This window comes from Triticum dicoccoides, chromosome 4A (assembly GCF_002162155.2).
Source record: "Triticum dicoccoides isolate Atlit2015 ecotype Zavitan chromosome 4A, WEW_v2.0, whole genome shotgun sequence".
NCBI classification, from domain to species: Eukaryota; Viridiplantae; Streptophyta; class Magnoliopsida; order Poales; family Poaceae; genus Triticum; species Triticum dicoccoides.
In genome coordinates this window covers 624,260,734-624,329,085 of record NC_041386.1, presented here as the reverse complement: position 1 = coordinate 624,329,085, position 68,352 = coordinate 624,260,734, and the positions used below count along the sequence as shown (strand labels likewise).

Below are 68,352 nucleotides of genomic sequence, written 5' to 3'. Positions count from 1 at the left end.
GGGGGGTGTTGTTTTGGTTATCACCCCAATTGCAAGTCCACCCCGACTTGCAACTCGAGGGATGTAGTTTTGTATTGCCCCAGTTGCAGGTCAATGATGTACTCACAACTCGGGTATGTAAGCTTTGTAGTTCCCCTAGTTGCAAGTCCATCATCGACTCACAACTCGAGGGGTGTTGTCTTTTCTCCTCGCTTCATGGTAGTTGCAATTAGACCCTCGACCTGCAATGAATGCTTTCTGTTGGCCCAATTGCAAGTCCAGCCTCGACTCGCAACTTGGAGGATGGGTGTTGTTTGTTTTCAAGTTGCAAGTCCACCATGTACTCGCAACTCGGGGAGGTAGTTTCCTATGCCCCAGTTGCAAGTCTACTGCCGACTCGCAACTCGAGGGATGTAGTTTGTAATCACCCAACTGCAAGTCCACCACCGACTCGCAACTCGAGGGATGTAGTTTGTAATCACCCCAGTTGTAAGTTCACCCTCGACTCGCAACTCGGGGGTGTTGTTTTGGTTTTCACCCCAGTTGCAAGTCCACCCCCGACTTGCAACTCGAGGGATGTAGTTTGTAATCGCCCCAGTTGCAGGTCAACCATGTACTCGCAACTCGGGGATATAGTTTTATGGTTGCCCTAGTTGCAAGTCCACCCTCGACTCGCAACTCGGGGGTGTAGTTTTTATAGTTGCACTAGTTGCAAGTCCACGCTCGACTCGCAACATGAGGGGTGTTGTATTTTGTTTTTGTTTCATGGTAGTTGCAATTAGACTGATTCCTGAAACATAGAGACTGCTTTGCTCAGTCCTAGGCTGGCCCTTCTCCAGGTTTTCTCGCAACAAGGTGAGGGCTTTGGTGCCCATTCGGCCGATTCCTTGCACTAGGAAGTAGATCTCAAGGTGGCAGAGCTACTGGACAAGGTGGTTCGCCGCGGGCTGGCCAACGGCCGTGCGTGATGTGCGCCTGTGGCCCTCAATGCTCTGCGCAGTGGCATTCATGCTCGGGCAAGGTGAGGTGGCACTGTAGGAGAGGAGAGGGGCGACGCTAACGAGTTGGGAGGGATGGAGAGGAGAGATCGGGCGAGTGGTGGGCCTGGTGACAATGGTGGCGGCGCTCGCCGGTGGGATGGGAGAGGGATAAGGCACCGTCACCGCCCGCCTTGAACTGGACGAGTACCGGGTCAAGTCTTCTCTCTCTTCCTTCTCTCCCTCTCTCTCTATGCGGTGTGTGCCCTAGTTAACAGGTGTTGGAGCTGGACTGGGCCAAGTCTCGGTCCGCTCAGTTAGCCCGGTTGAAAACAGGACCGGACCGGAGCTTTATCGGGCCTGATTCCCGAGCTCGGACCGACCAACTTTTTTAACGGTCCAGGACCGTTTGATCCGGTCCTTAACTGGCTGCGAGCCGGGCCAAAAGCCCGCTCGTCACGTCCAGGCTGAAGCTTGACAACCACAATGCGCACAGTGAAGGTTTTCGCTCTTGATCATGTCGGCCCTGATTTGGATGTCAAGTGCTTCCCCTGCTTGGAGACGCTCTATATCACCGTGAGTGTTCATATTCGCTATATTGCTTAAAATGTCAAGACATCATGTTGTCAAATTGTTACGAAAAAGTTTTTTTCTTTCTGTCTCCAGTTAGATCCATTGAAAGCGTGTCCTCATTGGTGTCCACCGAAGAATATCAAAACTGTGAGGAAGTATGCCTCACTAGGTAATCCAATTGAATGCCTTGAGCACCATCTAAAGACAATGTCGTTGAAGATCTACTATGGCAATGGTCAAGAAGTTGACTTTGCCAGGTTCTTTGTTCTGAATGCCAAAGTGCTAGGGAGAATGGAATTTGGAATCGTTGAGAGTTCAATCAATGGCCATGACATAGACAAATGGAGGGACAATCAAAGCAGGAAGCTACAAGTCGAAGACAGAGCTTCTCCAGGTGCTCGGTTTGTATTCAAAAAGTTTGCTTCGACTGGCTCCAATTATAGCATTAGCAAGCATGCCCATGATCTGTCGATGGTAGATCCGTTTGACTCCTCATTCTTAGACGGAACTGTTACCATTTGAGAAGGTGTCCTTCGTGTTCATATCTAAATTTGATATCTTATTTGTGGTCAAAAGTCTAAAGTTGTGTTACTTCTTTAATTATGTATCTCTACATGGTGATCTACATTATGTAGGAATGGGAAGATTCTATGGTCCACACAGAAGAATATATAGAAGGACATGTGCTCAAGCTTCGAACCAATAATTTGATAGATTGTTTGTAGAGGGCGTACAAGGGGCTTTCCCTGTAGTCCAGTTTCTATAGTGTTGCACTTGAGTGTGAAATCTCCTCGGTTTGGTTGGTTTTTCTGTTTCTTAGTTGGTGTTGGTTGTTTCTTTGCTCCTTTGTATTTGTATAAGCTGGTCACTCAAGCATCTAGTACGCACTGCCTTTAGTGAAGAGTAATAGAAAAGGAACCATTTTCCTTATTTTTAAATGTGGTGTCCAATATTTGACACCATATAAGTTAATTCACTTCAAATGTTTAGCCAAAAATTCATGAGCACTCTTAGCCATGCTAGATCTGCTCATGGCCCGCCTGCATGGGAAGAGCAGACCACTCGCCACTACTTGTTTCAGAGTTCAGAACGGGTATCAACGTCATCAGTCGTCTGCCCTTGCTAACAATGATGGACCTAGGGTGCCACAGTTGATATATACAATGTATAAACAACACAACTTCAAAATATCAGTGTAAAAAATATGTGAATTTCCACTAAAATAGTATAATTTGAGTTAAACATCATAGTAAATCCAAAAAATAGTCTATAAATAGCATTAAGTTTCTGTAAAATTAGTGTTAAGTATATTATGCAAAGTATTTTTCAGTTTTCCAGGGGCTTTCATGACACCTTGACACCCCCAAGATCTACCCCTAGTCGCTAATTTCTACCTGCTACTCCCTTTTACCACAAGGCCCTTTCTCTTGTTTTCTCTTCTTCTGCATGGCTGAAACTTCTCTCCTGGCCGTAGTTCGCCCACTCCATGTGTGATGCTTGTGTTTTGATTATCGCAGGGTGGCACATCTTCTATATATCAGAAATATAGGTAAACTAGTCGTAAAGTAACTAACGACATGTACTAAATGGTAAACAGTAGCTGATATATATTGTAGTGATGGAGCGACAACTTGATATGTGGAGTAAGCTAAACGATGTGATACTGGACATTTGGACACATCGTTGTTAACTGCAAATAGTTGTCCTCAGTGGCATTGCCTTGCTACCTTAACTATTTAGCAATTGTCAAAGCAAATGAAGTACCTTATTTGTTTCAGAAAATATTTGGAGGCCGTGCGTTCCTATAGTAAACCCTATATTATTTTTTCTCTTAAGCGCAATGATTTGATTAAATTGAGTTAATCAACAAAGATCAACTCACAAGTTATTGTCCAATGCATGACATGCATTCTTGAGACCTGGACCAATAAAAAGGTAATACATATATTTTCAAATGGAAATATGTAGCTAGGGCAAAGTTTTTCTCTCCTCCAAGCTCGACCTGCCAGCCCATGGATTCTTCTCCACTCCGCTTGCCGCTCCAATGGTGGGTGGGGGGATCCCAATCCGTCGGATCTGGTTAGTAGTTTAGCTTATTGTTTTTTAGTCCTTTCGGGTATGACACTTGAACGGATGGTGATGCTGTTGAAACTGCCCGTGCTATACGCTGCCATGGCAGTCGGTTTGTTAGCGCATGTATAGGATAGCTATCCACTTATCCTTTCTTCCTAGATTAACTCGGTGGTTAGCTGATCCATGCAGCCCTTGTACATGTATTTATACCCGTGATGTCAATAAAAAAACTGTGCAGCAAATCATCTCTCTTTCTCTAGCTTTCATGGTATCAGACGCTCATCCTTGATCGTCTTCACTTCCGTTGACTTCTCGCGGCCATGGCCTCTCCTCACTCCTCCGTCTCCGGCGGCGACGTCAATCCTTTCGCTGCTGTTGAGCCCGTCAATGCCGCCTCCCTCCGCCAGCTCCACATCCAGGACCACGTCCCCATCACACTCGATCTCCACACCCCGTCGTTCTCTACCTGGCATACCTACTTCTCTCTCACCTTCCGGGAGTTTGGGATCCGCGATCACGTCGACGGCTCGATCGACGCGCTCGCCATGCTCGGCGACGATCACTGGCTCGCGGTGGACGCCACCATCATCAAGTGGCTCTACCGCACGGTGAGACGCGAGATCCTCTCGCACGTCATCCGCGACAACGACACCGCGCTGGGGGCATGGACCTCGATCTGCCAACTCTTCCTGGACAACCAGCTGCAACGTCAGGTACTGCTCACCGCGGAGTTTTACACTCTCACGCAGGATGGGATGAGCTTGTTCGACTACTGCCTCCGCATCAAAGTTCTTGCGGACGAGCTGAAGGACGTGGGCGCCCCTGTATTCGGTTGCCTTTGCTACCCCAACATCACCGCCACCACACCCCACAAACTTGCACCGCGATCCCTCCCATGCATCTTTCTTGGATATCCGACGAATACTAAAGGCTACCGTTGCTATGATCCGGCCTCCCATCGCGCGGCATGTGTATTTTGATAAGCTGGTTTTTCCATTTAAGCAGGTTGTCGCTGCTCCGCCACCCTTGCCGTTGCCTTTGAGCTCGTCGCGTGTCGTGCTGCCCTTGGAGGCCACGGTCTCCCGGCGGCCTCGCTCCACTCGGCGTGCTCCGACGTCACCTGGCTCACCACCATGCTCGCGTGGGTCGCCGGGCACCCTGCTACACCACCTGGCCCGTCGCCTGCGTCAGGCGGGGCTGCTGCTACGACGACCAATTCTGCAGCCGCAGCCACCAATTCTGCTACCATGGCAAGCGTTTCGGCTGGCGTGGCAGCCGATTCGGCTGCACCTGATCCCGCTACCGTGGCTGCAACTGCGGGAGGCACCAGCTCCAGTGCTGTGGGTGTGGCTCCACTTCCGGCAGGGCCTCGTGTTCTCACACGCGCTCGTGCTAGAGTGCATCACCCGAGCCGTCGTTACCCAGATGACCAGTACGTCTGCACCGCAACCACTTCATCCTCCACGCCAGCTCCTCTTCCGGTGAGTGTGCACGCCGCGTTGCGTGATCCCCACAGGTCCGCAGCCATGCGTGAGGAGTTTGAGGCGCTCCAACGCAACCACACTTGGCAGTTGGTTCCCCATCCGCCGCGTGCAAATGTAATCAGCGGCAAATGGGTCTTCCGTCACAAACTTCGGCCTGACGGGACGCTCGAGCGCTACAAAGCCCGATGGGTGGTGCGCGGGTTTCGACAACGCGCCGGCGTCGACTTCACCGACACCTTCGCGCCGGTCGTCAAGCCGGCGACCATTCGCTGCGTCCTACAGCTCGCCGTGTCGCGCAATTGGCATGTCCACCAACTGGATGTGTCAAACGCGTTCCTCCACGGCCATCTCGCAGAGCGCGTTTACTGCCAGCAGCCGACCGGCTTTGTTGATGCCAGCCGCCCCGGCGACGTGTGTCTCCTCTCGCGCTCGCTTTACGGCCTCAAACAGGCGCCGTGGGCATGGTACCACCGGATCGCCGGTTTCCTCGTCGAGCTGGGCTTCGTGTCGACGCAGTCCGACGCGTCCTTGTTTGTGTACCAGCAAGGAGGGGACGCCGCGCATCTCGTACTATACGTCGACGACATCGTGCTGGCGGCCTCCAGCAACACGCTCCTTCGCTGTCTCATCTCACGGCTCCAGGGCGAGTTCGCGTTGAAAGACCTAGGCGCTCTGCATTACTTCCTAGGCATGGAAGTGACACGGCGCCCTGATAGATTCTTCCTTTGCCAGCACAAGTATGCATTGGAGCTCCTCGAACGCGCTGGTATGACGAACTGCAAGCCCGCCTCCACTCCAATTGACACCAAGGGCAAGGTGTCCTCGACGGATGGCGCTCTCGCCGCCGATGGCTCATTCTACCGCAGCATTGTTGGCGTGATGCAGTACCTTACACTGACGCGCCCTGATCTTACGTACGCGGTGCAGCAGGTCTGCTTGCACATGCATGCACCCCGTGACGTACACTGGGCCTTGGTGAAGCGGGTGCTTCGGTATATTCGCGGCACACCAGCCCTCGGCCTCACGCTGCCGGCATCATCATCGCTCGACCTCGTCGCCTACTCCGACGCTGACTGGGCGGGTTGCCCGGACACACGCCGCTCAACCTCGGGGTACTGCCTCTACCTCGGCCTGGCACTCATCTCATGGTCTTCAAAGCGGCAGCCTACAGTCTCGCGCTCGAGCGCTGAGGCTGAGTACCGTGTTGTTGCGAACGCCGTCGCTGAGTGCTCCTGGTTGCGGCAGCTTCTCGCGGAGCTGCACTGCACGGTCAGCCGCGCCACGTTGGTGTACTGCGACAACGTGTCCGCGGTCTACATGTCCGCCAACCCGGAGCATCATCGCCGGACGAAACACATCGAACTTGACATCCATTTTGTACGAGAGAAAGTTGCGCTCGGCCACATTCGGGTTCTTCATGTTCCCACCTCACAGCAATTCGCCGACATCATGACCAAGGGGCTGCCGCCGTCCGTCTTCACGGATTTTCGGTCCAGTCTCTGCATCACCGACGGCAAGGCTTCGACTGCGGGGGTGGGTGTTGAAACTGCCCGTGCTATACGCTGCCATGGCAGTCGGTTTGTTAGCGCATGTATATGATAGCTATCCACTTATCCTTTCTTCCTAGATTAGCTTGGTGGTTAGCTGATCCATGCAGCCCTTGTACATGTATTTATACCCGTGATGTCAATAAGAAAACTGTGCAGCAAATCATCTCTCTTTCTCTAGCTTTCAGATGCTTCATCTTCGAGTTGGTGTTACAGGCTTCGAACCTCCTTCAATTCATTAGTCAGGACGGAGTGGATGAAGCTCCAGTGTAGATTAATGCCTCTAGTTGGTGCATCGAGCTTAGGGTTTCTCGCCATATGTGTGCGACGGTGTCATCTGGTGTGAGGCACATCAGATCGATTCAAGGGTTTAAATACGACGACTGCGGCTCTAGAAAGATGCTCATTAGGGACGCGTGCATGAAGCTTCTCGGCTGTCATCAATAAGGTCAAGTCAGCTCTGGTATTGGGCAGCGATAGCGATGCGCCGGCAGCTCGTTTTAGCGGCGGTGGTCATTCAAATATCCAGGAACCTTGATGTAATTTTTATTATGTTTGAGGTGCTTTTGTAGTTTCCTGAACTTCTATAACGGATTTATGTCTTTTTGTAATAATCGGAATCCATAGAAAAATATGGTAGCTTGTCTAACTGGGTTGTTTACTTAGTTCCCGTTAATATACAGTCGTGTGTGATCATATGGCTAGTGTGCGGCGGCGGCCAATGTGATGTCCCCACTCCTCACTTTAGCATAATTTTAGTTTAGTTTCTATTGTTTCTTTCTTTGGCCCACTGCGAGGCTGCATTATTTTCCATGTGGACATTTTGATCGGTCAATAGACTGACATGCATATAAATATTTGGAGTTATATGATGAGCCAGTGATCATATAATCACCTGCAGCTATACTTACTGACCGTATTGATCTTATTTTGTATAACAATTATGACGAATTCAGCAACCATGGATTGCATTTTACTCGCTTTCTAGCAACAACTACGAAAACGAGAGACAATATGCATTAAAAGGGTTATGCATGCTTTGTTGTGTGGTTGGTGTTGTTGTGTTTTCATAAAAAAATTACTCCCTTTGTTCCAAAATGTAAGGTGTATTAGTTCATTGAAAAGTCAAACCGCTTTCAAGTTCATGACAAGTGCGTGTTGTCCACCCTCACTAATTTTCTCCTGATGATGTTCCCCCTTTCTCACGCGTCACATTTCTATGTGGTTGAAGCTTCTCTCCTGGAGGTCGGAGTCCATTCGCTCCATATGTGATGCTTGCTTCGATGGTCATAGGGTGGCACTGTTTGTGGAACTCATGGATGGTGGGAAGCGATTCCTTGAGAGATTTCTACGGGTTCTAAGGTTTGGTTAGGTTTTCTCTGTAGCGACATCCTAGTATCTTCACAATTTAGCAATGGTCACACTCTCTCCATGTTATCATGCATCAGAGATATTCTTTACTAGTTAGGTTCGGTTAGGACTTGTAAATGAAGTACCTTGCTTGTTTCAGGACAGTTAGAAAGTAGGGGTCGACTGAATCGAACACAGAAATCGGTAATTTGCTCAATCCAGGATGATCATCTTTTATATATCATGCATATATGTTGTATAGTTTCTTTGCATTTTAGCGCAATATAATTGAAATGAATAAGATTACTTTGTCACAACCCTGCTTTCATAACCGCTTACAGCAGTGGAGTTTAACATTATTCTTCAATTCATGCCTGCATGGGTAAATTCATGCTGTGCAAGCGATATACAAATCTAAAAAGGGATTTCTGCTACATAGTTAATGTAGCCAAACCCTTGCTCAGCATTCAACTCAATCTACACAAAGTAACTCGTTTAGAATAAAATGACTAACTCTATCTACACAAAGTAACTTGTTTAGAATAAAATGATCATATTAGATACGGCTTTCGCTCTAGTATTCGATTCATGTTTGCATGAGTTAATTTGTATGTATCTCCAACGTGAGTGAGAGTGAAGGGATATGCAAATCTAGAAAGGAGATTTTCTCTACATAGTTAATGCAGCCCAAAAGTCTTGCTCAGTAGGGCAAAGATAGACATGTTGTAGTATGCTCCAATTCATGTTCACATGAATCGGCACACATCGAATGAAGATATGCATATAGTACTACAAGGAGATATGCACAATGAATGAAGATATGGATTTTGGCACCACAATTAATTAGTGCAGCCAAACCCTCGCTCAACATTTAACTCTGCGTTTACAAAAGGACAGCAACCATGGAGCTTGACACACGCGCTCTCGCCCTCCTCCCGTTGGTGCTCGCCTCGCTCGCGACGTTCCTCCAGCCTGCCGCTGCAAACGATGGCACGCCACGCCCCGGCGGAGGCTTCAGCCTCCGCCTGGTCCCGTACAGCGGCTGGAACAGCACCATGCACGTCGACGGCGGCGGCTTCCTGCACCTCAACGAGCAGGCAGCCACCACTGCGCTTCGGCCGCACATCCACGGTCCGAGAGGGTTCACGTACAGTGTGGCCACCACCGTCGGGACGGGCCGCGGCCGCCGCACGTACGACCTGGTGCTGGACACGGCCAGCAGCCTGACGTGGATGCAGTGTGTGCCGATCGCGCACCCGTTCGCACAGATACCGCCGCCCTTCAACCCGGACATCTCGCCATCGTTCGGCCGCGTCTCGCGCAAGAGCTCCTTATGTCACGGGCCATCACCGCGCCAGACATGTGAGTTCCGGGCGACCCGCCTCGACGGCACGCACGCGAGCGGTGTGCTCGGCAACGAGACCTTTGCTTTCGCGAACGATGGCGGCGCCGCCGCGGCCGCGGAGGTTCGTCGCGTCGTGTTTGGCTGCGTACACACCGCGACGGGGTTCGACAGCCACGGAGTACTCGCCGGTGTCCTCGGCCTGGCGAGGATGCGACCGTCGCTCATCTGGACTCGGCTCCACCAGCACGGGCAGGACGGCCGCTTCTCCTACTGCCTCTTCGGGCCCGGGCGTCCGAGCAGGCATGGTTTCCTCCGATTCGGCGTAGACATCCCCGCCACGGGCCACATGAGGAGCACCAAGATCCTCTACATGCAGTACACGACCAGCCCAGATTTCAGCGCCTACTTCGTCAGCGTCGTCGGCATCAGCGTCGCCGAGAAGGCCCTGGTCCGGCCACCCGGACAACGCCAAATGAGGGATTTGTTCCGGCGCCACAAGTCGCCCGACGGTAGGTGGAACGGCGGGTGCCTCATCGATCCCGGGACGGGCACGACGGCGATAATACAGGCCGTGTACCACGTCCTGGAGCACGCAGTGGAGGAGCACGTCAGGAGACTAGGGCTGCCGGTCGTGAAACGTGACGGGTAGCGCCTTTGCTTCGGCGGTGCGACTCAGGCCGCCTTTGAGCACCTGCCGACGGTGACGCTTCGCTTCGAGGAGGGCGCGGGCCTCGTGATCAGGCCGCAACAGCTCTTCGTCTTCGTTCAGCGCGACATCTGCCTCGCCGTGGTGCCGAGCGAGCACATGATCATCATCGGCGCGATGCAGCAGGTGGACATGCGCTTCGTCTATGACATCGCAGCCGCCAAGATCCACTTCGCCCCCGAGAGATGCAGTGATGATACAGGGGGACAGAATTGACCTAATTTTTTCTAGCAAACCGTTATTTAAAAAGAATTGTAATTCCAATGTAGTATTTTCTTGAATTGTATGTCATCAACTGTCTACCAAATGAAAAAGAAATAAAGAATGTGCGTCCGGAACTTGGCCCGTAGGCTACACAAATGCAAGACTCTGTCTCTCCTGTTCAAACTGGATATCTACAAAGCCTTCGACTCGGTCAGATGGGAATACATCCGCGATTGGACCGCGGCTCTTCTGTGCACATCATCTTCTACGATTCTGTTGAATGGGGTGGCTGGCAACCCCATCAAGCACGGTATGGGCCTTCAGCAGGGGGACCCCTTATCCCCGCTCCTCTTTGTTATCGCAATTGACACACTCCAACAACTGCTTGAGCTGGCAACCCGAAAAGGACTACTCCACAAGAATCATGGGAGAGGGGTCATGGTGCGAACTTCACTCTATGCAGACGATGCGGCTGTTCTCGTGGCTCCAATCAGAAAAGATATTGACATCCTCTCAGCCATTTTGCACGGATTCGGGGAGGTCACCGTACTTTGCACCAATTTTCACAAGAGCTCGGTTGTGCCCATTCGATGCCATCACCTAAACCTGGAGCACATTCTGCAAGGCTTGCCTGCTAACAGGGCATCCTTCCCCATAAGATACTTGGGTCTTCCATTGTCCGTCTGGCAGCTTAAAAAGGTGGACTTGCAATTTCTTGAGGACAAGAATGCGAGCAAGTTGGTCACCTATGAGGGGCAAAATATCACCATCATTGGACGCACGGCCCTTGTTAAGTCTGTCGTCACCTCGCAAGTGGTCTACTTCATCACATCTTTGGTCATACCGCTGGGCATTCTTCACAATATCAACAAACTTGAGCGTGCTTTCCTTTGGTCGGGATCGGATAAGAAGACGGGCGCCAAGTGCAAGGTAAACTGGGATACGGTTTGCCGCCCGTGCGAATATGGCGGCCTAGGGGTTCTCAACACTGATAAATTTGTGCGGGCCTTACGATTTGAGATGGCCATGGTTTGAATGGACGACACAAACAAAATTGTGGGTGGGCTTGGTAAATCCATGTAATGAGGAGGACCTTGACTTCTTTTAATGGTTTGGAAAACTTGGGCGCCACCAAAGGCTAAATTCTTTGCTTGGTTGGCTATCCAAGACAGAATTTGGACTGCGAATAGGCTACAAAAACATGGATGGCCAAATTGTGGACTTTGCACCATTTGCAAGCGTGAGCGAGAAAGCGGACCACGTCTCTTCTTCAAATGTTGCCTCCCTATTAGGCTATGGAACTTGGTCATTGTAAAATTCGGGCTTCATCAAATGGACACCTCTATGTGGCATCTTGAAGGCTCGGTCAAGGACTGGTGGACAAATAGGACCGGCGCCGGAGTCTCCAATAGGAAGCCCATGGCCTCTCTAATCATGCTCGTGTCATGGACCATTTGGAGCAAGCGGAATGCCCGTGTTTTCCGGAACAAGAGCGCTCCACTACACAACCTTCTTCATATAGATGTTGTTGCACCTCCAGGTGCAAAGGTTTGTAAGACAGTAGCAAATTTCCCTCAAATGGATGACCTAAGATTTATCAATCTGTGGGAGGCGTAGGATGAAGATGGTCTCTCTCAAACAACCATGCAACCAAATAGCAAAGAGTCTCTTGTGTCCCCAGCACACCCAATATAATGGTAAATTGTATAGGTGCACTAGTTCGGCGAAGAGATGGTGATCCAAGTGCAATATGGATGGTAGATAAAGGTTTTTGTAATCTGAAAATATAAAAAGCAAGGTAGCTAATGACATAAGTGAGCGAAAACGTATTGCAACGTTAGGAAACAAGGCCTAGGGTTCATACTTTCATTAGTACAAGTTCTCTCAACAACAATAACATAATTAGATCATATAACAATCCCTCAACATGCAACAAAGAGTCACTCCAAATTCACTAATAACGGAGAACAAATGAAGAGATTATTGTAGGGTACAAAACCACCTCAAAGTTATCCTTTCTAATCGATCTATTTAAGAGTCCGTAGTAAAATAACACGAAGCTATTCTTTCCATTCGATCTATCCTAGAGTTCCTACTAGAATAACACCTTAAGACACAAATCAACCAAAAACCTAATGTCACCTAAATACTCCAATGTCACCTCAATTATCCGTGGGTATGATTATATGATATGCATCACACAATCTCAGATTCATCTATTCAACCAACACAAAGAACTTCAAAGAGTGCCCCAAAGTTTCTACCGGAGAGTCAAGACGAAAACGTGTGCCAACCCCTATACATAAGTTCATGAGGTCACGGAACTCGCAAGTTAATCACCAAAACATACATCACATGGATCACATGAATATCCCATTGTCACCATAGATAAGCACATGTAAGACATACATCAAGTGTTCTCAAATCCTTAAAGACTCAATCCGATAAGATAACTTCAAAGGGAAAACGCAATCCATTACAAGAGAGTAGAGGGGAAGAAACAACATACGATCCAACTATAATAGCAAAGCTCGCGATACATCAAGATCATGCGAATCAAGAACACGAGAGAGAGAGAGAGAGAGAGAGAGAGAGAGAGAGAGAGAGAGAGAGATCAAACATATAGCTACAGGTACATACCCTCAGCCCCGAGGGTGAACTACTCCTTCCTCGTCATGGAGAGCGCCGGGATGATGAAGATGGCCACCGGAATGGGATTCCCCCCTCCGGCAGGGTGCCGAAACGGGTCTAGATTGGTTTTCGGTGGCTACAGTGGCTTGCGGCGGCGGAACTCCCGATCTAGGTTATGTTCTGGAAGTTTGGGTATATATAAGAGGTTTTGACGTCGGGAACAAGTCAGGAGGGGTCCCCGAGGCGGCCATGAGATAAGGGGCGCGCCCCCCACGCTCGTGGTGGCCTCCGGACTCTTCTGGCCCATCTCCGGTACTCCGTCGGCTTCTTCTGGTCCAAAAAAGATCTCCGTGAAATTTCAGGTCAATTGGACTCCGTTTGGTTTTCCTTTTCTGCGATACTATAAAAACAAGGGAAAACAGAAACTGGCACTGGCCTCTAGGTTAATAGGTTAGTCCCAAAAATCATATAAAATAGCATATAAATGCATATAAAACATCCAAGGTTGATAATATAATAGCATGGAACAATCAAAAATTATAGATACGTTGGAGACGTATCACTTTTAGGTACATATATTATTGCCAAAGTTCCACCACCTCGATCCTTTCTGGGACAATGAGATATTCATGAACCAGCATCAAGTGAGGAAACTGATAAAGATTGTTATTAAAATGGGTGCAAAGACGTCAATCAAACTATTTGTTTACACTTTATGCAAGACAACAGTGAACTGCATGATGGTAAGTAAGAACCTTGTAGCCTTCTTTTTACTGCTCGTAATGAGTTGTGTTAGATGACAATGTCTGAATCTTTTTTTCTTTGCAGTGGATCCTCAAGCAATTTACTCAAGATTACCTCGCCATCACAAGGGATTGGACTAGAGTCCTACATGCCTTTTGCATCCAGGAGAGCACAATATGGCCATTCCGCTTCACCTTATTCAGCAACCGGAATGTCTGTCGCCTCTTTCTTTACCATCTGTAATACTATAAGTATAGAATCTTGGTTCATCATTCTTTATTTGGTGCTTATGTAATTTTTAAACATATGTACCTGTGAATCGATTAATGCATCGGTTGTTTGAACCTGATGGATATGAATAAAGGTAAAGCCTACTTTCAAGTTTAAATTAGATACAATTGTAAATAGCAGCAATTAAATTAGGGCAAAAATAGAGTGTGCAGGTCATTACGGCGCACACGGTTAATAAAGCACAGCGTGTGCAATATACATCATAATCCGACACGGTTCATGGAGAGGAAACGTGTGTAACAATGCACACAGTTGCCGTTTGCAAAGTGTGTGATGTCAGACACTATCACATATGGTGCGGGAAAACTAAATGTGTGTGATTATCTACCTATCGTACATGGTTTATAATCATGAACTATTTGAGATGTGCCGCATCGTAAAACCCTCGTGCCTGGAATCTGCCTGGAAAGCTCCCGTGCCTGGAATCCGCCTGGATTTAGGTAAAACCACAAAACTCCGACTGCGATGGCAATGCGAGCATAAACGAGTAGTAAGGATGAAGCGTTTGGGATATTCGAGATATGAAAAACGGTTATATAGGGATAACTGTATGCATCAAGGCTCCCTATCCCCGACGGTTTCTGGGTCGTGTGGGAAGGACTCCTCTATCGCCCACACTTACTAGGTGACGGTTCCAAATGCCGTCGCAGAAAAGGGTTAAAACCGTTCGTATAGCACCGACTCGTACTAGTGTTGCTTCATCTTTTTCTTCTTTTATTATTAGACATGTAATGAGAAATGTCAACACCTCTGCTCATTTGTGCGCAAAACATGTTTGTACACTAAAGGTGACGGGATGTTGGATGGACTCTCCCCCGAGTTTCCTCATGACCAACGTTCTCGCTGACCATGCTGGAGCTGTTGATGATTGAATAAAGCTCTAAGTTTCCTGGAAAAAAAGAATAATGTTAAACTCATGCGGGCATGTGGCTGTAGGCCCACTTTACTTGTAAAGTCAAATTTAATTGTTTCATTCATCTACCACATATTATTCCAGCAGGAGTATCTTTGTATTTTCAGCCCACTAGGCGCTCACAATGTGTCCTATCTCTATCTCGTTCCTCCACATGCATGCATGACAAAAATAAAACAAACCCTCTCACTCTCCTCTCCCACATAGTTAATGCAGCCCAAAAGTCTTGCTCAGTAGGGCAAAGACAGACATGTTGTAGTATACTCCAATTCATGTTCACATGAATCGGCACACATCGAATGAAGATATGCATATAGTACTACAAGGAGATATGCACAATGAATGAAGATATGGATTTTGGCACCACAATTAATTAGTGCAGCCAAACCCTCGCTCAACATTTAACTCTGCGTGTACAAAAGGACAGCGAAGACTCTGGTTGCATTCAAGCCACCAAGTTAGGTACGGTGCTCTAGCTTGCTACTGTGACTCCGTTGCTGCAACCATGGAGCTTGACACACGCGCTCTCGCCCTCCTCCCGTTGGTGCTCGCCTCGCTCGTAGCTAATATGGATGGTAGACAAAGGTTTTTTTAATCTGAAAATATAAAAAAGCAAGGTAGCTAATGATATAAGTGAGCGAAAACGTATTGCAACGTTAGGAAACAAGGCCTAGGGTTCATACTTTCACTAGTACAAGTTCTCTCAACAATAATAACATAATTAGATCATATAACAATCCCTCAACATGCAACAAAGAGTCACTCCAAATTCACTAATAACGGAGAACAAATGAAGAGATTATTGTAGGGTACAAAACCACCTCAAAGTTATCCTTTCTAATCGATCTATTCAAGAGTCCGTAGTAAAATAACACGAAGCTATTCTTTCCATTCGATCTATCCTAGAGTTCGTACTAGAATAACACCTTAAGACACAAATCAACCAAAAACCTAATGTCACCTAAATACTCCAATGTCACCTCAATTATCCGTGGGTATGATTATATGATATGCATCACACAATCTCAGATTCATCTATTCAACCAACACAAAGAACTTCAAAGAGTGCCCCAAAGTTTCTACCGGAGAGTCAAGACGAAAACGTGTGCCAACCCCTATACATAAGTTCATGAGGTCACGGAACTCGCAAGTTAATCACCAAAACATACATCACATGGATCACGTGAATATCCCATTGTCACCATAGATAAGCACATGTAAGACATACATCAAGTGTTCTCAAATCCTTAAAGACTCAATCCGATAAGATAACTTCAAAGGGAAAACGCAATCCATTACAAGAGAGTAGAGGGGAAGAAACAACATACGATCCAACTATAATAGCAAAGCTCGCGATACATCAAGATCATGCGAATCAAGAACACGAGAGAGAGAGAGAGAGAGAGAGAGAGAGATCAAACATATAGCTACAGGTACATACCCTCAGCCCCGAGGGTGAACTACTCCCTCCTCGTCATGGAGAGCGCCGGGATGATGAAGATGGCCACCGGAATGGGATTCCCCCCCTCCGGCAGGGTGCCGAAACGGGTCTAGATTGGTTTTCGGTGGCTACAGTGGCTTGCGGCGGCGGAACTCCCGATCTAGGTTATGTTCTGGAAGTTTGGGTATATATAAGAGGTTTTGACGTCGGGAACAAGTCAGGAGGGGTCCCCGAGGCGGCCATGAGATAAGGGGCGCGCCCCCCACGCTCGTGGTGGCCTCGGGACTCTTCTGGCCCATCTCCGGTACTCCGTCGGCTTCTTCTGGTCCAAAAAAGATCTCCGTGAAATTTCAGGTCAATTGGACTCCGTTTGGTTTTCCTTTTCTGCGATACTATAAAAACAAGGGAAAACAGAAACTGGCACTGGCCTCTTGGTTAATAGGTTAGTCCCAAAAATCATATAAAATAGCATATAAATGCATATAAAACATCCAAGGTTGATAATATAATAGCATGGAACAATCAAAAATTATAGATACGTTGGAGACGTATCACTTTTAGGTACATATATCATTGCCAAAGTTCCACCACCTCGATCCTTTCTGGGACAATGAGATATTCTTGATCCTCCCGTTGGTGCTCACCTCGCTCGCGACGTTCCTCCAGCCTGCCGCTGCAAACGATGGCACGCCACGCCCCGGCGGAGGCTTCAGCCTCCGCCTGGTCCCGTACGGCGGCTGGAACAGCACCATGCACGTCGACGGCGGCGGCTTCCTGCACCTCAACGAGCAGGCAGCCACCACTGCGCTTCGGCCGCACATCCACGGTCCGAGAGGGTTCACGTACAGTGTGGCCACCACCGTCGGGACGGGCCGCGGCCGCCGCACGTACGACAAGGTGCTGGACTCGGCCAACAACCTGACGTGGATGCAGTGCGTGCTGATCGCGCACCCGTTCGCACAGATATCGCCGCCCTTCAACCCAGACATCTCGCCGTCGTTCAGCCGCGTCTCGCGCAAGAGATCCTTATGTCACGGGCCATCACCGCGCCAGACATGTGAGTTCCGGGCTACCCGCCTCGACGGCACGCACGCGAGCGGTGTGCTCGGCAACGGGACCTTTGCTTTCGCGAACGATGGCGGTGCCGCCACGGCCGCGGAGGTTCGTGGCGTCGTGTTTGGCTGCGTACACACCGCGACGGGGTTCGACAGCCACGGAGTACTCGCCGGTGTCCTCGGCCTGGGGAGGATGAGACCGTCGCTCATCTGGACTCGGCTCCACCAGCACTGGCAGGACGGCCGCTTCTCCTACTGCCTCTTCGGGCCCGGGCGTCCGAGCAGGCATGGCCTCCTCCGATTCGGCGCAGACATCCCCGCCACGGGCCACATGAGGACCGCCAAGATCCTCTACATGCAGTACACGACCAGCCCGGATTTCAGCGCCTACTTCGTCAGCGTCGTCGGCATCAGCGTCGCCGAGAAGGCCCTGGTCCGGCCACCCGGACAACGCCAAATGAGGGATTTGTTTCGGTGCCACAAGTCGCCCGACGGTAGGTGGAACGGCGGGTGCCTCATCGATCCCGGGACGGGCACGACGGTGATAATACAGCCCGTGTACCACGTCCTGGAGCACGCCGTGGAGGAGCACGTCACGAGACTAGGGCTGCTGGTCTTGAAACGTGACGGGTAGCGCCTTTGCTTCAGCGGTGCGACTCAGGCCACCTTTGAGCACCTGCCGACGGTGAAGCTTCGCTTCGAGGAGGGCGCGGGCCTCGTGATCAGGCCGCAACAGCTCTTCGTCTTCATTCAGCGCGACATCTGCCTCGCCGTGGTGCCGAGCGAGCACATGACCATCATCGGCGCGATGCAGCAGGTGGACACGCGCTTCGTCTATGACATTGCAGCCGCCAACATCCACTTCACCCCCGAGAGATGCAGTGATGATACAGGGGGACAGAATTGACCTAATTTTTTCTAGCAAACCGTTATTTAAAAAGAATTGTAATTCCAATGTAGTATTTTCTTGAATTGTATGCCATCAACTGTCTACCAAATGAAAAAGAAATAAAGAATGTGCGTCCGGAACTTGGCCCGTAGGCTACACAAATGCAAGACTCTGTCTCTCCTGTTCAAACTGGATATCTACAAAGCCTTCGACTTGGTCAGATGGGAATACATCTGCGATTGGACCGCGGCTCTTCTATGCACATCATCTTCTACGATTCTGTTGAATGGGGTGGCTGGCAACCCCATCAAGCACGGTATGGACCTTCAGCAGGGGACCCCTTATCCCCGCTCCTCTTTGTTATCGCAATTGACACACTCCAACAACTGCTTGAGCTGGCAACCCGAAAAGGACTACTCCACAAGAATCATGGGAGAGGGGTCATGGTGCGAACTTCACTCTATGCAGACGATGCGGCTGTTCTCGTGGCTCCAATCAGAAAAGATATTGACAACCTCTCAGCCATTTTGCACGGATTCGGGGAGGTCACCTGACTTTGCACCAATTTTCACAAGAGCTCGGTTGTGCCCATTCGATGCCATCACCTAAACCTGGAGCACATTCTGCAAGGCTTGCCTGCTAATAGGGCATCCTTCCCCATAAGATACTTGGGTCTTCCATTGTCCGTCTGGCAGCTTAAAAAGGTGGACTTGCAATTTCTTGAGGACAAGAATGCGAGCAAGTTGGTCACCTATGAGGGGCAAAATATCACCATCATTGGACGCACGGCCCTTGTTAAGTCTGTCGTCACCTCGCAAGTGGTCTACTTCATCACATCTTTGGTCATACCGCCGGGCATTCTTCACAATATCAACAAACTTGAGCGTGCTTTCCTTTGGTCGGGATCGGATAAGAAGACGGGCGCCAAGTGCAAGGTAAACTGGGATACGGTCTGCCGCCCGTGCGAATATGGCGGCCTAGGGGTTCTCAACACTGATAAATTTGTGCGGGCCTTACGATTGAGATGGCCATGGTTTGAATGGACGACACAAACAAAATTGTGGGTGGGCTTGGTAAATCCATGTAATGAGGAGGACCTTGACTTCTTCGAATGGTTTGGAAAACTTGGGCGCCACCAAAGGCTAAATTCTTTGCTTGGTTGGCTATCCAAGACAGAATTTGGACTGCGAATAGGCTACAAAAACATGGATGGCCAAATTGTGGACTTTGCACCATTTGCAAGCGTGAGCGAGAAAGCAGACCACGTCTCTTCTTCAAATGTTGCTTCCCTATTAGGCTATGGAACTTGGTCATTGTAAAATTCGGGCTTCATCAAATGGACACCTCTATGTGGCATCTTGAGGGCTCGGTCAAGGACTGGTGGACAAATAGGACCGGTGCCGGAGTCTCCAATAGGAAGCCCATGGCCTCTCTAATCATGCCCGTGTCATGGACCATTTGGATCAAGCGGAATGCCCGTATTTTCCGGAACAAGAGCGCTCCACTACACAACCTTCTTCATGTAGACATTGTTGCTGTTGGGTTTCGTAGTAATTTCAAAAAATTTCCTACGCACACGCAAGATCATGTGATGCATAGCAACGAGGGGGAGAGTATTGTCTACGTACCCAACGCAGACCGACTGCGGAAGCGATGACACGACGTAGAGGAAGTAGTCGTACGTCTTCACGATCCAACCGATCAAGCACCGAAACTACGGCACCTCCGAGTTCGAGCACACGTTCAGCTTGATGACGATCCCCGGACTCCGATCCAGCAAAGTGTCGGGGAAGAGTTCCGTCAGCACGACGGCGTGGTGACGATCTTGATGAACTACAGCAGCAGGGCTTCGCCTAAACTCCGCTACAGTATTATCGAGGAATATGGTGGCAGGGGGCACCGCACACGGCTAAGGAATCGATCACGTGGATCAACTTGTGTCAACTTGTGTGTTTAGAGGTTCCCCTGCCTCTGTATATAAAGGAGGAGAGGAGGGGAGGCTGGCCGGCCAAGGGGGGGAGGCGCAGGAGAGTCCTACTCCCTCTGGGAGTAGGATTCCCCCTCCAATCCTAGTCCAACTAGGATTCCTCGGAGGGGAAAAGAGGAGGAGGGGGCCGGCCACCTCTCCTAGTCCTAATAGGACTAGGGGAAGGGGGGGCGCGCAGCCCATCTAGGGCAGCCCCTTCTCTTTTCCACTAAGGCTCACTATGGCCCAAATAGCTCCCGGGGGGTTCCGGTAACCCTCTCGGTATTCCGGTAAAATCCCGATTTCACCCGGAACACTTCCGATATCCAAATATAGGCTTCCAATATATCAATCTTTACGTATCGACCATTTCGAGACTCCTCGTCATGTCCGTGATCACATCCGGGACTCCGAACAACCTTCGGTACATCAAAATGCATAAACTCATAATATAACTGTCATCGTAACCTTAAGCGTGCGGACCCTACGGGTTCGAGAACAATGTAGACATGACCGAGACACGTCTCCGGTCAATAACCAATAGCGGGACCTGGATGCCCATATTGGCTCCTACATATTCTACGAAGATCTCTATCGGTCAGACCGCATAACAACATACGTTGTTCCTTTTGTCATCGGTATGTTACTTGCCCGAGATTTGATCGTCGGTATCCAATACCTAGTTCAATCTCGTTACCGGCAAGTCTCTTTACTCGTTCCGTAATACATCATCTCACAACTAACATATTAGTTGTAATGCTTGCAAGGCTTATGTGATGTGTATTACTGAGAGGGCCCAGAGATACCTCTCCGACAATCGGAGTGACAAATCCTAATCTCGAAATACGCCAACCCAACATCGACCATTGGAGACACCTGTAGTACTCCTTTATAATCACCCAGTTATGTTGTGACGTTTGGTAGTACCCAAAGTGTTCCTCCGGTAAACGGGAGTTGCATAATCTCATAGTCATAGGAACATGTATAAGTCATGAAGAAAGCAATAGCAACATACTAAACGATCGGGTGCTAAGCTAATGGAATGGGTCATGTCAATCAGATCATTCTACTAATGATGTGACCTCGTTAATCAAATAACAACTCATTGTTCATGGTTAGGAAACATAACCATCTTTGATTAACGAGCTAGTCAAGTAGAGGAATACTAGTGACACTCTGTTTGTCTATGTATTCACACATGTATTATGTTTCCGGTAAATACAATTCTAGCATGAATAATAAACATTTATCATGATTATGAGGAAATAAATAATAACTTTATTATTGCCTCTAGGGCATATTTCCTTCAGTCTCCCACTTGCACTAGAGTCAATAATCTAGATTACACTGTACTGATTCTAACACCCATGGAGCCTTGGTGCTAATCATGTTTTGCTCGTGGAAGAGGCTTAGTCAACGGGTCTGCAATATTCAGATCCGTATGTATCTTGCAAATCTCTATGTCTCCCACCTGGACTAGATCCCGGATGGAGTTGAAGCGTCTCTTGATGTGTTTGGTCCTTTTGTGAAATCGTGATTCCTTTGCCAAGGCAATTGCACCAGTATTGTCACAAAAGATTTTCATTGGACCCGATGCACTAGGTATGACACCTAGATCGGTTATGAACTCCTTCATCCAGACTCCTTCGTTTGCTGCTTCCGAAGCAGCTATGTATTCCGCTTCACATGTAGATCCCGCTACGACGCTTTGTTTAGAACTGCACCAACTGACAGCTCCACCGTTTAATGTAAACACGTATCCGGTTTGCGATTTAGAATCGTCCGGATCAGTGTCAAAGCTTGCATCAACGTAACCTTTTACGATGAGCTCTTTGTCACCTCCATATACGAGAAACATATCCTTAGTCCTTTTCAGGTATTTTAGTATGTTCTTGACCGCTGTCCAGTGATCCACTCCTGGATTACTTTGGTACCTCCCTGCTAAACTTATAGCAAGGCATACATCAGGTCTGGTACACAGCATTGCATACATGATAGATCCTATGGCTGATGCATAGGGAACATCTTTCATATTCTCTCTATCTTCTGCAGTGGTCGGGCATTGAGTCTTACTCAATTTCACACCTAGTAACACAGGCAAGAACCCTTTCTTTGCTTGATCCATTTTGAACTTCTTCAAAATTTTGTCAAGGTATGTGCTTTGTGAAAGTCCAATTAAGCGTTTTGATCTATCTCTATAGATCTTAATGCCTAATATGTAAGCAGCTTCACCGAGGTCTTTCATTGAAAAACTTTTATTCAAGTATCCTTTATGCTATCCAGAAATTCTATATCATTTCCAATCAGTAATATGTCATCCACATATAATATCAGAAATGCTACAGAGCTCCCACTCACTTTCTTGTAAATACAGGCTTCTCCGAAAGTCTGTATAAAACCAAATGCTTTGATCACACTATCAAAACGTTTATTCCAACTCCGAGAGGCTTGCACCAGTCCATAAATGGATCGCTGGAGCTTGCACACTTTGTTAGTTCCCTTTGGATCGACAAAACCTTCCGGTTGCATCATATACAACTCTTCTTCCAGAAATCCATTCAGGAATGCAGTTTTGACATCCATCTGCCAAATTTCATAATCATAAAATGCGGCAATTGCTAACATGATTCGGACGGACTTAAGCATCGCTACGGGTGAGAAGGTCTCATCATAGTCAATCCCTTGAACTTGCCGAAAACCTTTTGCGACAAGTCGAGCTTTGTAGACAGTAACATTACCATCAGCGTCAGTCTTCTTCTTAAAGATCCATTTATTCTCAATTGCTTGCCGATCATCGGGCAAGTCAACCAAAGTCCATACTTTGTTCTCATACATGGATCCCATCTCAGATTTCATGGCTTCAAGCCACTTTGCGGAATCTGGGCTCACCATCGCTTCTTCATAGTTCGTAGGTTCATCATGATCTAGTAGCATGACTTCCAGAACAGGATTTCTGTACCACTCTGGCGCGGATCTTACTCTGGTTGATCTACGAGGTTCAGTAGTATCTTGATCTGAAGTTTCATGATCATTATCATTGGCTTCCTAACTAACCGGTGTAGGTGTCACTGAAACAGTTTTCTGTGATGAATTACTCTCCAGTAAGGGAGCAGGTACAGTTACCTCGTCAAGTTCCACTTTCCTCCCACTCACTTCTTTCGAGAGAAACTCCTTCTCTAGAAATGATCCATTCTTAGCAACGAATGTTTTGCCTTCGGATCTGTGATAGAAGGTGTACCCAACAGTTTCCTTTGGGTATCCTATGAAGACACATTTCTCCGATTTGGGTTCGAGCTTATCAGGTTGAAGCTTTTTCACATAAGCATCGCAGCCCCAAACTTTAAGAAACGACAACTTTGCTTTCTTGCCAAACCACAGTTCATAAGGCGTCGTCTCAACGGATTTTGATGGTGCCCTATTTAACGTGAATGCGGCCGTCTCTAAAGCATAACCCCAAAATGATAGCGGTAAATATGTAAGAGACATCATAGATCGCACCATATCTAGTAAAGTACGATTACGACGTTCGGGCACACCATTGCGCTGTGGTGTTCCGGGTGGCGTGAGTTGTGAAACTATTCCACAGTTTTTCAAATGTACACCAAACTCGTAACTCAAATATTCTCCTCCACGATCAGATCGTAGAAACTTTATTTTCTTGTTACGATGATTTTCAACTTCACTCTGAAATTCTTTGAACTTTTCAAATGTTTCAGACTTATGTTTCATTAAGTAGATATATCCATATCTACTCAAATCATCTGTGAAGGTGAGAAAATAACGATATCCGCCACGAGCCTCAATATTCATCGGACCACATACATCGGTATGTATGATTTCCAACAAATCTGTTGCTCTCTCCATAGTACCGGAGAACGGTGTTTTAGTCATCTTGCCCATGAGGCACGGTTCGCAAGTACCAAGTGATTCATAATCAAGTGGTTCCAAAAGTCCATTAGTATGGAGTTTCTTCATGCGTTTTACACCGATATGACCTAAACGACAGTGCCACAAATAAGTTGCACTTTCATTATCAACTCTGCATCTTTTGGTTTCAACATTATGAATATGTGTATTACTACTATCGAGATTCAATAAGAATAGACCACTCTTCAAGGGTGCATGACCATAAAAGATATTACTCATATAAATAGAACAACCATTATTCTCTAATTTAAATGAATAACCGTCTCGCATTAAACAAGATCCAGATATAATGTTCATGCTCAACGCTGGCACCAAATAACAATTATTTAGGTCTAATATTAATCCCGAAGGTAGATGTAGAGGTAGCATGCCGACCGCGATCACATCGACTTTGGAACCGTTTCCCACGCGCATCATCACCTCGTCCTTTGCCAGTGCCCGCTTATTCTGTAGTCCCTGTTTCGAGTTGCAAATATTAGCAACAGAACCAGTATCAAATACCCAGGTGCTACTGCGAGCTCTAGTAAGGTACACATCAATAACATGTATATCATATATACCTTTGTTCACCTTGCCATCCTTCTTATCCGCCAAATACTTGGGGCAGTTCCGCTTCCAGTGACCAGTCTGCTTGCAGTAGAAGCACTCAGTTTCAGGCTTAGGTCCAGACTTGGGTTTCTTCTCTTGAGCAGCAACTGGCTTGCTGTTCTCCTTGAAGTTCCCTTTCTTCTTTCCTTTGCCCTTTTTCTTGAAACTAGTGGTTTTGTTAACCATCAACACTTGATGCTCCTTTTTGATTTCTACCTCCGCAGCTTTCAGCATTGCGAAGAGCTCGGGAATAGTCTTGTTCATCCCTTGCATATTATAGTTCATCACGAAGCTCTTGTAGCTTGGTGGCAGTGATTGGAGAATTATGTCGATGACGCAATCATCCGGAAGATTAACTCCCAATTGAATCAAGTGATTATTATACCCAGACATTTTGAGTATATGCTCACTGACAGAACTGTTCTCCTCCATCTCGCAACTATAGAACTTATTGGAGACTTCATATCTCTCAATCCGGGCATTTGCTTGAAATATTAACTTCAACTCCTGGAACATCTCATATGCTCCATGACGTTCAAAACATCGTTGAAGTCCCGATTCTAAGCCGTAAAGCATGGCACACTGAACTATCGAGTAGTCATCAGCTTTGCTCTGCCAGACGTTCATAACATCTGGTGTTGCTCCAGCAGCAGGCCTGGCACCCAGCGGTGCTTCCAGGACGTAATTCTTCTATGCAGCAATGAGGATAATCCTCAAGTTACGGATCCAGTCCGTGTAATTGCTACCATCATCTTTCAACTTTGCTTTCTCAAGGAACGCATTAAAATTTAACGGAACAACAGCGCGAGCCATCTATCTACAATCAACATAAACAAGCAAGATACTATCAGGGACTAAGCTCATGATAAATTTTAAGTTCAATTAATCATATTACTAAAGAACTCCCACTTAGATAGACATCCCTCTAATCCTCTAAGTGATCACGTGATCCAAATCAACTAAACCATAACCGATCATCACGTGAGATGGAGTAGTTTTCAATGGTGAACATCGTTATGTTGATCATATCTACTATATGATTCACGCTCGACCTTTCGGTCTCCGTGTTCCGAGGCCATATCTGCATATGCGAGGCTCGTCAAGTTTAACCTGAGTATTCTGCGTGTGCAAAACTGGCTTGCACCCGTTGTAGATGGACGTAGAGCTTATCACACCCGATCATCACGTGGTGTCTGGGCACGACGAACTTTGGCAACGGTGCATACTCAGGGAGAATACTTCTTGATAATTTAGTGAGAGATCATCTTATAATGCTACCGTCAATGAAAGCAAGATAAGATGCATAAAAAGATAAACATCACATGCAATCAATATAAGTGATATGATATGGCCATCATCATCTCGTGCTTGTGATCTCCATCTCCGAAGCACCGTCATGATCACCATCGTCACCGGCGCGACACCTTGATCTCCATCGTAGCATCGTTGTTGTCTCGCCAATCTTATGCTTTCACGACTATCACTACCGTTTAGCAATAAAGTAAAGCATTACATCGCGATTGCATTGCATACAATAAAGCGACAACCATATGGCTCCTGCCAGTTGCCGATAACTTGGTTACAAAACATGATCATCTCATACAATAAAATTTAGCATCATGCCTTGACCATATCACATCACAACATGCCCTGCAAAAACAAGTTAGACGTCCTCTACTTTGTTGTTGCATGTTTTTACGTGGCTGCTACGGGCTTAGGTAAGAACCAATCTCACCTACGCATCAAAACCACAACGATAGTTTGTCAAATAGACTCCGTTTTAACCTTCGCAAGGACCGGGCGTAGCCATACTTGGTTCAACTAAAGTTGGAGAGACAGTCGCCCGCAAGCCATCTCTGTGCAAAGCACGTCGAGCGAACCGGTCTCGCGTAAGCGTACGCGTAAGGTTGGTCTGGGTCGTCTCGTCCAACAATACCGCCGAACCAAAATATGACATGCTGGTAGGCAGTATGACTTGTATCGTTCACAACTCACTTGTGTTTACTCGTGCATATAACATCAACATAAATAACCTAGGCTCGGATGCCACTGTTGGGTTTCGTCGTAATTTCAAAAAATTTCCTACGCACACGCAAGATCATGTGATGCATAGCAACGAGGGGGAGAGTATTGTCTACGTACCCAACGCAGACCGACTGCGGAAGCGATGACACGACGTAGAGGAAGTAGTCGTACGTCGTCACGATCCAACCGATCAAGCACCGAAACTACGGCACCTCCGAGTTCGAGCACACGTTCAGCTTGATGACGATCCCCGGACTCCGATCCAGCAAAGTGTCGGGGAAGAGTTCCGTCAGCACGACGGCGTGGTGACGATCTTGATGAACTACAGCAGCAGGGCTTCGCCTAAACTCCGCTACAGTATTATCGAGGAATATGGTGGCAGGGGGCACCGCACACGGCTAAGGAATCGATCATGTGGATCAACTTGTGTCAACTTGTGTGTTTAGAGGTGCCCCTGCCTCCGTATATAAAGGAGGAGAGGAGGGGAGGCTGGCCGGCCAAGGGGGGGAGGCGCAGGAGAGTCCTACTCCCTCTGGGAGTAGGATTCCCCCTCCAATCCTAGTCCAACTAGGATTCCTCGGAGGGGAAAAGAGGAGGAGGGGGCCGGCCACCTCTCCTAGTCCTAATAGGACTAGGGGAAGGGGGGGCGCGCAGCCCATCTAGGGCAGCCCCTTCTCTTTTCCACTAAGGCCCACAATGGCCCAAATAGCTCCCGGGGGGTTCCGGTAACCCTCTCGGTATTCCGGTAAAATCTCGATTTCACCCGGAACACTTCCATATCCAAATATAGGCTTCCAATATATCAATCTTTACGTCTCGACCATTTCGAGACTCCTCGTCATGTCCGTGATCACATCCGGGACTCCGAACAACCTTCGGTACATCAAAATGCATAAACTCATAATATAACTGTCATCGTAACCTTAAGCGTGCGGACCCTACGGGTTCGAGAACAATGTAGACATGACCGAGACACGTCTCCGGTCAATAACCAATAGCGGGACCTGGATGCCCATATTGGCTCCTACATATTCTACGAAGATCTTTATCGGTCAGACCGCATAACAACATACGTTGTTCCTTTTGTCATCGGTATGTTACTTGCCCGAGATTCGATCGTCGGTATCCAATACCTAGTTCAATCTCGTTACCGGCAAGTCTCTTTACTTGTTCCGTAATACATCATCTCACAACTAACATATTAGTTGTAATGCTTGCAAGGCTTATGTGATGTGTATTACCGAGAGGGCCCAGAGATACCTCTCCGACAATCGGAGTGACAAATCCTAATCTCGAAATACGCCAACCCAACATCGACCATTGGAGACACCTGTAGTACTCCTTTATAATCACCCAGTTACGTTGTGACGTTTGGTAGTACCCAAAGTGTTCCTCCGGTAAACGGGAGTTGCATAATCTCATAGTCATAGGAACATGTATAAGTCATGAAGAAAGCAATAGCAACATACGAAACGATCGGGTGCTAAGCTAATGGAATGGGTCATGTCAATCAGATCATTCTACTAATGATGTGACCTCGTTAATCAAATAACAACTCATTGTTCATGGTTAGGAAACATAACCATCTTTGATTAACGAGCTAGTCAAGTAGAGGCATACTAGTGAAACTCTGTTTGTCTATGTATTCACACATGTATTATGTTTCCGGTAAATACAATTCTAGCATGAATAATAAACATTTATCATGATTATGAGGAAATAAATAATAACTTTATTATTGCCTCTAGGGCATATTTCCTTCAGTTGCACCTCCAAGTGCAGAGGTTTGTAAGACAGTAGCAAATTTCCCTCAAATGGATGACCTAAGATTTATCAATCTGTGGGAGGCGTAGGATGAAGATGGTCTCTCTCATACAACCATGCAACCAAATAGCAAAGAGTCTCTTGTGTCCCCAACACACCCAATATAATGGTAAATTGTATAGGTGCACTAGTTCGGCGAAGAGATGATGATCCAAGTGCAATATGGATGGTAGATAAAGGTTTTTGTAATCTGAAAATATAAAAAAGCAAGGTAGCTAATGATATAAGTGAGCGAAAACGTATTGCAACGTTAGGAAACAAGGCCTAGGGTTCATTCTTTCACTAGTACAAGTTCTCTCAACAATAATAACATAATTAGATCATATAACAATCCCTCAACATGCAACAAAGAGTCACTCCAAATTCACTAATAACGGAGAACAAATGAAGAGATTATTGTAGGGTACAAAACCACCTCAAAGTTATCCTTTCTAATCGATCTATTCAAGAGTCCGTAGTAAAATAACACGAAGCTATTCTTTCCGTTCGATCTATCCTAGAGTTCGTACTAGAATAACACCTTAAGACACAAATCAACCAAAAACCTAATGTCACCTAAATACTCCAATGTCACCTCAATTATCCGTGGGTATGATTATATGATATGCATCACACAATCTCAGATTCATCTATTCAACCAACACAAAGAACTTCAAAGAGTGCCCCAAAGTTTCTACCGGAGAGTCAAGACGAAAACGTGTGCCAACCCCTATACATAAGTTCATGAGGTCACGGAACTCGCAAGTTGATCACCAAAACATACATCACATAGATCACGTGAATATCCCGTTGTCACCACAGATAAGCACATGTAAGACATACATCAAGTGTTCTCAAATTCTTAAAGACTCAATCCGATAAGATAACTTCAAAGGGAAAACACAATCCATTACAAGAGAGTAGAGGGGAAGAAACAGCATACGATCCCACTATAATAGCAAAGCTCGCGATACATCAAGATCATGCGAATCAAGAACACGTGAGAGAGAGAGAGAGAGATCAAACATATAGCTACAGGTACATACCCTCAGCCCCGAGGGTGAACTACTCCCTCCTCGTCATGGAGAGCGCCGGGATGATGAAGATGGCCACCAGAATGGGATTCCCCCCCTCCGGCAGGGTGCCGAAATGGGTCTAGATTGGTTTTCGGTGGCTACAGTGGCTTGCGGCGGCGGAACTCCGGATCTAGGTTATGTTCTGGAAGTTTGGGTATATATAAGAGGTTTTGACGTCGGGAACAAGTCAGGAGGGGTCCCCGAGGCGGCCATGAGATAAGGGGCGTGCCCCCCACCCTCGTGGTGGCCTCGGGACTCTTCTGGCCCATCTCCGGTACTCCGTCGGCTTCTTCTGGTCCAAAAATGATCTCCGTGAAATTTCAGGTCAATTGGACTCCGTTTGCTTTTCCTTTTCTGCGATACTCAAAAACAAGGGGAAACAGAAACTGGCACTGGGCTCTAGGTTAATAGGTTAGTCCCAAAAATCATATAAAATAGCATATAAATGCATATAAAACATCCAAGGTTGATAATATAATAGCATGGAACAATCAAAAATTATAGATATGTTGGAGACGTATCACTTTTAGGTACATATATCATTGCCAAAGTTCCACACCTCGATCCTTTCTGGGACAATGAGATATTCATGAACCAGCATCAAGTGAGGAAACTGATAAAGATTGTTATTAAAATGGGTCCAAAGACGTCAATCAAACTATTTGTTTACACTTTATGCAAGACAACAGTGAACTGCATGATGGTAAGTAAGAACCCTGTAGCCTTCTTTTTACTGCTCGTAATGAGTTGTGCTAGATGACAATGTCTGAATCTTTTTTCCTTTGCAGTGGATCCTGAAGCAATTTACTCAAGATTACCTCGCCATCACAAGGGATTGGACTAGAGTCCTACATGTCTTTTGCATCCAGGAGAGCACAATATGGCCATTCCGCTTCACCTTATTCAGCAACCGGAATGTCTGTTGCCTCTTTCTTTACCATATGTAATACTATAAGTGTAGAATCCTGGTTCATCATTCTTTATTTGGTGCTTATGTAATTTTTAAACATATGTACCTGTGAATCGAGTAATGCATCGGTTGTTTGAACCTGATGGATATGAATAAAGGTAAAGCCTACTTTCAAGTTTAAATTAGATACAATTGTACATAGCAGCAATTAAATTAGGGCGAAAATAGAGTGTGCAGGTCATTACGGCGCACACGGTTAATAAAGCACAGCGTGTGCAATATACATCATAATCCGACACGGTTCATGGAGAGGAAACGTGTGTAACAATGCACACAGTTGCCGTTTGCAAAGTGTGTGATGTCAGACACTATCACATATGGTGCGGGAAAACTAAATGTGTGTGATTATCTATCTATCGTACATGGTTTATAATCATGAACTATTTGAGATGTGCCAGGCATCGTAAAACCCCCGTGCCTGGAATCTGTCTGGAAAGCTCCCGTGCCTGGAATCCGCCTGGATTTAGGTAAAACCACAAAACTCCGACTGCGATGGCAATGCGAGCATAAACGAGTAGTAAGGATGAAGCGTTTGGGATATTCGAGATATGGAAAACGGTTATATAGGGATAACTGTATGCATCAAGGCTCCCTATCCCCGACGGTTTCTGGGTCGTGTGGGAAAGACTCCTCTATCGCCCACACTTACTAGGTGACGGTTCCAAATGCCGTCGCAGAAAAGGATTAAAACCGTTCGTATAGCACCGACTCGTACTAGTGTTGCTTCATCTTTTTCTTCTTTTATTATTAGACATGTAATGAGAAATGTCAACACCTCTGCTCATTTGTGTGCAAAACATGCTTGTACACTGAAGGTGACGGGATGTTGGATGGACTCTCCCCCCAGTTTCCTCATAACCAACGTTCTCGCTGACCATGCTGGAGCTGTTGATGATTGAATAAAGCTCTAAGTTTCTTGAAAAAAAAAGAATAATGCTAAACTCATGCGGGCATGTGGCTGTAGGCCCACTTCGTGATTCATGTGGCTGTAGGCCCACTTTACTTGTAAAGTCAAATTTAATTGTTTCATTCATCTACCGCATATTATTCCAGTAGGAGTATCTTTGTATTTTCAGCCCACTAGGCGCTCACAATGTGTCCTATCTCTATCTCGTTCCTCCACATGCATGCATGACAAAAATAAAACATACCCTCTCACTCTCCTCTCCCACATAACAAATTCATCCTTTTTCAACCGGTGCTAATTCAAACCCATCATATCTTTTAAACCACAATTACGTTTTTAAAACTTTTTATATATTTGAACTCCAGTAGCTAAGACCTCTAGAACAAGATCATTCTTGAATACATTCAGACATTTTCAAATTACAATGTTTGAATGACAGCAATAGGTTTTCTAAAATAAGTGAAATAAGTATTTTTAATTGAATGAAACAATTTTTTGAAATGACTGAAATTGGGTTTTCTGACATATGAAACACATTTCAGTGTGTTATTTCAAAAATATGAAACTAGTTATTTAAAAAATGTGAAGCTGGGTATTTCTAATTATTTCATAAAATGAGTGAGTCTATGTTTGAAACGAGGGAAATTGTTTTTAACTGATACTTTGAAATAAGTGAAAGTTTTCTGGAATAAGTGAAATAAGTTTTCTAGAATAAGTGGAGTAAGTATTTTGGATTGGGTGAAACCAATTTTTTGAAATGGGATAAATGTGTTTTTCATAAACGTGGCACATATTTTGCTGTGAATTTATGAAAGTTTTAAAAAAATTGAAAGTGGTTATTTAAAGATGTGAAACTGATTATTTCAAACCTTTATAAAATGAGCGAAATTTGTTTTATGAAATAAGGGAAATGTTGTAAAGATAATCTGTAAGAAGATAGAAACAAAATTAATAGAATGCAGCAACTGGCCCCATCGTTATGTTTGCTAAGGACAAGCCGGTTGTGTTTCTTATTGATGGTGGCATACACCAGGGGTGGCTAACCAAGGGGAGCCTGGCAGGAGACCTGCCATAAGGCCCGCAAGGCCCAGCGACCATGGGCAACCAGAAGAAGGTGATATGCACGTGATGACCATCTTGTTATCCAAGTTAGCAACGGCAGCTACATGGATTGCATCTCCCTCTGTAAAACCCTAGCATCTACCATGTATATAAGGGGTGGCTAGCGGGCTCTCATACCAATCTATTGTTAGATAGACCAACTCTCGGTAGGAATCTCGTCTACATCATTGTATTCCATTGCACGAGGTATCCATCTACCATGAATAACAAGAAGAGGCATGATGTAGGGTATTACTCTTCGGACGCCTGAACCTGGGTAACTTGTGCATGCAAGATCCGTCCTGGTAATTCCGACCAAGTTCGCCACCCTACCAAGGGATCTGACAGTTTTGTGCACTATCAATTCTGTCGGAAACCGAATCCGGGATAGAGATCCAGATGAAGCCTACAAGTTCACGCTAAGCCAGACCCTCACCTTCGGCTCTTTCGAGCTAGTGCTTGATAGTTGGGGACGGCCCTTGGACGTCACGCCCCCGCCCTACGTCTACTACATGCGCTTCGGGACGATCGAGTTCCTCTTCAATGAGCACGCGAGACCACGATAAGCTATGCCTACTTGACCCGTATCGCAAGGAAATATGTGTGGGCTACCGCTCGCAGCGAAAAATCTGGATGTACAGTTTCATTGCTTTTTAGCACAAGATAGCTGAAATGAATAAATTAATTTGTCACAACCTAGCTTTGATAAGCGCTTGCAGTACTGGAGTTTAACATTATTCTTTAACTAGAGGATACCCCACCCGTTTGTTGCGGGTTGATTGATGAAATGTTTGGTCCATAACATGAGAACTAAAATTGAAAATACATATGATTTATTATATTTGATTATGTATAGTTGTAAAATATTTATTGAACATAAGTAGAATAATTGAATGGAAAATATTTTCCCATGTATGGTTGAATGTTCTGGTGGTTTTTTTCACATGCAAGATTGCATGTTGAGGTGGGTCTTATCCCATTCATAATTATAAGATGAGGTACCAACTTGCATGTTGAGATTTAAGTAATGGGGATGACTCTGTTAGGTATATAGGATTCATACCCGCGTGAGTTAATTCATGTTGTGCAAAAAATATACAAATCTAAAAGGGGATTTTCGCTACCAAGTTAACGTGGCCAAATCCATGCTCAACATTTAACTCTACCTACGCAAAGTGTATCTCGCTTAGAGTAAATTGATCATATTGGATATGGCTTTCGCATTAGGATTCGATTCATGATTGCATGAGTTAATTGGTATGTATCTCCTACATGAGTGAGAGTGAAGGGATATGCAAATCTAAAATAGAAATTTTCTCTACATTGTTAATGCAGCCCAAAACTCTTGCTCAACAAATTATGACTCAGTGTAAGGCAAAGACATACTTGCAGTATACTCATATGAATCGGCAGACATTAAATGAAGATATGCATAATAGTAGTATAGATATGCACATTAAATGAAGATATGGATTTTGGCACCACAATTAGTTCTCGCTCAACGTTTAACTCTCCGTGTACAAGCCACCAAGACTGCTTGCATTCAAGCCACCAAGTAAGGTGCGGTGCTCTAGCTTGCTACTGTGACTGTGTTGCTGCAACCATGGAGCTTGACACACACGCTCGCGCCCTCCTCCCGCTGGTGCTTGCCTCGCTGGCGATGTTCCTCCAGCCTGCCGTTGCAACCCATGGCATGCCACGCCCCAGCGGAGGCTTCAGCCTGCGCCTGGTGCCCAGCGCCGGCTGGAACAGCACCATGCACGTCGACGGCGGCGGCTTCCTGCACCTCAACGAGCAGGCAGCCACCACTGCGCTTTGGCCGCATTTCCACGGGCCGAGAGGGCTGACATACAGCGTGGCCACCACCGTCGGGACGGGCCGCGGCCGCCGCACCTACGACCTGGTGCTGGACACGGTCAGCAGCCTGACATGGATGCAGTGCTTGCCGATTGCGCATCCGTTCCGACAGATGCCGCCGCCCTTCAACCCGGAGATCTCGACATCGTTCAGACGCGTCCCGCATGGGAGCGACCTGTGTCATAAGCCATCCAGGGGCAACGATTGCGAGTTCCGGGCCACTCGCCTCGACGGCGCACACGCGAGCGGTGTGCTCGGCACCGAGACCTTCGCCTTCGCGGACGATGGCGGGCGCGCCGCAGCCGCGGAGGTTGGTGGCGTCGTCTTTGGCTGCGCGCACACCGCCACAGGGTTTCCACAGCTATGGAGTACTAGCCGGCGTCCTCGGCCTGGGGAAGCAGATGCCGTCTCTCATCTGGACTCGGCTCCGCCAGCACCGGCAGGACCGCCGCTTCTCCTACTGCCTCTTCGGCCCCACGCGTCCGGACAGGCACGGCTTCCTCCGGTTCGGCGCCGATGTCCCGGCCACCGGCCACATGAAGAGCTCCAACATCCTCTACATGCGCTGGACCAGCCCGGATTTCAGCGCCTACTTCGTGAAACTCCTCGGAGTCAGCGTCGCCGGCAAGCGCCTGGTCGGGCCACCTAGACGCCGCATGAGCGAATTATTCCAGCGCCACAAGTCGGGCGGTAGGTGGTACGGCGGGTGCCTGATCGATCCCGGGACGGGCACGACGACGATGACGCAGCTCGCGTACAACGTCCTGGAGCACGCCGTGGAGGAGCACGTCAAGAGACTGGGAATGCCGCTTGTGAGGCGCCACGGGTATCGCATGTGCTTCAGCGGCGCGACTCAGGCCGCCTTCCCGCACTTGCCGACGATGACGCTGCACTTCGAGGAGGGCGGGGAGGAGGACGGTGACCTCGTGATAAGGCCGCAACAACTCTTCGTCTTCGTTCAGCGCGACATCTGCCTCGCCATGGTGCCGAGCGAGCACATGACCATCATCGGCGCGATGCAGCAGGTGGACACGCGCTTCGTCTATGACATCACAGCCGGCAAGATCCACTTCGCTCCCAAGAGATGCAGCGACGATACAGGCGGCCCCAACTGAACTAGGATGTGGGCTTCCAGTAAACCCTAATTAATGGGTCAGTAATCTGCGTCGGTGCGCCGGCCGAAAGTTTCAGCCGGTCGCACCGCAGCCGCCCGATGCATGTGCGCACAGCCGTCGGATTGGATCCCATCTTCTTCCTTCCCGTCATCTTAAATCTGAGTCAACGCGCTTCCCCCTGATTAGCCCCATCCACCGTAGCTTGGCGGCATCGCCGTCCGCTCGCATCGGGCAAAGGCCACGCATCTCCCCCTCCCTCCTCCCTCCCCATCCCGGCTGACAGATTGAAGTTCCCCGCCGGCCATGGATGTAACATTCACCCACCCCGCCCTGGGTTGCAGACCCGCTCGCCGCCGCCCCAGCACGGGTGCTCGCCGCCGGTTGCAACAAAATATCCAGCCGCTGTCCGTGGCTCCCCCGCATGCTCGTGCTTGAAGCCTCGCTGGCGATGAGCCCGTGTAGCACCGACACAAATGGTTGTACACAGCGCCGTAGCAAATCATCTCAATGGTGGTAGCTTTTTGGTTTGCCGGTTGCAGCAAATCGGCTCACATCCCTGATCGGCATGGTCACCTTCAAAAGGAAGTAAAAAAAGCCTGTTCCAACTATTTTGTACGCCGGTTCCAGCAAACTCCAAACCTGTTGCAAAAAAAAAGGGCATCGCCGCCATCGACGAACACCGTGTGCATGCATGTAGCAAAAATGGTCACCGGTGGTAGCAAACACAGGCTAGGGTTGTAGCAAAACGACGCTGGTCCAGCAGGACGGACTCCATTGGTAGCATTTTTGGCTGCTAGTTCTAGCAAATCTTCCCGCCGGTTCCAGCAACATTGTCACCGGTTCCAGCATCCCGTGAGTCCCGTCGCAACTCCAACTTGTGGCTTGCGGCACGACGCGGTCGCCGCTCTCCGGTTGTAGCAAAACTGCCGCCGATTGAAGCTTTTTTGCTCGCTGGTTCCAGCTTTTTCCCAGGCGTGGTCACCGCGGTCACCGCCCACCGTAGCAAAAAATTCTACATGTTGTAGCACTTTGGATTGTCGGTCGTAGCATATTTTGGTGCCGGTTGTAGCACCTCGGCTCACTGGTTCCAGCAGAAAAATGGTTGCTGATTCGGACGCCACGCCCCCCTTGTAGCTTTTTTTGCCACTCGTTGTAGCCCGCTCGCCGCCGGTTCCAGCTTCCTCAGTTGCCGGTTGCAGCACGCCCATCGCAACACCCCCACGCAGCTCCATCGTGGTCGTCGTTCGCCATTGTTATCTAGATGTTCTTTGGTTGAAGCTTTTTTAGAAGCGGTTTGTAGCTTTTCTCGATGCCGTTTGCAGCTATTTGCAGTTGCGCAGTGGCCGACCTCCAGCTACCCCATATCCAGTTGAATCTTTTTCAAAGCTGGTTGTAGCTTTCTTTGTTGTCGGTCGTAGCATTTTTCAGTAGTGTTTGCAGCTCCGACGCATGTCTGTTGAAGCCCCTCTTCTGTCCCGAATCCCGCTTTTTTCAGGTGCCGTTTGAAGCTTTTTCACGTGCTAGATGTAGAATTTTCATCTTTTGGTTGCAGCTTTTTTCCGGTTGCGCCATGGCCGCCCTTAGCTTCCTTGTCTGCTGTTGAAGCTTTTTAAGATACTAGATGTAGCCTTTTAGGATGCCGGTTGTAGCATTTGGAAAAGGGAGCAGGCGCCCGGCAACAGCGCGCGGTGAACCAAACCTCGTTCCGCCGGCTGCCGGTGGAGTGCTCGAGGTCAGAGAGGAGGCACGGCTCCGTCGTTTGGTTCTCGGGTGGTTGCCTGGTCGCCATGAGCAGAATTTGCGAACGGGGCGAGGAAGATGTGAAGGGATAAGATGTGGGAGAGAGCTGCTGAACCACAGGATCGCGCTCGATCCGACGAGCTGCACGCGACCGGCGGAATGTTCAGCCGGCGTGCCGTTCCCAATCGTTTCCCTAATTAATGCAGCTTTTTCTTGAATTAGATGTTGTCATCAACTGAAAAAGAAATAAAGAAGACTACATACACATTTGGCTCTTCGTCCCCTCCCCATTCCTTCATTAGCGCATCTCCAATGCAGACCCGTCCGGACGCATCCACGGATCTGGATGCAGGAGCCGCTCATCTAACCATTTAAACGCATAGTAATATAAGAGCCAATTAAAAGTACGGTGTTCATACTTTATAGCGGTCGATCACAACCAAAATGAGGCGGATGTTCATAGTTTTTACATGTGCTATATCACAGAAGTTTCAGTCCGGCATTCCGGGCAAAAAAAAAAAAAGCATTTTCGCCCTCCGAGACCAAATGTATGTGCCTCCTCGCTAAATCTGCCACCGGCTCCTCCACATTGGCCGCCTCCTTCTCCTTCACTGTCAAGCACTTCAATATTCTAAAACGGACGACTTGCGGGCCGAATAACCTCGTAAAACAAAGGCCCAAAACACAACACGTGCGACAAATGGGCTGAAAGCACAAGGGGCCATTCATGGCCCCACACACTTAACGAGCCGTTAACAGGCCGAAAGGAACCACAATTTATAGCAACCCATAGACATAACGGATCATTATGGGCTGAAACTTGTCACGGGCTTAAAATGGCCCAAAGGCTTCATGGGCCTTTAACAAGCCAAAAATACCACAGGCCAAGAATGATCAAACGGCAGAACATGCATTAGCGAGCCAAAAGTCGTCATTTGGGTAGTGTACAACGGCGTAAATGGGGCTAAGATAGCTAGATCCCCTAATGAAAGAACCATGCCATTGCTCCATCTTGACATGCCCATGTCTCCCGGGAGCGCCTCCAAACCCTCCTTCCCAGGGCGTGCACATGCTTGCACCAACCGCAACCCCCAGGTTGTAGTAGCGGCGTCGTCGGTCAGCTCACAACAAAAATGTTGTCAACCTCGCCATGCACCGACCATGGTTGAAGCCTGCAACACAAGCAAGCTCTAGGTTACAACACCAGGTTGCAGCAACACCATTGCTGCGACCACCCCCTTGAAGCACCGGTGATGTTCCATTGCAGCCCGGCACACTTCAACATGGATGCTAATAGCAAGCATTTTTGTAAAGGCATTTTTCTAAATGCCTCAAAACTCTGTTTAGGAAGGCATTATCCAAAAACACCTCGGCTGGATGTGGGATTGAAGGTGTCTTTTCAAAATGTCTCAGCTGGACATAGCTTTGAAGGCGCTTTTTTTGTTTGCAAAACACCGCCTCACGGATTGGGCATAGCTTTCGAAGCGTTCTTCTAAAAGGCCTGCACTTCATCGAGATTTTGAGGCGTTCGACAGAAATAGCCACCGTATTGTTGAGGATTTGAGGTTTTTTTTTCTAAATTGCGTCCAAACTTATCATTGATCCCAAAGATCCTCGTGAATTGGCTTAAGAGAAGATAATATTGGCTTGATTAACATGTATGAAGCCCACTGTCGCTGGTGGCCCAGCAGAGTCCGACAGGCATACATGCCTAGTTGTGGAGACAATCATGTAGCACCGCACCATGCTGTTACAACAACCCCGCATCCCCGCTTCACGCTATTCCCTGCAGCGTCTCCGTCCCGTGGCCTTCGAAAACATCGGAGCACCTCTGCCGCTCATCTCACACCACTCCTTGTAGCATCATTGTCGCTGCGGGCCCATCCTTTTTGCAGCCTTATGTTGCTGCTTGCCATCTCCATCTGCGGTTGCCGACCTTGTAGCTTGTAGCGTGACGGTGGTCGAGAAGCTGGTATCACTCCATTGAAGTATTGGTGACTGCGCGTAATGCTCCATGGCAGCATCGCCCACACGTGGAAGCTCCGCCTGCATGAGTGGAAGCTCCATCAAAGCACTGGTGGCGCTCGGCAATGCTTCTAATCCATCAAATGCTCCATCACAACGTCGACAATGTTGCATCGGTGTTGCGCAACTTGTGGTCAGCGTTGAACCCTCTCTTGATTTGGGTAGGGGGAAGATGGTGGTCGCCGTCGGGAGTGATACGTCTCCAACGTATCTATAATTTTTTATTGTTTCATGCTGTTATATTATCATTTTTGAATGTTTACAATCATTTTATATCATTTTTTGGTATTAACCTATTGACATTGTGCCAAGTGTCAGTTGTTGTTTTCTGCATATTTTTTACATTGCAGGAAATCAATATTAAACGGAGCCCAAACACTGTGAAACTTTTTGGAGAATTTTTATGGGCCAGAAGACACCTTATGGGCCAAGGCAGCACCTGAGGGGAGCTTCGAGGGGAGCGCAACCCACCAGGGCGCGCTTGGGGGCCCAGGTGCGCCCTGGTGGGTTGTGCCCACCTCGGGTGCCCCCCGGACCGCCTCTGTGCTCTATAAATACGCCAATATTCCAAAAACCCTAGAGTAGTCGACGAAATTTCGATCCAGCCACCGCAGAGTCTAGAGCCACCAGATCCAATCTAGATACCATCACGGAGGGGTTCACCACTTCCATTGGTGCCTCTCGGATGATGCGTGAGTAGTTTCTTGTAGACCTACGGGTCCGTAGTCAGTAGCTAGATGGCTTCCTCTCAATCTTTGGATTATCAATACAATGGTCTCTTGGAGATCCATATGATGTAACTCTTTTGCGATGTGTTTGTTGGGATCCGATGAACTTTGAGTTTATGGTCAGATCTATCTTTTTATATCCATGAAATTTATTTGAGTCTTCTTTTGATCTCTTATATGCATGATTGCTTATAGCCTCGTATTTTTTCTCCGATATTTTCAGGCGTGTTTTGCATTTACATGAATTAAAAAACCAAGTTTCTCAATCTTTTCGGCCGAGCTACGACACCCAGATGTTTGAATTTCATTCCCAATTCTTGCATGGGATCTAGAAATTCACCCAAGGACACACAAGTGATTTTTCAACCAACTTTGGTGCACTGGAGCATGTGCTTGTAGTTCCAATTTGAATAATGCACATTAAATGACCAGGAATTCAATTAATGTATAAGAAATTCCAAACGAACCCGGAATAATTCAAAATTTTAACATGACACTCATATAGTTTTATGTTTCCTCTCTAAAAACTCAAGGGTAAGGCAGCGTATATCGTTTCGCACACAAAGATGACACGTCCCCCTCGGGAACCACGAGTCTTGTCAGGAGAAGCTCCGGTTTGCAAGAAGCTTATACCCAAAAACTTGTCCAAATATGGCCAATTGTTTTACCACTGCATGTTGGTGCCATGAAATGACATCGTGCCAAGTTTCATGATTTTAGGTGAGTTTTGAATTTCTAAGAATTTAAAAATCAAGTTTCTCAATGTTCCCGGCCGAGCCACGACACCCAGATGTTTGAATTTCATTCCCATTTCATGCATGGGACCTATAAATTCACCCAAAGACACGCATATAATTTTTCAACAAACTTTGGTGCACTGGACACACATGTGATTTTTCAACAAATTTTCTTGCATGTGCTTGTAGTTCAAATCTGAATTATGCATATTAAATGCCTAGAAACTCAATTAAACGCCAAACGAACCCGGAATAATTCCAAATTTAAACACGACACTCATGTAGTTGCATGCTCACTATACATAAATGTTCTAGCAATTCAAACACCATCATTTCCCTCCGTAACAACATTTTGTCTTTCAAAACATAATGAAAAATTCAGGTATACAACAAAAAGTTTACTAGAAAGAATCGTGTGGGATGCGATATAAAATATCTTGGTGCACCGTGTTGTCTAGCTTACGCAGGAAGCTTCGTCGTCTACAGTCCATCACCCCGCTTGAACCACACTTGTACGTTAGTTTCTCACGGCATCGAGTGAAATTTTTCTGCCACCGCAGAAATATCTATGTCCCCGTACCCCCCTCCCACTAAAAGTCACATATCCACCATTCCTCCCTGCTTTCCAAGTTCAAACCTTCACGGTTGCTTACTGGCAGCTCAGCCTCCTCGTCGGCGACCCTTCTTCTTGCAGCGCCGCCTCCTCACCGGCTATCCTTCTTCTTGCAGCGCCGCCTCCTCGCCGGCGGCCCTTCTTCTTGCAGCGCCGCCTTCTCGTCGGCGACCCTTCTTCTTGTTGCACGGCCTCCTCTCCGCCGACCCTTCTTCTTGGTGCGCGGCCTCGTCGATATCGTCAGGTAATCCACACCCCACCCACAACACCCTCCTCCTTCCCCATCCCACATGCCCCGACCGACGACGCGACACCTTCCACCAAAATCACTGTCCCCCTCCTCCAATTAAGCATCGCCCACAGCCATTTTGCTCACAGTATGACATGGAGCTCAGTAGCATCTGGCAGCGGAGAAGAAAATCGCGGCCGCACGCACGCACGAGGTTGCTATGGCTACCATGCATACCGACCGCCAGATCTTGGAGGAGCACCTTGATGTCTACTACACAACCTTCTTCTTGTAGACGTTGTTGGGCCTCCAAGTGCAGAGGTTTGTAGGACAATAGCAAATTTCCCTCAAGTGGATGACCTAAGGTTTATCAATCCGTAGGAGGCGTAGGATGAAGATGGTCTCTCTCAAGCAACCCTGCAACCAAATAACAAAGAGTCTCTTGTGTCCCCAACACACCCAATACAACGGTAAATTGTATAGGTGCACTAGTTCAGCGAAGAGATGGTGATACAAGTGGTATATGGATAGTAGATAAAGGTATTTGTAATCTGAAATAATAAAAACAGCAAGGTAGAAAGTGATAAAAGTGAGCGTAAACGGTATTGCAATGCGTTGAAACAAGGCCTAGGGTTCATACTTTCGCTAGTGTAAGTTCCCTCAACGATACTAACATAATTGGATCACATAACTATCCCTCAACATGCAACAAAGAGTCACTCCAAAGTCACTAATAGCGGAGAACGAACGAAGAGATTATGGTAGGGTACGAAACCACCTCAAAGTTATTCTTTCCAAGCAATTCGTTGGGCTATTCCTATAAGTGTCACAAACAGCCCTAGAGTTCATACTAGAATAACACCTTAAGATATAAATCAACCAAAACCCTAATGTCACCTAGATACTCCAATGTCACCTCAAGTATCCGTGGGTATGATTATACGATATGCATCACACAATCTCAGATTCATCTATTCAACCAACACAAAGGACCTCAAAGAGTGCCCCAAAGTTTCTACCGGAGAATCACGATGAAAACGTGTGCCAACCCGTATGCATAGGTTCATGGGCGGAACCCGCAAGTTGATCACCAAAACATACATCAAGTGAATCACGTGATATCCCATTGTCACCACAGATATCCACGGCAAGACATACATCAAGTGTTCTCAAATCTTTAAAGACTCAATCCGATAAGATTACTTCAAAGGGGAAACTCAATTCATTACAAGAGAGAAGAGGGGGAGGAGAAACATAGGATCCAACTATAATAGAAAAGATCGCGATACATCAAGATCGTATCACCTCAAGAATATGAGAGAGAGAGAGAGAGAGATCAAACACATAGCTACTGGTACATACCCTCAGCCCCGAGGGAGAACTACTCCATCCTCGTCATGGAGAGCACCAGGATGATGAAGATGGCCATCGGAGAGGGATTGCCCCCTCCGGCAGGGTGCCGGAACGGGTCTAGATTGGTTTTCGGTGGCTTATAGAGGCTTCTGGCGGTGGAACTCCCGATCTAATCTCTTCTCTAGAAGTTTTAGGTTACGTAGGTATATATGGGTGTAGGAGGTACGTCGGTGGACCGAAGGGGGCCACGAGGCAGGGGGGCGCACCCCAGGGGGATGGGCGCCCCCCCTACCCACGTGAGCTCCTCCTTCATCTTCTGACGTAGGATCCAAGTCTATCCGGTAGGTTTCCTTCCAAAAATAACTTCTCCAGTTGATTTCATTCCATTTCGACTCCGTTTGATATTCCTTTTCTTTGAAACACTGAAATAGGCAAAAAACAGCAAATCTGGGCTGGGCCTCCGGTTAATAGGTTAGTCCCGAAAGTAATATAAAAGTGGATAATAAAGCCCAATATTTCCCAAAACAGTAGATAATATAGCATGGAGCAATCAAAAATTATAGAAACGTTGGAGACGTATCACACCCCGTCTTCGAGGCCACCATCGACACCGCTACGCGGTTGTCTACTTCAAAATATAGTTCATGCTGTTTTCTTGAGGCCACCGCCAGTGCCTTCTAGTGATTTGCCCTCTATAATGTGAATATGCAATCTGATGTTCAGTTAATAGTTTGGTCCTCTGAAATGTAATGGTCAGTTAATAGTTTGGTCCTCTGAAATGTAATGTTCAGTTAACAGTTTGGTCCAACAATTGCTACATTTCATAGTACTATTCTCAAGCATTCTTTGTTTTGTTAACTATTTTATCTTCTAGTACATGTTTCTATTCTACAATATCGTGCTTAGTTAACTGTTTGGTTCATTTGGTCTACTGTCCATTTAACTGTTTAGTTCAATTCTGCAATTTGATTTTCATTTGTTGTGGGTACAATTTTGTATTATTATGCATGTCAAATAAATCGAATTTGGTTGTACTCAATACATGTTCTACTAATAGTATGGCAACTGTCAGTTAACCTGATCATGATCTTTCATATGTGTGTTGTAGGGAAACAATGGGAGACACTATGGTTTACCATCGAGGTTTGCTCATGCATGGTCCTTTCTATAATAGCACATTATTGTGCAATTGCATGAATCATTCTAATATTTAGGTTTCTTACAATTTGGTGTTGCACATGTAGGTCCTGCTGTGAGAGGCTTAGACCCACTGTTCGACCCATTTTGCATATGGGGAAATGAGATGTCCATGAATATCAGTCAAGTCAAGAAACTCAGAAAGATTATTAGGATGAAGAAACTTGCGACGAATAACAACAGGATCTTTGTTTGCACAATGAAGAAGACATCAGTCAACTATAGGATGGTACTAACTCTTTTACCTTGTTTTAACCCCTTGCACCGTTTTAAAATTTATAACAATGATTTATGCGTATCTTTGTTTTCGGTACTTTTCAAAGAAATTCACCAATGATTACCTCTCAAACCACCTGCATGGTCAAGAGGCGAGGAAGGTATTCATTCAACACCCACGGTACAATATTGAAGTCTTCCTGAAGAGGACGAAGGTTGGGCAGACAATTATCCATAGCCACTGGCCTAAAGTTGCAAGGACATTCAACATCACTGAAGGCTCAATATTTGCCTTTCGCTTCTGCAGTTTCCCGGATGAAAATCATCTGTCTATTTACCGTGTATGATGCTACTTTCCAAAGGTTTTCGATGTTGCACGTGAAACTTGGTGTTGTTGTATAATGGCGTAACTGAGTGCCGAAGCTATCTGATATAATTCGATTATGAAATCCTGGTTGTCGTTATACATATGTGAAATATCTGGTGTGTTTTATAAGAAATATCCATATGATTAGTGCATGGATTATTAATAATAGGCTAATTACCCTGCTTATTGGGGTTTTCTATTGTAGACGGTTACTCAGACAACACCGTGGGCGATGAACTCACACAACCCACACGGTTTCTAGAAAGTACGCATGTTCGATCAACTAACAATCACACACGGCTTCCAGCAGAGAACTATTTGCGTTAGGCCAGCTTGCATAGATGTTTCACCACAAAAAACTATGTGTGATATACATACGAAAGAAAATGTTTTTCTGGGATTCGCCGTGTGGGATGTACATACGAACGAAAATGATTCGGTTTTGATGCCTCGCCAGATCACACACGAGTTCATTTTGCGCCAGCCTGTGTGCCAGGAGGGCCTATACACATCGGTTTCTGGGTCATGTGGGAGGGACCCCCTATCGCCCACACTCACTTGGCGACGGTTCCAAACGCCGCCGTGTAAATAGGTTAAAAACCACTTGTATAGCACCTCGCTGTACCGGTGATGAGAAATCACAACCTTTGCTTCATAACAAGTGGTCTGGATGGAAATCAGGAAGGTTAACCCAAAATGGTGTGGGCCATCCTGGACCAAATTACTCCAGTATTTGGCACCCTAGTTGATGTAGATTGGCAGTTTAATTTCAACAATTTCTTTGAGGTTGTGAGAGTCAAGCTTTCTTGTAGAGATGCTAGCAAGATACCTAAGGATAGAACTTTTGGCATAAATGGGAAGTTCTATAAGCTGCTATCTGAGGTAAAACCTATAGTTCAAATGGAGCTGGATGGTGAGAATAGGACTGACAACAATGATGGCTTACACATTGTAGGGCATGACATACAGTCTGAAGCTGGGACTTCACATAGGACTGATGACAACAAGTCAACTAAAGTGCTAGATCTGAACAGGGGAAAAAGTGGGACATACTCTGATTTAGGGAAACAAGCAGTTCTGGCATTCCTTCAACAAATGCCAGACACATGCCCCTCTGATGGAGTTGAACACCCTTCCCTCCTAAAGATCCAGGTTCCGCCATCACTTCAATCCATCAGGAAGTCAATGATTGATAAGATTGTTGAAGACTCTATCTCTGATGAGCAATGCTACTCAATCCTGAGGGAAATGGAAGTGGAGGAAGACAACACCTTCTCTCTAGAGTTACATAAAGAAATGGAGGAGCCAGACAGCAACCTAGAACAAGCTAGAGTTGAAACAGATACGCATCAAATGGAGGAGTACGATGTTGATTTCCCCATTCTATAAAAAGCTAATTTCCTGAGGCAAAAATGGAGCCCCATCCAAGCAACAAGGTGCAGCTCTAGAGTTGAACCTTTTGGAAATTCAATCTTGGAGAAAGCTCAGGAGCTCAAGCAGGTGAATGACCTAGAAACTTCTAAGAAAGGTAAGAAAAACATGCTTTCTCTTTGTTCAACAATCGTTGTTTTATTGAAATTGCACAAAAAGTTGGAGTAGAGGTGGAACATGTTGATAGCTCTATGTTAGACTCTGATCCACTTGACAGACTAGGTAATATCAGGTTAGTAGATTCTTATCTTAGTATAGTTTACCTAAGACACCTAGTAGAGCTGTTAAGAATAATTCTATCTCTAGAAAAGTGGACAAGTGCCCCTCTCCTACTAGCATAGAAACATGGGCTATTGCATGTGACTACAAACGGGGTAAGCACCCTGAGACTACTGTTGTTCCATGAATTATCTATCTTGGAATGTGAGAGGCATAACTTCCCTTGGGAGGAAAACACTTATCCTAGATTATCGTGACAAGGTCAAACCATCCAGGGGGGTCCAGGAAACAAAAAAAAGAGAATTTATCTGATTCTTTACTAAAATCTCTTGGCAATGGTAGGAATTTCTCTTGCAACCACCCACTAGCTGCAGGCTCTGCTGATAGGATCCTGGTGGGAGTAGATTTAGATGTTTTTGATATCTTAGATTGGTGCATTGGTAATTTCACAGTCTCTTGTAATGTTAGATTGAAAAGTAATCTTCTCTGAGAAGTCTCATTCTTCTCATCATACAATTTATGGCTCTCCTTGAAGGAAATATGCCCTAGAGGAAATAATAAAGTTGTTATATTTATTTACTTAAATATCATGATAAGTGTATTTTATTCATGCTAGAATTGTATTAACCGGAAACATGATACATGTGCGAATACATAGACAAAACAGAGTGTCCCTAGTAGGCCTCTACGAGACTAGCTCGTTAATCAAAGATGGTTATGTTTCCTAACCATAGACATGAGTTGTCATTTGATCAATGGGGTCACATCATTAGGAGAATGATGTGATGGACAAGACCCATCCGTTAGCTTAGCAATATGATCGTTTAGTTTTTCTGCTATTGCTTTCTTCATGACTTATAGATGTTCATATGACTATGAGATTATGCAACTCCCGAATACCAGAGGAACATCGTGTGTTCTATCAAATGTCACAATGTAACTGGGTGATTATAAAGATGATCTACAGGTGTCTCTGAAGGTGTTTGTGGTGTTGGCATAGATCAAGAATATGATTTGTCACTCCGAGTGTCGGAGAGGTATCTCTGGGCCCTCTCGGTAATACACATCATAATAAGCCTTGCAAGCAAACGACTGCTGAGTTAGTCATAGATGATGTATTACGGAACGAGTAAAGAGACTTGCCGGTGATGAGATTGAACTAGGTATGATGATACCGACGATCGAATCTTGGGCAAGTAACATACCGATGACAAAGGGAACAACGAATGTTGTTATGCGGTTTGACCGATAAAGATCTTCGTAGAATATGTGGGAACCAATATGAGCATCCAGGTTCTGCTATTGGTTATTGACCGGATATGAGTCTCGATCATGTCTACAAAGTTTTCGAACCCGTAGGGTCCACACGCTTAACGTTTGATGATGATCGGTATTATGAGTTTATGTGTTTTGATGTACTGAAGGTAGTTCGGAGTCCCCGATGTGATCACGGACATGACGAGGAGTCTTGAACTGGTTGAGACATAAAGATTGATATATTAGAAGGTTATATTCGGACACCAGAAGGGTTCTGGGGGTCACCGGATAAATACCGGAGTACCTGGAGGTTACCGGAACCCCCCGGGGAGTATATGGGCCTTAATGGGATTTAGGGGAGAGAGAGGGGCTGCCTAGGGCTCAGCCACGCGCCCCCCCCCCAAGCCTAGTCCAAAATGGATTAGGGGGAGGGGAGGCGCCCCCTCCTTCCTTCTCTTTATCTCCTTCCCTTCCTTCTTCTCCTACTCCTACTAGGAAAGGTGGAATCCTACTCCTAGTGGGAGTAGGACTCCACCCTTGGAGCGCCCCCTCCTCGGCCGGCCGCCTCCTCCCTCTCCCTCCTTTATATAGGTGGGGAGGGCACCCCTTGGATACACTCCAATTGTTCCAAGCCGTGTGCGGTCCCCCTCTCCATAGATACACACCTCGGTCATATCGTTGCAGTGCTTAGGCGAAGCCCTGCGCCGGTAACTTCATCATCACCGTCACCACACCGTCGTGCTGACGAAACTCTCCCGCGACACTCAACTGGATCAAGAGTTCGTAGGACGTCATTGAGCTGAACGTGTGATGAACGAGGAGGTACCGTACGTTCGGTGCTTAGATCGGTTGGATCAAGAAGATGTTCGACTACATCAACCGCGTTACTAAACGCTTCCGCTTTCGGTCTACGAGGGTACATGGACACACTCTCCCGCTCATTTCTATGCTTCTACTAGATAGATCCTGTGTGATCGTAGGTAGAATTTTTGAAATACTACGTTCCCAATAGTGGCATCATGAGCTAGGTCTATGCGTAGATGATATGCACGAGTAGAACACAATGAGTTGTGGGCGATAATAGTCATACTGCTTACCAGCATGTCATACTTTGATTCGGTGTTATTGTGAGATGAAGCGGCCCGGACCGACATTACGCGTACGCTTACGTGAGACTAGTTTCATCATTACGAGGACTCGTTGCTTAAAGGTGACCGGCGGGTGTCTGTCTCTCTCACTTTAGTTGAATCGAGTGTGACTACGCCCGGTCTTTGTGAAGGTTAAAACAACACACTTGACGAAAAATCATTGTGGTTTTGTATGCGTCACTGTTCAAGATATCGGCCAACTCAGCGATTTATCGGCCGATTTATCGCTTATCGTGTGGTGACCGCTAAGATAAGGCCTTATCTTTGTCACTTATCGTTCAGACCGATTTACTGTTCTGACAGGAGATAAATCACTAGATTCCCGATTAATCGGGATGGGACCCTAACGTCGGAAAACCTAAAAGGCTGAATTTTGGCTCCCTTAGGTCCTCTTCGGTGGCCTTCCCGCACACCCCCAGCTCACATTTGGTATTTCCCCCCGCTGAGTTAGGGTTTCAGCCTCCCAGCGCGCCGTGATGCTAGATCCACAAGCCGTCGTCACGCTGCTCGCCGGCGGCGGCCCTAGCTACGACCACTCGATCTAGGCGCCCTCTGGATCCTCCTCTCCTCTTCCACGGGACCTCAACCACCAACGCGGCAGCACCAGCTCCAACTCTTTGCATCGCCATCGCGCCACCTCTGCATCTCCCCATCACCGACGACCGGACCTTCTCCTCGTCGCCTTACCTTGCTACAGCAGCACCGAAGCTGTGCCCCTCTTCCTGTACCAGCACCGGAGCTGCGCCACTCTTCCTCAAGAAGCACCGGGTCCACACATATTTTCTCCATCGCCGACGGCTGGTGTTGCTCGGCGCCGCCACTCTTCCTCCAGAGCTGCAGATCGGCTCCATCCTCTGCTTCCTACTATGACGAACGACAACAGCTATACGCACCGTCCCTTCTACAGTAGCAAGACAACATCCTGGTATGGTTTCTTTGTTGCGCCGCTCTCCTCTTTTAAGTTCTAAAACTACAACTGTTGTCATTTCTTCAGAAGATAAAAGTGAGTGCCAGCTACTGTCATATCTTCAGCCAATAAATCTGGTTGTAACTTGTAAGCACCGGCGGATGCTCGTGGAGGCCAAAGGGGATTGTGACCTCCCCTGCCAAAATTAAGCTAGCTAATGTCATTTCTTTAGTCAATACTTGCTTGCTACTAACTACTACTGTACTTCAGTAGATGGATTTGTCCGCTATGTTCAATTACAATGTAGTCTCACATCTGTTTTCATGCATATTTTTCTCTCATTTTAAAATTTGGCCCATTGATTGCCTGTCTTGATCCGCCACTGGTTGTAAGCAAGTTTTCATTGTCAATAACTGTAGTTGTAAGAAAGTTGTTATTTCTTCAGTCAATAATTGACTGCTAGTAGTGATAAAATTCAGTCATTTTTTTGAGTTTAACTGCAACTATTGCCTACTAGTTATCATGACGTATGTGTAACACCATGGCTGTAGTAATTGTGTAGTACAATATTTTAGATTTATTGTACATAATCATGTACAGGATATATTTCCCTTCTATGTTGTTTCCCTTTTATTTTATGTACAGAATAAGAACCATCAATCATATATAGAATAAGTTGCCCCTTTATTAGTCTGATTCTCATACATGTTATTGCCCTTTTATTAGATGGCTGCTTCCAGTGCTTCTGAGGTTGCAAGTTCCAGACTGAAGAGAAACTCAGATGACATGGCATGGGAGTTTGCTATGTTGATTGATCCAGATGATCTGCAAAGAGTCAAGTGCAACCTTTGTGTAAAAGTGATGTCGGGAGGGGTGACTAGGATGAAGCAACACATTGCTTAGATCAAAGGTCTATGACAAGTTCTATGCAAGCCATACTAGAACAACAAGCTCGATGTAAGGATGCATATGAGGCGCCAAAGAAGAAGAAGAAGAAGCAAAAGCTACAGGAAGAAAATTAAGTAAGAGCCTTAGTGACAATAGAGGCCAATGAGGAAGATCAAGCAGAGCTTAATGAAGTTGGCAACGGTGATCCAAAGAAGGGGCCTATTGATCAATGTCTTGCTCCAATTGACCCGTTGATCCCATTGAACATGAAAAGGTTTCAATGGAATATAAATGATAGTGTCGATAAGGAGAGAAGCTATAGAGTAGGGAAATATTTGGCTAGATGGCTGTACAAGAAAAATGTACCCTTCAATGCTATCAACGATGATGACTTCAAACAATTTTGTGAGGCTCTTGGTCGTTATGGTCCAAATTGGAGGCAACCTTTGCAATATATGATTCGACAGAAGATGTTGTTGTAGGAGGTTGAAAGGACCAAAGATTCGTTGAAGCCACATGATGTTGAGAGGGCAGATACGGGGTGCTCTATCATGACCGATGCTTGGACAGACAAGAAAAGAAGGAGCATCATGAACTTGTGTGTGCATTGCAAGTTAGGAACAATCTTTCTTGGATCGAAGGAGGCGTCGGCTGATGCACACACAAGTCAATACATCTTCGATTATGTGGATGAGTGCATTGAGAAAATTGGTACTAATCTCAACTTTTTAATTTGCTCTCATTCATTCCTTTTGAAGTTTTCATCATGTGGTTGTATGCTGAATGTTGTGATTGTTTTGCAATGGTGTTTTGTAGGGGCTGATAATGTTGTTCAAGTAGTCACAGATAATGCATCAAACAATATGTGAGCTAAGGGGATGTTGAAAATTAAAAGGCCCAAGATATTTTGGACCTCATGTGCAACTCATACAATTAACTTGATGGTCGAAGCAATTGGCAAGTTGAAGCATTTTGGTCCTGCAATAACCAAAGCCAAGGAGATGACAATTTTCATTTATGCTCATCATGCCACATTAGCATTGATGAGATCTTATACAAAGAAGAGGGACATTGTTAGGCCGGGAGTGACCAGATTTGCTTCGGCATTTCTTACATTGCAAAGTCTTGCTTCTAAGAGGAAGCAACTAATGGAGATGTGTTGTAGTGACACTTGGGAAGAATGCAAGCACACCAGAACAAAGAAAGGAAAGGTGGCTCATGCCACAATAATGAGTAGGGCATTCTGGAAAAATGTGTGTCTTTGCATCAAGGTATTGTTAGATGAACTACAAATTGTGTCTTGTGCTCTTCTTTAATTGCTTATATGTTAAATAGTAACTAATGTAGTGTTTGTGTATGTTTGATGCAAGGTTTTTGAGCCATTGGTGAAGTTACCGGTTGGCTGATAGTGATGGGCAGTCCATGGCCTCTATGTATGGACAAATAATAGAGACAAAGAAGGAAATAGTGCTTGCGGTTGAAGGTTCGGAGAAGGATTACAAGGTGATCACAACAACCGTGGAGAGAAAGATGGATGGGAGGCTAGATACCAAGTTGCACATGGTAGCATATGCCTTGAATCCCTATTATAGTTATACTACCACAAGTATCTTCACCGATTTAGAAGTCATGTCCGGGTTGATGGATGTTATTGAACAATTTTATCACGATGATCATGACGCACAAAATAATGCCCTGAACATAGACTTGCCCAAGTTTAAAAACAAGGAAGGCATGTTTGGGAAGGGGGCTGCCACAAAAGCAATTACCAATGCCAATTATAATGCTGATAAGCTTGTTCTCAAAGATAGGTTTGCCATATTGCATTTCTAATATTTTAGGGCTGATGCATAGTACTTTCTATTTCTATGGACTGCAAACTCCTACATTGATGCACATGGCTTTGAGGATACTCAACTTAACCACAAGTTCATCTGGGTGTGAAAGAAATTGGAGCGTTTTTGAACAAGTAAGTCTCAACCTACAAATAGTTAAATACTGATCCTTTTTTTCATTTATGAAAAGATGTGAATCACTAACCTTCACTATGCAATTTGTAGGTTGATGCAAAGAGGAGAAATAAATTAGATGTGCATCGTAGGGACGATCTAGTTTATATTCAATCCAATGGAAGATTTCTAGACAAGAGAAATAAATACTCCTCATCTTGTGATGTTCTCCTTGGTGAAGATGCTTCCACGGCCCAAGATTGGATATGTGAAGATGCTTACGATGATGAAGAGATGGGAACTACTGGAGTTGACAATACAAGAGAGCCTCGTAGAAGTCTAAGGGTGAGAGAGTTCCATGAAGTGGAAGACTTTGTTTCCGATAATGAAGATGACACTGTGCCTATCAATGAAGATGAGATTGAGTTTGAGTCTGATGATGACATGGTTGGGGGGATAGAAGAAAATGATGAGGAAGACCTGATGCAGCCTTGAACCCTAGGCCTTTTAACAATCTCATTCCTAGTACTGTGTGTTGCTTGCTAGAAGCCTACGACCTTATTTTGGTTGTGACTTGTGACTTATGAGAGAATCAAAAAGCTAGCTAAGAACTATCTTATTTTGGTTGATTGGTGTTTGGCTATTTGCAAGCAAAGTAGTAACTAGTAAGAGACTAAGAGTGTAAGACTGTAAGACTAAGAAGTTGAAGTAGAAGTGTATAACTAAGCTTATTTGTGTATTCCGGACATGATGTGCTGCCTATCCAGTACCCAAGTTTATTTGTGGACTGGTGACTGAGACTATCAACTGCAATCTTGTGTACACAACTACACATGATGTTGAGATGGCTGTAGTTTATTTGTGCACTCATATATGTAGTTATGTATTGTTGTTCTGCCTATTGTTGCTTGTTATCTACTTATTTAAATGAATAAGTGCTATCCTATTTGAAAATGCCCAAACAGAATATGTGTTGTTGAAGTGCTGTCCAATTTTTGTTGTGTAATATTGTAATAATATCTATGTAATCTTGTCCTATTTGAATTTCAAACATGCAGAAACATGACATGTGCTGTTGTTATATATTGATGTAGTCTTAAAGGCTTAGAGAACACACTTGCTGATTATTTCCAATCTTGCCTTAATAGTGCCTGAAAACGTAGGTCTTGAGAAAAAACTTGCCGATTAATAGTCGACCGATAAAATTGATTAATCGGCCGATTTCCGATTAATCTCTAATCCCCAGCCGATCGAGACGATTACGATAAGCAATATCCCAAACAGTGGTATGTGTAGGTAAGAACGGTTCTTGCTAAGCCCGTAGCAGCCACACAAAACTTGCAACAACAAAGTAGAGGACGTCTAACATGTTTTTGCATGGCATGTTGATATGGTCAAGACGTGATGAGTTATACGTTATTGTAAATTATCGGCAACCGGCAGGAGCCTTATGGTTGTCTCTTTATTGTATGATTTGCGAAGGCCATGTAGTTGCTTTACTTTATCACTATGAGTTAGTGATAGTATTAGTAGCAGTAGTTGGCGAGACGACCATGACGCTACGATGAAGATCATGGTGTCAAGCCGGTGACGATGGAGATCATGACGATGCTTTGGAGATGGAGATCAAAAGAACAAGATGATGATGTCCATATCATGTCACATATTTTGATTGCATGTGATGTTTATCTTATTATGCTTCTTATTTTGCTTAGTACTGTGGTAGCATTATAAGATGATCCCTTACAAAATTTCAAGGTACAAGTGTTCTCCCTGAGTATGCACCGTTGCGAAAATTCGTCGTGCCGAGACACCATGTGATGACAGGGTGTGATAAGCTCTATGTTCAAATACAACGGGTGTAAGACAGTTTTGCACATGCAGAATACTTGGGTTAAACATGACGAGCCTAGCATGTACAAACATGGCCTCGGAACATTGGAGACCGAAAGGTCGAGCGTGAATGATATAGTAGATATGATCAACATAAGACGTTCACCATTGAAAACTACTCCATCTCACGTGATGATCGGACATGGTTTAGTTGATTTGGATCACGTGATCATTTAGATGACTAGAGGGATGTCTATCTAAGTGGGAGTTTGTTAGTAATTTGATTAATTGAACTTTAATTTATCATGAACTTAGTCCTGATAGTTTTTTGCATATCTATGTTGTTGTAGATCAATGGCCCGTTCTACCGTTCCCTTGAATTTTAATGTGTTCCTAGAGAAAGCTAAGTTGAAAGATGATGGTAGCAACTACACGGAATTATGTCCTTGAAGCACCGCTAGGTGACAAGCCCCCTCCTGGTAATGTAGACGTTTTGAATGTCTGGCAAACGCGGTCTGATGACTACTCGATAGTTCACTGTTCCATGCTTTACGGCTTAGAATCGGGACTTCAAAGACGTTTTGAACGTCATGGAGCATATGAGATGTTCCAAGAGTTGAAGTTAATATTTCATGAAAATGGCCGAACTGAGAGATATGAAGTCTCCAATAAGTTCTACAGCTGCAAGATGGAGGAGAATAATTCTATCAGTGAACAAATACTCAGAATGTCTGGATACTACAATCACATGACTCAACTTTGTTGCAAAGTTGATGAAGATAGTGTTATTGATAAAGTTCTTCAATCACTGCCACTAAGCTATAAAGGCTTCGGTATGAACTATAATATGCAAGGGGTGCAGAAAACAACTCCCGAGCTCTTCGCTATTGTTGGTGTCAAAACCGGCGGATCTCGGGTAGGGGGTCCCGAACTGTGCGTCTATGGCGGATGGTAATAGGAGGCAGGGGACACGATGTTCACCTAGGTTCGAGCCCTCTTGATGGAGGTAATACCATACATCCCGCTTGATTGTTCTTGATGATATGAGTATTAAAAGAGTTGATCTACCAGGAGATCATAGAGGCTAAACCCTAGAATCTAGCCTATGGTATGATTGTATGTTGTCCTACGGACTAAACCCTCCGGTTTATATAGACACCGGAGGGGGCTAGGGTTACACAGAGTCGGTTACAAGGGAGGAGATCTACATATCCATATTGCCAAGCTTGCCTTCCACGCCAAGGAAAGTCCCATCCGGACACGGGACGAAGTCTTCAATCTTGTATCTTCATAATCCAACAGTCCGGCCAAAGGATATAGTCCGGCTGTCCGGAGACCCCCTAATCCAGGACTCCCTCAGTAGCCCCTGAACCAGGCTCGACGATGAGTCCGGTGCGTAGTTTTGTCTTCGGCATTGCAAGGTGGGTTCCTCCTCTGAATACTCCATAGAAGATTTTGAACACCAGAATAGTATCTGGCTCTGCAAAACAAGTTCCATGTACTACTGTAGAGGGAATAATATTTCCACAAATCTAATCTGCTGACACGTTTTGACAGCATGACGTCACGTCATGGCCCGGTCATTATCCGAACTGTTTTTCCCAACCAGCACTGCACATATTGCGAGGCGGTTTTCTTGACACGTCTTGTCGAAGCAGAGATCGTGCCCCCCTTATTACGAGATTCTCATCAATACGGACGTGGGTAACCCACTCGTGCCCGTTGGTATGACTCCTCAATTTTAGGAAAGTTCAAAACGGCCGCGAGGAGGACGCTTGATATTCACCCTCTTTATAAAGAGGCCAAGGCCTTTCGTTTCTTCCTCTCGTACTCAATCGAATCCTTCCCCTGCCTCGAGTTCCAACACCCAAGGCTCAGGTCAGGCCCTTCGGACCTTCAATCATGTCCGGATCCAACCTCCAAGGTCGGTGGATGCCTTCCGCTGTCACAGAGGAGGACATCAAGAAGCTGAGAGAGGCCAGGCATCTAACCGCTGAAATCTCGCACAGGCTTCCCGCCCAAGGGCAGGTCATCCCCACTCCCGAATCCAACGGGAGTGTTGTGTTCGCCTCTCACTTCCTCCGAGGAATAGGCCTCGCTTTGGACCCCTTTGTTAGGGGGCTCATGTTCTATTATGGGCTGGATTTCCATGATCTGGCCCCGGATTCCCTCCTTCACATCTCGTCGTTCATCGTCGTATGTGAGGCATTCCTCCGCATTACCCCACACTTCGGCCTGTGGCTCAAGACCTTCAATGTACAGCCGAAGATGATCGAGGGGCGACACGCAGAGTGTAGAGGCGCTATAATAAGTAGGAACACTGATGTTCCATGGCCAGAGGGTTCCTTTCCAGAGGTGTCCAGTTTATGGCAGTGGGAGTGGTTCTATATCACTGCTCCCAGAAGTACCAAGTGGGTAGCCGCCCCTGCCTTTCGCACGGGCCCCCCACGACAACTGACGTCATGGGTCACCGAGGGGCTAAACTGGGGGCCAACAAATGATGTGCTGATATTGCAGAGTCGCATCAGAGATCTCCTCGAGAGAGACGTCAACCTGGTCACGGTGATGCAGGTCATGCTAATCCGCCAGGTCCCACCTTGCAAACATAGACCTTTCCGTATGTGGGAGTTCAACCCGGAGGGACCGCGAATCATTCAACACTTCCTCGGCATGACGCTCGAGGAGATGTACAAGCTGTTCTTCAGACCACAAATAAAGTGTCCAGACACCACCGAGGATGCGGGTCTGAGCTGTAATCGCCCGGATACCCAGGTAAGTAATCCCGCGGCCGAACACACTGTTTCTCTTATTTATCATAATCATCATTCTGAAAAAGTCGCTCTTTGACCAGGCGAAGATGATCAGGTGTCCGGCCCCCCTTCCCGAAGGCACAGCAAACCCAGTACTGGCCAGGATGCTCGAGTCGGCGCCTTATCCGGCGCCCTCAGGGGAAAGATGAAGGGGGGGAATAAAGAGGCTGAAAGCAGACCTCACTCATTATCCATCAAAACCGGAGGAATTAATGCCTCCGCGAAAGAGGGTACCCAGGGAGAAGGATTTGAAATTCCCTCTCCCCAAGGAAGGAAGAGGACTACCTCTGAAGACCCGGAAACAATGGTTTCCAAACGAGGGAAGAACTCTTCGCCAGAGGGTCCTTCCTCAAAGGGCACTCTTGCCGCACAGCGCTCGCGAGGGGATCATCCCTCTACCGAGCTGTAAGTAATCAAAAAGTACTTAATAGTGAAAATATCCTATCTTACTTCTGAAGACACTAACCGAAGCTTATATCTTGCAGTTCGGATCGTAGCCCTTCTCGACAGAGTTCGTCTTTGGGGGATCTTCTTCCGGAGATGATGGAGAGTGAAACACCTCCCCCTGCCACCCCGCCTCATGAGGCGGGCGACCCTGAAGTGTCGTCGCGGAGGGTTTCTCCTAATCCACCAAGGCCAGAGGGTAATCCTTTGGCCACCCGTAGTCCTCAGTATTCGGCTCCTGAAGAGAGCGATAGAAAGAGTCCGGAACCGTACAGTATGCAGTCGGACGCGTTGAAGGATCTTTTGGGGAAAGCGGCCATCTCAGAAGCGCATCGTACGCTAATGGGTACGGTAATTGAAAGGATTTCATCCGCTGAAAGCGGATTGCATGAAGCTTTTATGAGTCTGCTGAAAGGATTTGAGGTACGTGAAATAGTGTATGTTTTTGACAGTACCGGACACGATAGGTGTGCCCTATGCAGATAGTAGCCCCTGAGACTCTGATTGCTGTCGAAAACAGCGGCAAACAGAGGATCATAGTCCCAGGTAATAACCAGACCCCCTTTATGTGCAGGTGGCTGGAGCTCCGGTCGCCAGCCGGACTGATGGGTTTGCCGAGATAAAGCGACAACTTGATGCGGCAGATGCCGACATCGTGCTTGTCAACAAGCGGCTTGACGAGGCACAGGGTAAGTGATTTCTCCGGTGATCAACACATAGTAAGAGGAGCAGGATGCCAGTATCCTTAATATGTTGTGACTGCAGATGGAGTTGCCACCGTGGAGTCCCTTCGGGCGGAGCTTGCCCGAGCCAAGGAACAAGCAATGACTAGCGACGCGGCCGCCCTAAAGGCGGTCGAAGAGCTGAGGGCCGAACAGGCCGCGATCGCCAGAGCAAGGAAAGAATAGCCAATATGGTCGTTGAGTTGAAGGATGCCGCTGACCGTTACCAGCTTCTTGAAAAAGAAAGCCGGGCGAAGGCGACGGACCTGGAGAAGGCCATGGTAGCAGCCAAGGAAGCCCGCTCCAAAATCAGAGCGGCGAAGGAGGAGCTGCGTCAAGCTGCGGATATCGTGGCTGGGAAGCCCTTCTTGTTACGGACTAAGTTCGGAGATCCGAAGTATGCTCCTCTTGATCAACTATGGAGTTCTGCGGACGCCTACATGGATTTGGCAGCAAGTGCTGCTGATGCAGCTGAGTACTTCAAGGATCAAAAAGATCGTGAAGTGGAAAAGCTGTTCTGGTCACAATTCCATGCTCCAGTGCGTCCGCAACTGCTGAATGAGTGAATGGCCGAGTGAGCTGAGCTCCATAGGTTGTCCGGACTTGCCATGAGGTCTGTTGTGGATCATCTGTGGCCGGGAGGGCCAAGGCCAAATAGCTACTTTAGTTTAGTGCAACAATTACTTGGTGCTGTGCCGCACATCGATGCTATGAAGAGGTCGGTGTGCATAGAGGGTGCGCGGATGTATTTGCCCGTGTCAAAACATACTGGGCAGAGATGGAGGCCACCACTATTGCAACACAGGGTTTGGCCGTGGGCCGAGTGGCTGCCGAGCGCACTACTTTGAAGAGGTCCTTGAAGGCGCTCATCCGAAAGAGGCTTAGTGTTCGAAGAATATTATGTTCTAGTGACATGTATTTCCATTGTAAAAACAATGTTTTATTGAATTATAAAGGTTGTGTTTATACTTTTGCCTGAAAGTATTATGAGGCCTCCTGTCGGCCGTTTATGTATATATGTATATAACCTGAAAGTTTGCAGTCGTCAGCTTCCGCCCCCATGCATATAATGCGGGGGTGTTCGCAAAAAATGTGTATTCACACTTGATCCAACGTCTTGGTCCGTGAAGGAGGTGGTAGCGTAGCGAACGAGGCAATCGGACTATATTGATTTAACACTTTCACTTAGCCATAGGAGTTTGACGGTGGGGCTACGATATAGCCCCTGGTACTTCTGCGCTCGTCCGAATACGGGGCGCGTATGTACATGAACGGGAAACAACCCTTCGTTAATGCGGAGGAATCTCGAAGGTTGACCAGTCTCGCACTACGTCATGACAGTCAGTTTTCGGCTTTCTCAACTGAGGTGCTCATCCGGATAAACCAGGGCACAATCGCAGTAGTCCTCCCAGTGCTACCTTGGCCGATATAGCGGAACGTAAGGTACCAAAACATGGGAGCCGGGCAAACCCAACATTTGACCAAAGACATGATTCGGAGCTGATGCATATAAGGCCAAACTAGCAACGCCGAACACTCCCTAAGGTATTCGGCCTTTATAACATATACTAGGCTGAATAATGCCCCTTAATAATAAACTCCGAGTGTCCAGGTACGTGCAATATCCTGACGTGGCCATATGCCAATAACGTCAGTATCCTTCTCGGTTGTATTGAGTATCCGGAGGATGTGAGCCACAAGAGATAGTAAAAAAGGTTTACGCATGGTCTTAATCTGAAAAGAAACCTCGGGTCCCTGCTGCACGTCTGCGCCTGTGTCTCCGTTGTGCCGTGTCCTGGACGGGTGTAGCATGATTGTCATCTGTAAAAGAGAAGAACTTAGGTGAAAGTTGCCGTGCCGGAAAATTGGTTACTATCAATAAACCATTAAAATTTAAGATAATCAAGTTTGAACCGAACTAGCCCTAATTACACACGGGAAGCCCCTGGCACCGTCTATGAGGGTTTGACCATGAAACCAATCTCATGTGTATGTGGTGATGCGCCGGACTCGCCTAACCGTGTCCGTGGTCTTGACGACCTGTCATTTTTCCTAGTTTGTGAGGCCGTCTAGTGTTCGGCTGTTAAAGCTGCCGCACATTCTTTCACGCATAGAGAACGCTCAGTGTTTCCACTAACTGTGATGGTGCCCCGTGGATCGGGCATCTTGAGCTTGAGATAAGCGTAATGAAGTATTGCATTAAAACGAGCAAAAGCCGCTCTTCCGAGTAGTGCTTGATAGCCACTTCGGAATGGAGCGATGTAGAAAGTTAACCTTTCGCTTCGGAAGTTGCCGGGAGAGCCGAATACAACCTCTAGTAATAGAGAGCCCGTACAACGGGCCTCTGGGCCTGGTATTACTCCCTTGAAGGAAGTATTACTGTGGTTTATTTGTGTCGGGAATATCCTCATTTTGCGGACTGTGTCCTGATATATCAGATTTAGACTACTGCCCCGTCCATGAGGACTCGTGTGAGATGGTATCCATGTATTATTGGGGCTAACACCAAGGCAGCCAATCATTGCTGGTGCTTTCTTGTCCACTCGCGTGGAGGCCCATTTTCACGAACTTGTTATTAAATAAAAAGAGAAGAAAAGGGGGAGCTTGAGGGATAGAAACACTGGTCGCAGGGAAGAAACCTGGTTGGCTTTCCTGTCCACAGCCAACCTGTCATCCTACAGTTCGTGCTATGTAAAGGGAGGCATCCTAAGCGGATCAAGCCGTTTCTTTCTTTTTGTTTCGTCTTGTTTTTTTCTCTCCATTTTTCCGATTCTTTTTTGCATTTGTTTCTTCGTTTTTCTCTCTTTTTTATTTGGTTTTCTTTTTTTAGTGGCTTTTCTTCGTCTTTTGTTTGATTTTATTTTTTTCCTCTTCATTTTTTGTTTTCCTTTTTTTCTTATGTTTTTTTGTTTTTAATCTACATATTCGTATATGTCAAAACAATTTTTAAATAAGTGATCAACATTTTTTGTATACATGTTCAACATTGTTCGAACGCTTATTCAACATTTTTCAATTACTTGTTCAATTGTTTAATACTCATTCAACACTTTTTAAATACTCAATCAACATTTTTTGTATACATGTTCAACATTGTCAATTTAACATTTTTCAAATACTCGTTCAACATTTTTTAATACTTATTCAATATTTTTCAAATACTTGTTCAACAATTTTCAAATGTGTTTTGAAGAGTGTTTTTTGATGTGTCGAATTGTTACGAAAAAGTTTTTTTCTTTCTGTCTCCAGTTAGATCCATTGAAAGCGTGTCGTCATTGGTGTCCACCGAAGAATATCAAAACTGTGAGGAAGTATGCCTCACTAGGTAATCCAATTGAATGCCTTGAGCACCATCAATGTCGTTGAAGATCTACTATGGCAATGGTCAAGAAGTTGACTTTGCCAGGTTCTTTGTTCTGAATGCCAAAGTGCTAGGGAGAATGGAATTTGGAATCGTTGAGAGTTCAATCAATGGCCATGACATAGACAAACGGAGGGACAATCAAAGCTGGAAGCTACAAGTCGAAGACAGAGCTTCTCCAGGTGCTCGGTTTGTATTCAAAAAGTTTGCTTCGACTGGCTCCAATTATAGCATCAGCAAGCATGCCCATGATCTGTCGATGGCAGATCCGTTTGACTCCTCATTCTTAGACGGAACTGTTACCATCTGAGAAGGTGTCCTTCGTGTTCATATCTAAATTTGATATCTTATTTGTGGTCAAAAGTCTAAAGTTGTGTTACTTCTTTAATTATGTATCTCTACATGGTGATCTACATTATGTAGGAATGGGAAGATTCTATGGTCCACACAGAAGAATATATAGAAGGACATGTGCTCAAGCTTCGAACCAATAATTTGATAGATTGTTTGTAGAGGGCGTACAAGGGGTTTTCCCTGTAGTCCAGTTTCTATAGTGTTGCACTTGAGTGTGAAATCTCCTCGGTTTGGTTGGTTTTTCTGTTTCTTAGTTGGTGTTGGTTGTTTCTTTGCTCCTTTGTATTTGTATAAGCTGGTCACTCAAGCATCTAGCACGCACTGCCTTTAGTGAAGAGTAATAGAAAAGGAACCATTTTCCTTATTTTTAAATGTGGTGTCCAATATTTGACACCATATAAGTTAATTCACTTCAAATGTTTAGCCAAAAATTCATGAGCACTCTTAGCCATGCTAGATCTGCTCATGGCCCGCCTGCATGGGAAGAGCAGACCACTCGCCACTACTTGTTTCAGAGTTCAGAACGGGTATCAACGTCATCAGTCGTCTGCCCTTGCTAACAAAATGATGGACCTAGGGTGCCACAGTTGATATATACAATGTATAAACAACACAACTTCAAAATATCAGTGTAAAAAATATGTGAATTTCCACTAAAATAGTATAATTTGAGTTAAACATCATAGTAAATCCAAAAAATAGTCTATAAATAGCATTAAGTTTCTGTAAAATTAGTGTTAAGTATAGTATGCAAAGTATTTTTCAGTTTTCCAGGGGCTTTCATGACACCTTGACACCCCCAAGATCTACCCCTAGTCGCTAATTTCTACCTGCTACTCCCTTTTACCACAAGGCCCTTTCTCTTGTTTTCTCTTCTTCTGCATGGCTGAAACTTCTCTCCTGGCCGGAGTTCGCCCACTCCATGTGTGATGCTTGTGTTTTGATTATCGCAGGGTGGCACATCTTCTATATATCAGAAATATAGGTAAACTAGTCGTAAAGTAACTAACGAATGTACTAAATGGTAAACAGTAGCTGATATATATTGTAGTGATGGAGCGACAACTTGATATGTGGAGTAAGCTAAACGATGTGATACTGGACATTTGGACACATCGTTGTTAACTGCAAATAGTTGTCCTCGGTGGCATTGCCTTGCTACCTTAACTATTTAGCAATTGTCAAAGCAAATGAAGTACCTTATTTGTTTCAGAAAATATTTGGAGGCCGTGCGTTCCTATAGTAAACCCTATATTATTTTTTCTCTTAAGCGCAATGATTTGATTAAATTGAGTTAATCAACAAAGATCAACTCACAAGTTATTGTCCAATGCATGACATGCATTCTTGAGACCTGGACCAATAAAAAGGTAATACATATATTTTCAAATGGAAATATGTAGCTAGGGCAAAGTTTTTCTCTCCTCCAAGCTCGACCTGCCAGCCCATGGATTCTTCTCCACTCCGCTTGCCGCTCCAATGATGGGTGGGGGGATCCCAATCCGTCTGATCTGGTTAGTAGTTTAGCTTATTGGTTTTTAGTCCTTTCGGGTATGACACTTGAACGGATGGTGATGTTGTTGAAACTGCCCGTGCTATACGCTGCCATGGCAGTCGGTTTGTTAGCGCATGTATAGGATAGCTATCCACTTATCCTTTCTTCCTAGATTAGCTCGGTGGTTAGCTGATCCATGCAGCCCTTGTACATGTATTTATAGCCGTGATGTCAATAAAAAAACTGTGCAGCAAATCATCTCTCTTTCTCTAGCTTTCATGGTATCAGACGCTCATCCTTGATCGTCTTCACTTCCGCTGACTTCTCGCGGCCATGGCCTCTCCTCACTCCTCCGTCTCCGGCGGCGACGTCAATCCTTTCGCTGCTGTTGAGCCCGTCAATGCCGCCTCCCTCCGCCACCTCCACATCCAGGACCACGTCCCCATCACACTCGATCTCCACACCCCGTCATTCTCTACCTGGCGTACCTACTTCTCTCTCACCTTCCGGGATTTTGGGATCCGCGATCACGTCGACGGCTCGATCGACGCGCTCGCCATGCTCGGCGACGATCACTGGCTCGCGGTGGACGCCACCATCGTCAAGTGGCTCTACCGCACGGTGAGCCGCGAGATCCTCTCGCACGTCATCCGCGACAACGACACCGCGCTGGGGGCATGGACCTCAATCTGCCAACTCTTCCTGGACAACCAGCTGCAACGTCAGGTACTGCTCACCGCGGAGTTTTACACTCTCACGCAGGATGGGATGAGCTTGTTCGACTACTGCCTTCGCATCAAAGTTCTTGCGGACGAGCTGAAGGACGTGGGCGCCCCTGTATTCGGTTGCCTTTGCTACCCCAACATCACCGCCACCACACCCCACAAACTTGCACCGCGATCCCTCCCATGCATCTTTCTTGGATATCCGGCGAATACTAAAGGCTACCGTTGCTATGATCCGGCCTCCCATCGCGCGGCATGTGTATTTTGATGAGCTGGTTTTTCCATTTAAGCAGGTTGTCGCTGCTCCGCCGCCCTCGCCGTTGCCTTCGAGCTCGTCGCGTGTTGTGCTGCCCTTGGTGGCCACGGTCTCCCGGTGGCCTCGCTCCACTCGGCGTGCTCCGACGTCACCTGGCTCACCACCATGCTCGCGTGGGTCGCCGGGCACCCCTGCTACACCACCTGGCCCGTCGCCTGCATCAGGCGGGGCTGCTGCTACGACGACCAATTCTGCAGCCGCAGCAACCGATTCTGCTGCCATGGCAAGCGTTTCGGCTGCACCTGATCCCGCTGCCGTGGCTTCAACTGCGGGAGGCACCAGCTCCAGTGCTGTGGGTGTGGCTCCACTTCCGGCAGGGCCTCGTGTTCTCACACGCGCTCGTGCTGGAGTGCATCACCCGAGCCGTCGTTACCCAGATGACCAGTACGTCTGCACCGCCACCACTTCATCCTCCACGCCAGCTCCTCTTCCGGTGAGTGTGCACGCCGCGTTGCGTGATCCTCATTGGTCCGCAGCCATGCGTGAGGAGTTTGAGGCGCTCCAATGCAACCACACTTGGCAGTTGGTTCCCCGTCCGCCGCATGCAAATGTAATCAGCGGCAAATGGGTCTTCCGTCACAAAATTCGGCCTGACGGGACGCTCGAGCGCTACAAAGCCCGATGGGTGGTGCGCGGGTTTCGACAACGCGCCGGCGTCGACTTCACCGACACCTTCGCGCCGATCGTCAAGCCGGCGACCATTCGCTGCGTCCTACAGCTCGCCGTGTCGCGCAATTGGCATGTCCAACAACTGGATGTGTCAAACGCGTTCCTCCACGGCCATCTCGCAGAGCGCGTTTACTGCCAGCAGCCGACCGGCTTTGTTGATGCCAGCCGCCCCGGCGACGTGTGTCTCCTCTCGCGCTCGCTTTACGGCCTCAAACAGGGGTCGCGGGCGTGGTACCACTGGATCGCCGGTTTCCTCGTCGAGCTGGGCTTCGTGTCGACGCGGTCCGACGCGTCCTTGTTTGTGTACTAGCAAGGAGGGGATGCCGTGCATCTCCTACTATACGTCGACGACATCGTGCTGGCGGCCTCCAGCGACACGCTCCTTCGCCGTCTCATCTCACGGCTCCAGGGCGAGTTCGCGTTGAAAGACCTAGGCGCTCTGCATTACTTCCTAGGCGTGGAAGTGACACGGTGCCCTGATGGATTCTTCCTTTGCCAGCACAAGTATGCATTGGAGCTCCTCGAACGCGCTGGTATGACGAACTGCAAGCCCGCCTCCACTCCAGTTGACACCAAGGGCAAGGTGTCCTCGACGGATGGCGCTCTCGCCGCTGATGGCTCATTCTACCGCAGCATTGTTGGCGCGCTGCAGTACCTTACACTAACGCGCCCTGATCTTACGTACGCGGTGCAGCAGGTCTTCTTGCACATGCATGCACCCCGTGACGTACACTGGGCCTTGGTAAAGCGGGTGCTTCGGTATATTCGCGGCACACCAGCCCTCGGCCTCACGCTGCCAGCATCATCATCGCTCGACCTCGTCGCCTACTCCGACGCCGACTGGGCGGGTTGCCCGGACACACGCCGCTCAACCTCGGGGTACTGCCTCTACCTCGGCCCGGCACTCATCTCATGGTCTTCAAAGCGGCAGCCTACAATCTCGCGCTCGAGCGCTGAGGCTGAGTACTGTGCTGTTGCGAACGCCGTCGCTGAGTGCTCCTGGTTGCGGCAGCTTCTCGCGGAGCTGCACTGCACGGTCAGCCGCGCCACGTTGGTGTACTGCGACAACGTGTCCGCGATCCACATGTCCGCCAACCCAGTGCATCATCGCCGGACGAAACACATCGAACTTGACATCCATTTTGTACGAGAGAAAGTTGCGCTCGGCCACATTCGGGTTCTTCATGTTCCCACCTCGCAGCAATTCGCCGACATCATGACCAAGGGGTTGCCGCTGTCCGTCTTCACGGATTTTCGGTCCAGTCTCTGCATCACTGACGGCGAGGCTTCGACTGCGGGGGGTGTTGAAACTGCACGTGCTATACGCTGCCATGGCAGTCGGTTTGTTAGCGCATGTATAGGATAGCTATGCACTTATCCTTTCTTCCTAGATTAGCTCGGTGGTTAGCTGATCCATGCAGCCCTTGTACATGTATTTATACCCGTGATGTCAATAAGAAAACTGTGCAGCAAATCATCTCTCTTTCTCTAGCTTTCAGATGCTTCATCTTCGAGTTGGTGTTACAGGCTTCGAACCTCCTTCAATTCATTAGTCAGGACGGAGTGGATGAAGCTCCAGTGTAGATTAATGCCTCTAGTTGGTGCATCGAGCTTAGGGTTTCTCGCCATATGTGTGCGAGGGTGTCATCTGGTGTGAGGCACATCAGATCGATTCAAGGGTTTAAATACGACGACTGCGGCTCTAGAACGATGCTCATTAGGGACGCGTGCATGAAGCTTCTCGGCTGTCATCAATAAGGTCAAGTCAGCTCTGGTATTGGGCAGCGATAGCGATGCGCCGGCAGCTCGTTTTAGCGGCGGTGGTCATTCAAATTTCCAGGAACCTTGATGTAATTTTTATTATGTTTGAGGTGCTTTTGTAGTTTCCTGAACTTCTATAACGGATTTATGTCTTTTTGTAATAAACGGAATCCATAGAAAAATATGGTAGCTTGTCTAACTGGGTTGTTTACTTAGTTCCCGTTAATATACAGTCGTGTGTGATCATATGGCTAGTGTGCGGCGGGGGCCAATGTGATGTCCCCACTCCTCGCTTTAGCATAATTTTAGTTTAGTTTCTATTGTTTCTTTCTTTGGCCCACTGCGAGGCTGCATTATTTTCCATGTGGACATTTTGATCGGTCAATAGACTGACATGCATATAAATATTTGGAGTTATATGATGAGCCAGTGATCATATAATCACGTGAAGCTATACTTACTGACCGTATTGATCTTATTTTGTATAACAATTATGACGAATTCAGCAACCATGGATTGCATTTTACTCGCTTTCTAGCAACAACTACGAAAACGAGAGACAATATGCATTAAAAGGGTTATGCATGCTTTGTTGTGTGGTTGGTGTTGTTGTGTTTTCATAAAAAAATTACTCCCTTTGTTCCAAAATGTAAGGTGTATTAGTTCATTGAAAAGTCAAACCGCTTTTAAGTTCATGACAAGTGCGTGTTGTCCACCCTCACTAATTTTCTCCTGATGATGTTCCCCCTTTCTCACGCGTCACATTTCTATGTGGTTGAAGCTTCTCTCCTGGAGGTCGGAGTCCATTCGCTCCATATGTGATGCTTGCTTCGATGATCATAGGGTGGCACTGTTTGTGGAACTCATGGATGGTGGGAAGCGATTCCTTGAGAGATTTCTACGGGTTCTAAGGTTTGGTTAGGTTTTCTCTGTAGCGACATCCTAGTATATTCACAATTTAGCAATGGTCACACTCTCTCCATGTTATCATGCATCAGAGATATTCTTTACTAGTTAGGTTCGGTTAGGACTTGTAAATGAAGTACCTTGCTTGTTTCAGGACAGTTAGAAAGTAGGGGTCGACTGAACCGAACACAGAAATCGGTAATTTGCTCAATCCAGGATGATCATCTTTTATATATCATGCATATATGTTGTATAGTTTCTTTGCATTTTAGCGCAATATAATTGAAATGAATAAGATTACTTTGTCACAACCCTGCTTTCATAACCGCTTACAGCAGTGGAGTTTAACATTATTCTTCAATTCATGCCTGCATGGGTAAATTCATGCTGTGCAAGCGATATACAAATCTAAAAA

The 68,352-nt window shown here is 46.7% G+C and overlaps 3 pseudogenes; all 3 read left to right on the top strand.

Annotated features, from left to right (window-relative positions):
* The first annotated feature begins 8,885 nt into the window (after positions 1-8,885).
* LOC119289426 lies at positions 8,886-10,261 on the top strand (annotated as a pseudogene).
* A 5,061-nt stretch (positions 10,262-15,322) lies between these two features.
* Positions 15,323-18,220, top strand: LOC119289425 (annotated as a pseudogene).
* A 15,948-nt stretch (positions 18,221-34,168) lies between these two features.
* Positions 34,169-35,537, top strand: LOC119286376 (annotated as a pseudogene).
* Positions 35,538-68,352: the final 32,815 nt, after the last annotated feature.